The following is a 64,256-nucleotide window of genomic DNA, read 5'->3' as shown; positions in this document are numbered from 1 at the left end:
AGGATGCTTGTACCACTGCTGTAGGGGAGAGGGAGTTGGCAGTAACCAGGCAGGGCAGAAGGAATTGTGCAGGACAGGCTTGAAGTGGGCAGGTGAGTCTCCCTGGCTAGAATTCATACCCTCCTAGAAATCTCAGTCTGCCTCTGTCCCTATCACCCCATCCCTGGGAGTGGGGGCTGCACCAGGTCAACACACATCCTGTAGGCTGCTGGTCAGAGCTCCTTTGAAGATTTAAGTTACTTTAGAAATCTGACAATTTCCCCCTGGGGCTGACTGGGGAGGAGGCACAGACTGTGTGGCAGGGCTAGGACTAGGGTAAGGCACGTGAGGTGCCATATTTAAGGAAGGCATCTGCTCTCAGCGCTGTGTGCGATCCCTTAGGTTTTGTGCCTTGGGCATCTCACTCACCTCACCCTAGTCCCAGCTCTGCTGTGTGGTCTGGGAGTTAGAATCAAGTCCAGTGAATTGCTGAGAGGGGACAGGGAGGCTGATTTCAGCTTGTCCTTGAGAATGGCTTTCTGAAGGATCAAAGTAGAAACAATGGAATGAGCTTCCCCCAACACATGGAGTATGCAAGCAGGGCTTAGCGCCTGCTAAGAAAGAAAATAATCACTGTCTTACTGTCATCACCAACATTGTCATCATTTGACCATCACTTTGTGTCAAGTAAAAGCTTTCATCACATTGTTTCATTTAATGTATATAAACGTGTTTTAGCTGAAGATGGGATATCAGAGTCTCTGACTTTGGGGTCCTTTCCAGCTCCAAGAGTCCATTGTTGCATAAGACAAAGAGCACTTCTGTTGATTTTGGTTGGTTCAATGCATTGTCATTATTTGTGACTTATAGTCTTAAACTAATGGATAAGCTCTTTGAAGGCAGGGACTGTGTCTAATCACGGTTTTTTTTTTTTTGTTTGTTTGTTTTTTTTTTTTTTTTTTTTTTTTTTGAGACGGAGTCTTGCTCTGCCACCCAGGCTGGAGTGCAGTGGCCGGCTCTCAGCTCACTGCAAGCTCCGCCTCCCGGGTTCACACCATTCTCCTGTCTCAGCCTCCCGAGTAGCTGGGACTACAGGCGCCCGCCTCGTCGCCCGGCTAGTTTTTTGTATTTTTTAGTAGAGATGGGGTTTCACCGTATTAGCCAGGATGGTCTCGATCTCCTGACCTCGTGATCCGCCCGTCTCGGCCTCCCAAAGTGCTGGGATTACAGGCTTGAGCCACCGCGCCCGGCCTAATCACGGTTTTTTAAATGATTCTCTCTCTTGTTCCATGCTGACCACAGGCCTGGGGCACAGAGAAGGTATTCAATGAATGTGTATCAAACAAACACATGAGTAAACCAATGTCTAGAAGCTGTCTGCCTACCTGGCCATCTGCTTTCTGGGCTGTGACTGACAGAGCCACTAGGGTAGCCACTGAGAGAGCCAGAATCACCTCCGCAGTCATTATCCCCCTTATTCTACAGCTGGGCTGCATTCAAGTGGGCATGTCTAGAGCCTCCCCTGACATCACATGCCTAGCCCTTTGCTAGTTTGTGGATAAGGCAAGGGCCAGCCCAGATTCTGCCTGTGCAGAAGGATCTCAAGACTCATACTGGACAAATCTCTTAAGAAACCATTCAGATGGTGAGGGAAACCTCTGCAGATCAGAGCAGGGAAGGGCCTATAGCCAGAGAAGCCTGGCTGGCAAAACTAAGACTAGAGCTAGTCCTTGAAGCATGAGAAGAATTGAGTGGCTGGAGGGAAGAAATAGACCATTCTAGCTGGGTGCGGTGGCTCACACCTATAATCCCAGCACTTTGGGAGGCCAAGGTTTACTTAAGGCCAGGAGTTTGAGACCAGTCTGGCCAATATGGTGAAGCCCCGTCTCTACTAAAAATACAAAAATTAGCTGAGTGTGGTGGCACATGCCTGTAATCCCAGCTACTTGGGAAACTGAGGCAGGAGAATTGCTTGAACCAGGGAGGCAGAGGTTGCAGTGAGCCAAGATCACAGCACTGCACTCCAGCCTAGGCGACACAGTGAGACTCCATCTCAAAAAAAAAAAGAAGAGGAAGAGGAAGAGGAAGAGGAAGAAGAAGAAGAAGAAGAAGAGGAGGAGGAAGAAATAGACCATTCTAGGTTGGAGTGATGGGGAGCAAGAGCAAAGGGACAGAGGCAGGAATGGCCACAATCGTTCTGGGGAGCAGGCAGGCTAGCCTGACTAGAGTACCAGAAAAAGACAAGTGGGAAAAGACATTTGTGGAATGCCTTAAATCTCCAGACCCAGAGCCAGAGAACAGAAAATGGGGTTCAGAAATCAGAATCCACATCCTGGAGCCCAGAAACCAGAGCCTAGAACTCAGAAAGCAAGGGCAAAGTTTAGGACCCAGTCTTGTCTAGGGTGGCCCCACTAACTGCTGTAACAGGATGCCTTGGGCACTCCAAACTCAAGGGACATGATCTTACTGGGAAACAAAGTGGACTTTTCTAATTGGCTTAGTCCAGGAAACCAAAGGCCTGACCCAAGCACAGGAGCAACTTGGGTCCGCCTGAGACTTGACCCCTGAGACTGGCATGAGCAGCTTTCTTGGGTCCTCCCAAATCACAGCCTGAAGCCTGGCATTATCTGCAGCCCAGCAGGCACCCTGAGCTGGAGCAGGTGTTGCCCACCAATATACACCTTCACACCCCTCAATTCTCCCTTTTATTCTCTAATACAGGTGGGAACTGAGATTTTAGGCTAGACCCAGCTGGGGCAGGCCTCTGGAGGGTGGAGCCATGGTGCCTGCAGCAGTGCCAAATGAGCCAGCATGTAGGCGTTGCTGCGCCGGCCTGTCGCGGGGCGCAAGCCTGCCAAGGAGCCGGAGCGCTGTGCCGCGTGTAGGGTGTCAGGGGTGGTATTGTCGGCGCACAAATGTTCAACTTTATGTACTTTTAACTAGAGGTGTAACAGATGGCCCCGTTTCTGTCCAAGCCAGGGAGACTGGTGCCCATTCTGGCTGCAGCCAATCAATCCCGCCACTCTGGGGGGAGCTACAAGCTGGGCTGGGAGGCCTGGAGCCAGCAATTGCGCAAGGCTGTCTGCTCAGGCTGGCCCAGTGCAGCCTCCGCCAGCCGCTCAGCCATGGGCCTGGGGAGGCAGGAGGGCAGGCAAGTGGCAGCCATGCCTGGAGCCTGGTCAAAGGCCTGCCTGGGAGGGAGAGCCTGAAACCACTCATCAGACCCCACATGGCCAATGAGGACATCAGGGTGCCAACTCACTCCACTGTGTCCTCATTCTCCTGTGGTCCTTCCTCAGGACCTAACTCCCAGATCTCTAGCTTCAAGAAGCTTTGGGTCTGTAGCCCTGTAGTGTCCTGTGTTACGGACAGCAGACATTGCTCAGGACTGGGAATGGGTAGTAGTGCCATAGGGAAATAGTCACAGGACTGTGGAAGGCTTCAGTAAATGCCCAAGACAGCCAAAGAAGAAGAGAAAACAGCAGGAGCCAGGGATCCCAGAGCTGAGAGAAACTGTGAATTAATCTATTATTACATTCGTACAGTCAGTCAACAAACACTTAGTGAAAGCCTACTGTGAGTTAAGTCCTTTATTAAGCACTGAGGACACAATGATGAATAAGACACAATTCCTGTCCTTGAGACCTTTTTGGGGGAAGACAGACAAGTACACGGGTAATTGGAGCGATGAACTGAGGCTCATAAAATCTCCAAAAAGACTGTGGAAGCACAGAACAAGAACATTTAACTGCCTGAGAGATCCAAGAAAGATTCCAGTATGAGGCTAGTTCTGAACTGGGTTTTAAAAGACAGGTAGGAGTTTTCATGGGAGGTGAGAGCGAAGGGCATCGGAAGGGGAAACGATGGCATGAGCAAAGACGTGGTAAGAAAACATGGTGAAGGGAAGGGTCTGAAAAGATGTGAGTGGAACTGGAGTCTGGGATTTGGGAGAAGGAGTGGAGGGGAAGAGGGTGGGCAGGGAAGGGGGCAGGCCTAACCCTGTTTCAGCAGGCTGGCATCCTGACCCAGCAGGTGTCTTCCCCCAGTTGTCCCTTCTGTCACCTTCTGCCCCTTATCCTGGTGCCACAGGGAAGGCAAGGCCTAGCAGGGTGTAGGCAAGTGGTCCAGAGTGCTCCAGTCCTGGCTTGCCTTCTATCCTGCGTTGAAGGACAGTGCTGTGAATGAACTCTCCCCCAACAATATGGACTTCTGAGTCTCCTAAAAATAGCCTTTCCATAGGCTTCCCGCAAAGGCTTTGGAATCTTATTCATTCATTCATTCTTTTATTCACCAAGCATTGGGCATCAGCTGTGTTCAACGCCCAGGCAGGATACTGAAGTAGACAGACTATTGCGCTAGACTTTGAGGAGCTCAAGTCCAGACATGAAAGGAAGACAGGGGTCTGGGCAGGGGTCCTTCTGTTTGCAAGAAACAGAGGTTCACTTGAGTAATCACAAGAAAAAGGAAGACCTTTTGTATTGAAGCACACGGCTTGTCATTGGAACTGGGCCCAGAAAGCACGCAGGGACCAAAGAAGCTCTGGGGACCAACTTCTCTCTCCTGGTCAGGTGGATGGGAACTCCACAGAGTCTCTTTCTTCATTACCTCTTTCTTCATTATTATTAATGAAATTAATCATTGTTATTATAATAAGTGGAGGAAGAATAATTGTTAACAAATTCTGAGCCAGATCTATTGGTTTCCATGTTTATCTCCGTTAATCCTCTTTAGAACACTGTGCAGTTAGTTAATATCATTACCCCCATTTTACATATGAGAACACTGAGGCTCAAGGTTAGGTAAGCTGCTCCAGGTTCAAGACAGGAAGTGGCAGAGTAAGGATTCTCATTCAGGTCAGCCTCCCAAGCTCCAGCTCATAACTGCTTCTGACCCCTGTGCAGCACCGAGAGCTTCCTGGGTTTCCTCATAATTTCTCATAACCGTGACTTGCATTTGACCAGCCGGCCTCTCTGAGTCTCTCTCTACATCACCTCTGCTAACTGCTCTAGTCTCTCAGTATTTCATAGTTCAAATTCCCAGGAGAGGAAATCGGATTGGCCCAGCTCATCTTTTAACGCCAGGACACATTGTAAACAGCTGCCCAGCCAAAGAGCTGGCTGGGAGTGGAGCCGTGTGCAGTCACCAATCAACATCTTGAGAGGGCAAAGCACAGAAATAATATGATAAGGAGGAAATGCGAATGGTTACAAGAAGAAATGTGAGGTGCAAAAAGAGGATGAGGGGAGGCTTCGTGGAGGATAGTTTGTGGTTTGGGTCTTAAAATAAGAATAGGATCTGAGGGGCAGAGTTGGAGCCAAGGAGTTCCTGAAGGAGGAAACAGCATGAACGCAGGCACAGGAGTAGGATCGCATGAATCATGTTCAAGGGCCAATGAGTTTTGTATAAACTAGGAGACATAGCCGGGCGCGGTGGCTCAAGCCTGTAATCCCAGCACTTTGGGAGGCCGAGACGGGCGGATCACGAGGTCAGGAGATCGAGACCATCCTGGCTAACATGGTGAAACCCCGTCTCTACTAAAAAATACAAAAAACTAGCCGGGCGAGGTGGCAGGCGCCTGTAGTCCCAGCTACCTGGAAGGCTGAGGCAGGAGAATGGCGTAAACCCGGGAGGCGGAGCTTGCAGTGAGCTGAGATCCGGCCACTGCACTCCAGCCTGGGCGACAGAGCCAGACTCCGTCTCAAAAAAATAAATAAATAAATAAATAAGTAAATAAATAAATAAATAAATAAACTAGGAGACAGAGGTAGAACAGAGCTGGAAAGGTGGGACTGGAATGCCAGCACAAGGAGTCTGAACTGAATTCAGTAGAGGTCATGGGAGGTCTCTGAGCCGGAGAGGGACGTGATCAGGCATGCTTTAGTTTGGATAACCGTATGCCCAAGATAGTTCCAGTGTATGCCTGCTGTTCCTCTGACATTGTTTTTTTTTTTATTTTAAATTATTATTATTTTACAATTCCTCCTTTCACTCATAAAAGCCTCCTGGTTTGAATACTAAAGTATATGGTCACCCTAGCCTTAGGGGCTGTGGGCTGTTGCTATAGTAGGAATAGCGTGAGTGGGACAAGATGGGAGGCAGGAGGGTCATGGATGAGGATATTGCTATAGTTCAGGTAAGGAAGGGCAGAACCAGAGTGGGCAGAAAGGACAGAACACAAAGGGGTGTGAGCAAGAGCTGAGGCTAGTGGAGAGTTGGCCAGACCTGGTGGTGAATGGACTTGGGAAATAAGGAAGGAGAAGGGTGAAGTCCAATGACTCCTAGGTGTTAAACTTGATTGTTCTTTGTGTGTTTGTTTAAATAGAGACAGGGTCTCACTATGTTGCCCAGGCTGATCTCAAACTCCTGGGCTCAAGCAATCCTCCTCCTTCGGCCTCCCAAAGTGCTGGGATGACAGGCATAAGCCACCATGACTGGCCAGGCTTGATTGTTTGAAAGAAAGTGGAAGTCTGGAGGCAGGGCTTTTTGGGGATAGGGGACAGAGATTATGATTATGTTTATGATGAGTCTGAGGTGCTCCTGGGACGTTCACTCACACATGCCCAGCAGGAAGTTGGACATTCCAGACTGGAAGTCAGAAGCTGTCAGTTAGAGATTCTTCCAAGCAGATAGCTCGTTGAAACCAGGGAAGTGATGAGCTTGCTAGAGAGAGGGAATGGTAGTTCAAGACTGGAAACAGAATCCTGGGAGATCCCTATATTTAGGAAGTTGAAGGAAGAAAAGAAGTCAGAGGAGACTAAAAAGGAGTGGTTGGGAAGTTAGCAGGAAATCAAGGGGAGTGAGTGGCTTGGAGATCATGGAAGTTTGGTGTTTTCTGTGTTTTTCTTTTTGTTTTTGAGACGCAGTTTTGCTCTGTTGCCCAGGCTGGGGTACAGTGGTGCGATCTTGGCTCACTGCAACCTCTGCCTCCCAGGTTCAAGCAATTCTCCTGCCTCAGCCTCCGGAGTAGCTGGGATAACAGATGCACACCACCATACTTGGCTGATTTTTGTATTATTAGTAGAGACAGGATTTTACCATGTTGACCAGGCTGGTCTCAAATTCCTAACTTCAAGTGATCCGCCCACCTCAGCCTCCCAAATGTAAATTTTTAAAGAGGGAATTAGTATCAAATTGTGCAGATCAATCAGTGAGGAAGACAGAGTAAACGGCCAGTGGGCGGTTATTTGGAGGTCACAGATGACTGTAAGAGACTACAATGTGGTGGGAATATTGAATGAAGAGTTGAATGGCAAAGAACTAGAGATGATTACAGTGATTACTCATTAAAAAAGTCCAGGAGAGGCCAGGTGTGGTGGCTCATGCCTGTAGTCCCAGCACTTTGGGAGGCCAAGGCAGAAGGATCACTTGAGCTCAGGAGTTCGAGACCAGCCTGGGCAACATGGTGAAACCCTGTCTCTACCAAAAATACAAAAAATTAGCCAGGCATGGTGGCACGTGCCTGTAGTCCCAGCTACTTGGGAGGCTGAGGCACAAGAATTACTTGAGTCTGGGAGATGGAGGCTGCAGTAAGCCAAGATCGTGCCACTGCACTCCAGCCTGGCAGAGTGAAATCCTGTCCAAAAAAATTAAAATCGAAATTAAAAAATAAATAAATAAAAACAAAAAGTCCAGGAGAAAGGAGGGAGGGAGAACCAAGAGGGACAAGGTATAGGAGAAGATGCTTGATGGAGAAAGTTCTGGAAAGGCACCCAAGATGTTGAGTCTTTGGTAAGGAGAAGGAACTCTTCCTCCTTAGAGACAGGAGGGAAGAAAGGATAAGTGATGATCCAGGGATATTCTGAGGTGGACTGGCAGGTTTGGGGACAAGTAGAGTGGGGCACATTATTTGAGGAAAGGAGTCCATATTTTTGGTCAAGTTAGAGGGACAGTCCTCTAAGAGAGGAGAGCAGGGAGTTGAAAGCTTGCGGAGGAAGCCTGTAGTGGTTGTGGAATTGTAACAGGGAGTCACTTACAGATGCAGAGGAAGTGTTTTCCACATGGTGATAAGGACTTAGTTGAGGCAGCATGAATGAGCCAGGTTTTTCACCTGCTCTAGAGTGCCCAGGAATGGGAGCCAGAAAAGCAAACTGTGATGTTGCTTAGGGCTGGTGTGGGGTAGGCAGGATGGCAGCAGGCACACGGTTGAAGTGGCTGATACAGAACAAGGTAAAAAGGGAGAAAGTAAAGCCAGAATGGGGGTGAGGGAGTGGGAGAAAGCAGAGGGTTTCAGGGACTAGAGAGCAAGTCAACAGGAATGAATGCAGTGAGAAGATAGGGGATTGGGTTCAAAGAAGAGAAGTTCAGATCCTGAAATTCTGGAGTTTCCAAGGAGTGAAGGGAGTGAGGATCATGCCAATTAGTGGCTGGACAGGAAGTGAAAGACCCTGTTCAGAATGGCTCAAGACCTTCAGGTCTTCAGTAACCCCATGCTGGGGGACGAAGGAGGCTGGCTGGGGTGGCTGGGAATGAAGACACTCTCAGCATCCCCAGTGACATTCAGCTTTGTTTTCTTTTTTGTTCATGCAAGTGGTATATGTCCCTTTATTAAACACAAAGAGTATTCAAATAATGGCCCATAATCCCACTCCTCAGAAATTACCAATGGTAATATGTTGTTGAACACTTTTCCAGGTCTTGATATAGGTATTCTTTTTAATCAAGGCACTGGCAGATTTGGTGGTGTGTGCGGGCCATTTCTTTCTTTTCTTTCTTTCTTTCTTTCTTTCTTTCTTTCTTTCTTTCTTTCTTTTTCTTTCTTTTTCTTCCTTTTTTTTTTTTTTTTTTGAGACAGAGTCTCACTTTATTGCCCAGCCTGGAGTGCAGTGGCACAATCTCAGCTCATTGCAACCTCTGCCTCCTCGGTACAAGTGATTCTTGTGCCTAAGCCTCTCGAGTAGCTGGGATTACAGGTGCCCGCCACCATGCCCGGATAATTTTTGTATTTTTAGTAGAGACGGGGTTTCTCCATTTTGGCCAGGCTGGTCTCGAACTCCTGACCTCAAGTGATCTGACCACCTCGGCCTCCCAAAGTGCTGGGCTTACAGGTGTGAGCCACCGTGTCTGGGAGGGGCCTTTTTCTTGGAGATGGAGGTTTCTAGCTGTGGCTTCACATGGAGGAAGGGCTATACACGCTTTTTTTTTTTTTTTTTTTTTCCTGAGACAGAGTCTCGCTCTGTCGCCCAGGCTGGAGTACAGTGGCCGGATCTCAGCTCACTGCAAGCTCCGCCTCCCGTGTTTACGCCATTCTCCTGCCTCAGCCTCCCGAGTAGCTGGGACTACAGGCGCCCGCCACCTCGCCCGGCTAATTTTTTGTATTTTTAGTAGAGATGGGGTTTCACCGTGTCAGCCAGGATGGTCTCGATCTCCTGACCTTGTGATCCGCCCGTCTCGGCCTCCCAAAGTGCTGGGATTACAGGCTTGAGCCACCGCGCCCGGCCTATACACACTTTTTTAAAAACCAAAATGAGGATTACATTATATATGCATAATGGTTTTTAAAATAAACCATTTTGGAATTTTGGTAATTTTGGAATAATTTTAGATATACAGAAAACTTGCAAAGCTAGTACAGGTTTTCCATACACCCCTTATACACTTTCCCCTAATGTTAACATCTTACATTACTATAGTATATTTATCAGAGTTAAGAAATCAGCATTGGTATGTTATTATTGACTGAACTTCAGATTTTATTTGGCTTTCAGCAGTTTTCTCACTAATGTCCCTTTCTTATTCCAGGATCCAATCCAGACTACCACATTGCATTTAGTATACATACTGTTTTGCAACCTGCTTGTTTTACTCAATGTTACGTTGTGAATGTCTTTCATTGATGCTAAACATTCCTCCACACCATCATTTTAATGGCTACATGGTATTCTGTTGATGGTTGTACCATTGCCAATCCCTACTGTGGGATGTTAAGGCTGTTTCCAATTTTTCACTCTTATAAACAAGGCTGGAATGAGCCACTTGAAGTTAAATTGTCTGGACTGTTCCTGTTTATTTCCTTACAATACATTCCTAGACATTGCTGGGGCTAAGGGGTATACTTTGTGGAGGCTGGGGATACTTCTTACCCAACTTCCCTCCTGAAGGGTTGTATTAATTTACCCTCATATTGGCATCAATCATGCTTTTTTGTTTGTTTTGTTTATGACAATGAGGGATGTGGGTGCAGACCAATCCTTAAGAGTGGCTGTCTCTCAATGCCAGGCTTCTCAATACCACATCCTATCTCTCTATCCTCAACTCTTCTCTAGGCCATGGAGTCTGTGTTGGCCCGGACTGCAGTTAGCAGCTGGGGTAGGGGTTGGGTGTGGCCAGGCTACAGCCCCTGGGCTCTGGGGACACCTCCTGAACTGGAAGCCCGGGACGGGGAATGTGCGGCTGCCTGCGCTTTGGTCTTTTTCCTGGAGCTGAGCTGGCGGGAGGGAAGGGTTGGGTTGGGGAGAGGCTGTAAGGAGAGGGGGAGCCCTCCCCTCCCCCCATGAAAGCTGAGAGGCAGGAGGGCAGCTCCCTGAGCCAGCCAGGGGACAGCAGACGGATTGGGAGAAACGTAACCTCCCCGAGATGCATGCTCCAGTTCAAGCAGGAGGCATTAAGGATGAAATATCTCCCGAGCAACAATTCATCTCTAACTGGGAGGAGAGGGACTCGCTGACATTTAGCTGTGATCAGGGGCTGCACATGCCTGTCTCCAGAAGCCTAACAGGAGCGTGACCGTCTGCGTGTACGAGAGACTGTGTGTGCGTGTGGGGGTGTGTGTGTGTAACAGGGTGTGAGGAACTGTGTGTGGCTGTAATGAAGTAATGGGTATATGTGGTACGTAAGGAAACGCATGTGTGATGGGATATGAAGGCTTATGTGTGACTTTCCTGAGACTGTCATACATGTGACAGTACATGTGTGAGGATCTTTGTGTGATTGTGAGGTCCTCAAGTGTGTGTGAAAATCATGTCTGTAATAGGGTGTTGGAACCCGTGTGAGCTTGTGTGTGAGGTTGAGCAGTGTGGATGATTGTGCAAGTGTACCACAGGGTGTTCTGTAATACTCTGTATGAAAGCAAGATTGATCCTGAAATTGGGCTTGAGACCTTATGAGATTGGGCATGCAGGATAGTAGGTGTGAAACTGACCCCCAGACTGAGCTAGGCGCCTCAGGACACCACCAGCCAGGAGATGGCTTTGAGAGAGTTAAAAAAAAGGCACGCTTTCTGTCACAAAGACACAGCCACTGGTCGTGCTCTCCTGGAGCCCTCTCATGCGGTGCAGCCTGCGTAATTCTAAGTGAAGACCCTGTGTGGACCCCATGCTCTCTTTTCTTAGAGTCCAGTGGAATTTTCTCCACCATGGCCCTTATTGTGATTTGACTGTCTTTAACAATTTTGTGTAAATATTAGTTTAAGATATATATCTCTCTCCTGCTAGGCTGTAAGCTCCGTGGAGGCTGAGACCACTGGTCTAGGTCTGTCTCGTTCATTGTTGCCACACTGGCTCCTAGCCCAGTGTCTAGGGCAGAGTGGTTGCTCTATGAATATTTGTTGGATGACTGAATGGATAAGACAGGGCGCACATGTACAAGTGTGAGTGCACAGGCATATAGAAGTGTGGACCTGAGCCAGGGCATCCATGTGCATTCGCTGGATGTATGTGCCTGTGAGTGAGTGTCATTGTCATTCCCAGAAGACCTCCCTCGACTATTTCCCTTTAAAAAAAAATTTTTTTTGAGACAGAGTATCACTCTGTTGCCTAGACTGAGATGCAGTGGTGCAATCATGGCTTACTGACCCCTGGGTTCAAGTGATCCTCCCTCCTCCCACCTAAGCCTTGGAATAGCTGAGAATACAGGCGCATGCCACCATGCCAGGCTAGTTTTTTCTTTTTCTTTTTTTTTTTGGGGGGTGTCTTGCTCACTGCAACCTCTGCCACCTGGGTTCCACCAATTTTCTAACCTCAGCCTCCCGAGTAGCTGAGATTACAGGGGCATGCCACCATGCCTGGCTAATTTGTATATTTTAGTAGAGACAGGGTTTCGCCATGTTGGCCAGGCTGGTCTTGAACTCCTGACCTCAGCTGATCCTCCTGCCTCAGCCTCTCAAAGTGCTGGGATTACAGGTGTAAGCCACCATGCCTGGCCTTCTTTTTTCTTTTTTTTATAGAGACAGGGTCTCACTATGTTGCCCACACTGGTCTCTAACTCCTATTAGAGTTAACAAGTGATCCTCCCACCTTGGGCTCCCAAAGTGCTGGGATTACAGACATGAGTCACTGTGCCCAGCTCCTCTCCTATTTGCTAAGCCCCCAGCCCCAGATAGGCTACAGACAGACATGGCCTGTAGACAGGAGGACATTTGAGAAGGAGACCAGCTCCGCGCTTTGCACTGTGTCTGGGCAAGGGTAGCAGAAGTGGTAAGGTTGGGTTTACTGGCTGGAGAAACAGCAAGGGGTCAAATCCTTCCCCACTCCACCCTAGATGTTCTCCTGACTCATTGTCCAGGCCTGTTTGAGGTCCTGAGAAGAGTTCTGGAAATTGGGCCTGTCTTTATCTGCTCCTGCTGCTTTAACAAAATATCTTAAACTGGGTAATTTAGAAACAAGGGAATGTTTTTCTTTTTCTTTTTTTTTTTTTTTTTAGACACGGTCTTGCTCTGTCACCCAGGCTAGAGTGCAGTGGTGTAATCTCAGCTCACCTGCAACCTCTGCCTCCCAGGCTCAAGCCATCCTCGCACCTCAGCCTCCCAAGTAGCTGGGACTACAGGTGTATGCCAGCATGCCTGGTCATTTTTGTATTTTTTTTTTTTAAGAAATGGGGTTTCTCTGAGATACAGGCTCCCCAGGCTGTATCTCAAACTCCTGGGCTCAAGTGATCTGTACAAACTCTGACTCCTGGGCCGGGCGCAGTGGCTCAAGCCTGTAATCCCAGCACTTTGGGAGGCCGAGACGGGCAGATCACAAGGTCAGGAGATCGAGACCATCCTGGCTAACACGGTGAAACCCCGTCTCTACTAAAAAATACAAAAAAAGCTAGCTGGGCAAGGTGGCGGGCGCCTGTAGTCCCAGCTACTCGGGAGGCTGAGGCAGGAGAATGGCGTAAACCTGGGAGGCGGAGCTTGCAGTGAGCTGAGATCCGGCCACTGCACTCCAGCCCGGGCGACAGAGCGAGACTCCGTCTCAAAAAAAAAAAAAAAAAAAAAACTCTGACCCCTAAAGTGCTGGGACTATAGGCATAAGCCACCATGTCCAGCCTGGAAATTTATTTCTTACAGTTCTGGAGTCTGGCAAGTCTAAGATCAAGGCGCCAATGGATTCAGTGTCTGGTAAGGTCTTGCTTCAAAGATGACGTCTTCTTTTTTTGTTTTTGTTTTTGTTTTTGAGACGGAGCCTCACTCTGTAACCCAGGCTGGAGTGCAGTAGCAAGATCTCACCTCACTGCAACCTCCACCTCCTGGGTTCGAGCGATTCACGTGCCTCAGCCTCCCAAGCAGCCGAGACTACAGGCACGCACCACCACACCCGGCTGATTTTTGTGTTTTTAGTAGAGACAGGGTTTCACCATTTTGGCAAGGCTAATCTCAAACTCCTGACCTCCAGTGATCTGCCCAACTCTGTCTCCCAAAGTGCTGGGATTACAGGCATGAGCAACAGCACCCAGCCTGATGTCTTCTTGCTGCATCCTCACATGGGGGGAGGGGCTAGGGAGCTCCTTTCAGCCTCTTTTCTAAGGACAGTAATCCCACTCATGAAGGCAGAGCCCTCGAGTCTTAATCACCTCCCAAAGGCCACACCTCTTATTACCACCACAGTGGAGATTAAGGTTCCACATGAATTTCGGAGGGACACACTGGGATAGAAGCTGGGCCACAGGCACCTGCGATTAGACAGGCCTTCACAGCATTTCTCAGAAGAGACTCCTATCCATGTTCTTCAGGCCTCTGTCCCAGGGCCAGCCCTTACACAACTTGCTTCACACGGGTTCACACCACCAATCCGGCTTGTGTCTTTTTTTTTTTCTTTTTTTTGAGACAGAGTCCGACTCTGCTGCCAGGCTGGAGTGCAGTGGCACGATCTCAGCTCACTGCAGCCTCTGCCTCCTGGGTTCAAGCAATTATCCAGCCTCATCCTCCCAAGTAGCTGGCCTGCACCACCATGCCAGGCTAATGTTTTCTTTTTGTTTTTTTGAGACGGAGTCTCACTCTATTGCCCAGGCTGGGGTGCAATGGCAAGATCTCAGCTCACTGCAACCTCCACCTCCCAGGTTCAAGCAATTCTCCCGCCTCAGCCTCCTGAGTAGCTGGGATTACAGGCACGCACCACCATCCCCAGCTAGTTTTTGTATTTTTAGTAGAGACAGGGTTTCACTATGTTGGCCAAGCTGGTCTTGAACTTTTGGCCTGAAGTGATCCACCCACCTTGGCCTCCCAAAGTGTTGGAATTATAGGCATGAGCCACCATGCCTGGCCCCTGCTTGTATATTTATGTGACTTACTCGGGTAGACATAGGAGTTTTTTGTCACCAAAACCACATCAGTCCTACCCCTAGGCATGGCCTAGTCCCTAAGAAGGAGGGCCCAGAGAGGTGTACATGGGGGGACATAGAGAGGAAAAGGGTCGGTTTGGGGTGGGGGGACATTTGGCAGGGAGGTTTGCAGAAGCAGAGAGAAATGAGCTAAGAAGCATGAAGGGGACAGGAAAGTGAGAGTGTTGGGGGCTGAACGGGTTTGGGGCAGAGCAGGAGGCAAACGGCTCAGCACAGAGGCCTGACGATGTCCTCAGTGGGTGGATGGGAGGAGGCTGGAGTTCACCAGAGCCCAGATGGCCATCAGCACAGCTAGCCCCACTCCTAACTCCTAAAATCTGGGGTGGTTCCTGAGGCTCACTCATGCTGGTGCTTTAGGAACAGAGGTGGGAACCTGCGCAGCTGGGGAAATGAGCTCAGAGGGTTTCTTGGAGTGATGCTCTGTCGCAGCATGGCCAGAGAGACCATAGGGCAGTTGGCAGAAGAGACTCAAGATGGCGGTCATCCTTGTGTGAACTGTTTCCCCACTAAATGAGAGAGGAGGACAAAGTGCTCTGCCAGGCCCCCTCCTCAGACTATGCTAATGGGACTCTGGTTACTGGGGCAAAATCCGAGGGCTGCACTTGCCCAGCGGCTGCACTGACCCAGTGGCTGCACTCACCCGGTGGCTGCGCTGGCCTCTGCTTTCCCAGCAAAGGCTTGGGCAGACACAGTGTTCTGGGGGTGCCTGTCAGACCCTGGAGGCGCCTTCCCTACCCACAGGGGCTCTAAACTTTCACCCTCCCTTCCTGCCCCTACCCCCATCCTTTCAGAGTCTGAAAAGGCAGACAGCTTGCTGTTTGCTCTGGAATCTGACCTCCTGAGCAGGCAGTACCCTGCCTCTGGCCTCTGCCCTCTCTCCTAGGGCCCTCAGTGCTGCTTCCCTGGGGGTTCCCAGCCTGTGCAGAGACCGGCCCCTCCGAGGCAGAAGATATTTGCTCTGCTCCTACCTTTGGGAAACCACACGTTTCATCTCCCAGAAGGGGGATCAGGACAGGGCCCTAGGCTCCTAGGGGATGGGGGAAGGGGCAGGCCTGCTCTCTTCTGTCACCATCCCTCCCAATTTTCAAAGCAGTTTGGCTCCATATATGACTGGAACCAATTGCAGGCAATGTCCCTGTCAGGGCATAGCTGTGGTCATCCATTACCTGCTGGAATCTCGCCCACTGCCCTCTCAGGGGGACCCGCTCAGGAATTCAGTTGACCCTTGACAAGTTGGAAAGGCCAAGGGTATCTTTTGCTACCTCTCTTCTTAGTAACGACTTGATCAGACTGCAGACTCCTTAAGGATAAGAGTCGAGTCTTATTCATCTTTGGGTCACCAAGCTCGTGTGCTCAGCACATGGTAGTCACTAAATTAAAAATGGAACAAATGAATGAAAGGAAGAGGTGGAAAGGGAGGACTGTATCCCTTTTCTCTGGTGATGGAAGTAGGGAGAGGTTGTGCTTATTAACAGGTATGTCTATGACCATAATGTCTTCTGGTGGTGGCATGGGGAAGCTGCTAGTTTCCCTCCCACCTGGCCACCTCCCAGGATCACTCCATCATCTGTTCACCTCGCATTGGAGGTGAGGTAGGGGGTAACTACTGAGCATTGGGCTGTCCTCAAAGTGTAGGCAGCCTTGTCCAGGGAGCCTCCAACCCCATTTTTTCTGTAGATAGTCTCTGCCTTGGGCAGAGCCCTGTGCCAGGCATTGAGAAGGAATCTAGTCTCAAAACATTAAACGAGAATCCAGTTCCCTTCTTCCTACTTCACCCCTCCACCCCATAGCACTCTGGTAAAATTTACTCGGAACTGGGGATTGGAGAGCAATTTCTTTTGGATTACATGATCAGGCCAAGAGATGCGCTTTGGGGTCTGAACTCAATCCAGATGCATATACTGGGTCCTTTCTCTCCCCATGCAGGGACTCGAACCATATGTAACTGGAGGAGTTGACTGCTTGCAGAAAACATAGGTGCCTATGCATCCCTGAGAGGACAAGAGAGAGACTGGAGGGGCTTTGGCCAAAGTCCAGGGGTGGGAAGAGGTGACAGCTCCCGCTGCCTCTAACATGGTCACTACCATCAGTAACCGTGGAGGAGGTCCCTCTCCCCAAATGCTTCAGAGCCCAAGATCTCACTGTCCATGGAAGAGATGTGGGATATCCAGGTCTCTCTCTACAGCACACCTTCCACAAAAGAGCAATGTGTCTCCATTCTTTCTGGGGATAACCTTTCTGGGAAATGTATGAGCCAGAACAAGACCATTGTGATCTCCACTAGACAAGTCAGCAAGGGAACAGAGCTTATCTCCTGCCCCTAACCTCTTCTCCTTCCTGTGGCACTTTCCATGCATCAGGATTTTTTTTTTCCTTTTCTCTCTCTCTCTTTTTTTTTTTTTTTTTTGAGGTGGAGTCTCGTTCTGTCGCCCAGGCTGAAGCGCAATGGTGCGATCTTGGCTCACCACAACTTTTGCCTCTTGAGTTCAAGCAATTCTCCTGCCTCAGCCTCCCGAGTAGCTGGGACTACAGGCACATGCCACCATGCCTGGCTAATTTTTGTATTTTTTGTAGAGACAGGGTTTCACTATATTGGTCAGGCTGGTCTTGAACTCCCGACCAGGTGATCCGCCCACCTCGGCCTCCGAAAGTGCTGGGATTATAGGCATGAGCCACCGTGCCCAGCCTTCTTTCTTTCTTTTTTTAACTCACCACTATACTAACAAGGACAGGTTTTCTATATTGGTAAGTCCTGCCAGGAAATACCCTTTCCTTGCTTCCTTTGGGCTTCAGGGACCAACCTACCTTCCAGGATCAACTAGACAAACGCAGCCTGTTTGTGCTCAGCAAAAATCCAAGAAAAGATGTTGGCAGGATATTAGTCCCCCTGGGAGGGCAAGGCACTGCTGAATTCCCCGGGCCCAGCCAGGCAGGCATCTATAACTGATGGCAGAATGCCCACGGCTAAGTGGCCACAAGTTAGTTATCAGCTAAGGGCCCCAAAGCCAGAGCATCCAAGCAGGCAGAAAGACTGTGCAGATTTCAATGGACTGTGGTCAGGACAGCCAAGGAGTCCAGAATCTAAAAAGTCAAACACAGCAATGCAAACCTGAGCCTGAGGCAAGAATGACTGAGTGAGAGGGCTGCCAGGGGACAAGGGGTTCAAGAACTTATTTTGACCAGATGGAAATTATGGGTATACTCGGAGACTTCTAGACAGGAAAAGGGGACCTGGGGTTGTCCTTACAATACTGAGGTGGTGGAGAAGCTGCAGGGCCTAATTTCATTATTATGGTGATGGTGGAAGTTGTTGTAGTGAGATTGATAGTGATAGAGATTGTAGTAATTATGGTAATAGCAGGAATGAGGTGATGAGTGGTCATAGTGTTGCCATGGTTAATGGTTGTTGCCAAGGGGATAAGGGAGTAAGGATGATAACTATTGTCATCGGGAAGGACATGGTGATATTGAAGCTAGAGTAACAGAAACAATCATTTTAGGGGTGATGGCAGTATCAGTGAATGATGGTGACAATAATTATGGTCACAAGTGAAGAGGTGATTGTGATGGTGGTGGAGATGTTGACTTGTTATCCAGATGAGGGCGTCATAAGGTGATAAATATTACATTGGTAAATATGGACTTTTCATGTGGTACCATTGTTCTTTCTTTAATCCACATAATACATGAGATAAGCCTGATCCTTTAGAGGAGATCAGGAGGCATATGTCATAGCCCTGGGTCTCCCTGAACATAACACCTCTGTACTGTTTTTCCTGGTCCACTCCGTTCTGATTAAAGCCAAAGTGGAGATTGGAGGGTAACCCATACTCCAGCTTTTCCTTTTCTTTCTCCATCTTCCTAGGGGCCTACTTGCTTCCTAAGATAGTCCTTCTCCAGGGTCCAATATAGTAAACTAAGGCATAGTTGTTCCTCATGAGCTGAAGCCAGAGCACTCTGGGTATGCCAAGCATCTGGCTGGAAAAGGAATAATGCTGCCAAAAGGCCCTTGCAGCAGTAGGAACAGTGGTTACTGTAACTATTATTCTTAACTCACGGCTGGTCCTCAATCTCTAATTGGTTTCAACCTCTGGCAATTCCCTTAATCTGTGCTGGCTACTAGCCAAATGTGGCTATTGTGCATTTGAAATGCAGCTAGCCCAATTCAGATGTGAGTGTAAGATATACATTGGATTTTGAAGACTTAGCATGAAAAAAAGAATGTAAACCCTTTATCTCTCTCTCTTTTTCTTTCTTTCTGTGTTTTTGTTTGTTTGTTTGAGACAGGGTCTCCCTCTATCGCCCAGGCTGGGGCGCAGTGGTGCAATCATAACTCATTGCAGCCTCAAACTCCTGGGCTCAAGCGATCCTCCCATCACAGCCTCCTGAATAGCTGGGATTATAGGCACACACCACCACGCCCAGCTAATTTTTAAAATTTTTATAGAAACGGGGTCTTGCTACATTGCTCAGGCTGATTTCAGAATCCTGGGCTCAAGTGGTCCTCCCACCTTCACTTCCCAAAGTGCTGAGATTACAGGTGTGAGCCATTGAGTCTGGACCTCTTATCTCTTTAATATAAATTTTTATGTTGTTCACATGCTGAAGTAATATTTTGAAAATATGGAGTTAAATGTAATATAACTTAATTTCACCTGTTTATTTTATTTTTTTAATGTGTTTACTAGAAGATTTTTTTTTTTTTTTTGAGACAAGTTCTTGCTCTGTCACCCAGGCTGGAATGCAGTGGTGCTATCTACTAGATGACTTTAAATAACATATGTGGTTCACATTATATCGGATGGTGCTGCCTTAGCTCATTTGCTTTTCGTTTGCTCAGGGAAGCAAAAGGAAAGAAATAAAGCAAATTCCAAAATTATAGTAGGGTAAGCACTTAATAAGTTTGTTTCTCTTTACCATAAAATCAGAAGCACTGCAGGGCAGATGTGGCAGCTCCACTCCAATGTCAGGGCTCCAGGGTCTCTCTTTACTGTGCTTCCACCATTCTGAACACATGGCTTCCATCTTGAGGTCTAAGATGACTGCTCTAGTTTCTATATCCATTTACACTCAGTGAAAAAGGGAGAAGAGGGTGTCAACTCCTTCATAAGGGCAGCGTCCAGAAACACACATTACTTCTGCTTGCATCTCATTGGCCAGAATCTGGTTACCCAAACACACCTAGCTGCAAGGGAGTCTGGGAAATGTAGTCCTAAACCATGCTCCAGCTAACACTCAGGGATTTTATTATTAAAGGAAGAAAGGGAGAATGGCTACTAGGGGAAAGAAGGGCTATTACCCAAGGCTCATACCTACTACAGGTCTGAGGAGTGGTTGCCATCACTGGCAGCAGGAAGATGGAGCAGATAATCTCCAAGAAAAGCCTATTCCTTTTAAAGAGATATCTTTATTTATTTATTTATTTTCAAGACATAGTCTTGCTCTGCCGATTGGAGTGCAATGGTGCGAGCTCAGCTCACTGCAACCTCTGCCTCCTGGGTTCAAACGATTCTCCCTGCCTTAGCCTCCCGAGTAACTGGGATTACAGGCACCCACCTCTATGCCCAGCTAATTTTTGTATTTTTAATAGAGACGGCCTGGGCTGGCACCGTGGCTCATGCCTGTAACCCCAGCAATTTGGGAGGCCAAGGCGGCTGGATCACCTGAGGTCAGGGGTTGAAGACCAGCCTGGGCAACATGGAGGACCCCTATCTCTACTAAAAATACAAAAATTAGCCAGGTATGGTGGCGGCTTGAGCCTGTAGTCCCAGCTAGTGGGAAGCTAAAGCAGGAGAATCACTTGAATCTGGGAGGCAGATGTGTTAGTGAGCCGAAATCACACTGCTGCACTCTAGCCTGGGCAACAGAGCAAGACTCTCTCTCAATAAAAGTAAATAAATAGGCCAGGTGTGGTGGCTCACGCCTGTAATCTCAGCACTTTGGGAGGCCTAGGCAGGCAGATCACTTGAGGTCAGGAGTTGGAGACCAGCCTGGCCAACGTAGTGAAACTCCATCTCTACTAAAAATACAAACATTAGCTGGGTGTGGTGGTGCACATTTGTAATCCTAGCTACTCGGGAGGCTGAGGCAGGAGAATCACTTGAACTGGGGAGGCAGAGGTCGCAGTGAGCCAAGATTGTGCCACTGCACTCCAGCCTGGGCGACAGAGCCAGACTCCATCTCAAAATAAATAAATAAATAAATAGACTGGGCACAGTGGCTCACACCTGTAATCCAAGCACTTTGGGAGGCCAAGGAGGGCAGATCACCTGAGGTCAGGAGTTTGAGACCAGCCTGACCACAATGGTGAAATCCCATCTCTACTGAAAATACAAAAATTAGCCGAGCATGGAGGTATGCACCTGTAATCCCAGCTACTTGTGAGGCTGAGGCAGGACAATCACCTGTACTTGGGAGGCGGAGGTTGCAGTGACCCGAGATTGCACCACTGTACTCCAGCCTAGGCAACCGAGTGAAACTTCATCTCAAAAAAATAAGAATAAAGTAAAATAAAAATAAATGAATAAAGACAGCCCAAGTCCCAGCATATTTTCAGATGTTCCTCGATCAGCATGATTTTAAGAGAGGGAAGAAAGGGGACAGTTTGACAACAAAGAGAAAGAGGGAGAACGAGGATGGGTGCGTGGCTGGGGACTATTATTTGAGTCGTAAGCTTTCTTGCTGTACGACAAAGCCTGTGATTCCAATATTTTGGATATTTATACTCAAGGTCTTCATAGGTCATATGATATAGAAACAATGACTCCAATCATTTGTTAAGTAGGTTCTGTTTGTTAAACTCCTGTTGCCTACCTTCTTCCTTCCACTTTTGACCTTCCCCACCTCTCTATCAGGTGCCCAGGACAGGCACAGAAGTGAACCCAGGAGACTACAAGACCTGTACTTAAGGGAGTAGTGTGACTGCGGAGTCAGAAAACAGCCAAGGACAGTTATCCAGACAGCCACAGTGGGCAAAGGCTGGGACAGACACACTGGGCATAGCTCTGACTTTCTCTTTGACCCAGATCTTCTCAACAAAAAGATACTCAAGTAAAGTTCGTCTCCATGAAGACAGGACCTAGCTCTATCGTGTCCACCAATGTATTCCTGTTGCCTGGCACAGAGCAAGCGTTTGGTAAGAGTTTGCTGAACAGATGAATGAAGATCAGCCTTTCTCTGAAGTCAGGTTTGGGGTTGAGCTGTGAGGAGAGATTATGTGGGTTTTGAAGTTGGGGCTCCACCACGCCCTCCCACCTACCCCTCCTTTTCCATGGCCCGCATCTGGACCTGCAATCCCATCCTCCTAGGCTCTTTCTCTCCATGACCGCTGGTCTCTCAAGCTTGGGGTAGGCTGCTCTAGGGGAACTGGATGTAGTGGGCAGAAAGCGGGGGCACCTGTGGGCATTTCCTAGGAGGCCGGCCCTCTCTCAGAACCCACTGCCCTGGCAGACTCACCTTTGCTCTTGGACTGAGACAAGGCTTCCCTGACTGCCGCCTCCTCCATGCTGCTCCTTCTCTCTCAGCAAGGGTCAGATAAGGAGACCACTATCCACCCTAGGAGAAAGCCTGGCCGATAGAGGGGCCCAAACCCCGGACGTCCCCCCTCCTCCCATACATCTTGGTGTCAAACACATTTTATTTCCTCACGTCTGGGGACCCGGGAGCTTCCCCTCCAGGATTACTTCCTCCTCCGGTTTGTTTTCCAGCTGGAGATTCTAGGAGCCCCACGGCAGGGGGGCGGCTCCTCCGCTGTGGCCCACAGGCTTCAAAGGGCCCAGAGTGGAATACCGCGGCCAGAGACTGCTGGCCTGGGAGGAGGAGTGGAGGCATCGCAAGTCCAAGGTACTGGGGTTCTGGCTGGGTCCCCCACTCATTTTCAAGCTGCCCCCCATTGGCTGAAGGGCTGTATCTATGGGCAGAAGGTGACTTCAAAGGTCAGCAATGGGAGACTCCCTACCACCCCCTCCCCCGAGGCTCAGAGGGGGCCAGGAAGTGCCCCTCCATGATGGATTAGGTGCCTAAGAGCCATGGCGAGCTTATGGACGGGAGACCTTCTCTTTTTTCATGGGGCTCAGATTTCATGATTTTGGGGGGGTGAAATAATTAGTAATTTGTGATTAAGCCTTTTCATGGATATTTTGTTTCTTTGTTCTGTGATGTCGCCTGGAGCCATTTAAAAAATGACTTAATGACAAAGAAAAAATAATTGCTCTTTGTAACTAATGACTGTGTCAGAACTTGGAAATCACCAAAGCCTCAGAAAGTAGAAACCGAGTAGGGGGCGGGGGTTCCACTCTCCAAGGAATCAGATCAGCAGTGGTAAAGTGACCCGAGATCTGCTTGCACCTGGATGGCCCCCTTCCCTACCCTAGAGCCAGCAGCCAGCACCTGCAGGCTCAGCCTGGGCGCTTCGGGCCTAGGGTCCCTTAGGTACCTTTGCCCCTAAGCTGAGAGGAATGGGCAGAATGCCCAAGGCCAGCCTAGACTGCCCCAGCTCGGCCTCACCTTGGAGTTGCTCCTTCCTTCATAAAATCCCCCTGTAAGGAGACTTCTCCCCCTCTGGTGGAGGAGCAAGGGGTAGTTATGTCCTCACGTCTCTACTCCTGCAGCTTCCTATAGAGCTCCAGAGTTGCCCTGGGCTTCGGATTCTTCTGGGTCTTTACTTTTTTTTCTTTTTTTTTTTAGTATTTAATTGTCAAATAAAGATTGAGCATATTCATAAGGTACAACATGAGGATTTAATACACTCACCTGAATCTTTATGACTCTTGTGTCCCTACCTAGACTGAGCTCTCCCTGGGGGACAGAAAAAATGCCCTCTCCCTCCTGATGCTCTGGCCCCCCCTCCCCTCATGTATGCTAACCTACCTTGGGCTGGGACCCTGCAGAGCTCTGGGCCACCTGAGGCAGGGATCTGGCAAGGCCCAAGCCCCAAGGACTCAGGGCAGCCCACTGCCTCCTGCCACCCCTGGCCGTCTCCCGCAGCCTCTGGGGAATGGGCCGGGAGATGGGGAATTGCTCACACAGCAGATTCCACTCCTGTTCCTTTCCCGGGCCCTCGCTCCGATCTCTCCCAGGGGGAAATGCTGGGGGGAGAAAACCGTTAACTTGTGCCTTCTATTTGGTTTTCCTCTGGTTATTGTTTAAAATGCAGAGATTATGAGGTCAAACTCTCCCAGCCAATATTTTTCTAATGAAAAATGTAGTAAGGCACGACTGAGTAATCTAATCTATAAGTTAAGCGTTCTACACAGCAGCGATTTTCACCGACAGAACTTCAATAAATCTTGTTTTGAGAAAAATGATATGAGGCTGATGTTCTATTTTTGTCAATTTGAATGGACTCCCCTGCCTCCCCAGTCCCCAGAAACACTGCACTGCACCCAGCCAATCTCCTTCTTCCCTCCTCCAGAGCAGGCTGGATGAAAGTGGGGGACAAGAATGATAGGGTGGGAGGCCTGAGTTCTGACCCAGCTTGGCTCAGAGGGTCCGGGGCCAGAGGCCTCTGCTTCAGCCCACCTGGTATCTGGGGCTCTGCTCCTGGTGAGGGGCTTGGCAAAGGGGTCGGGGGTCTTGAAGGAAAAGACAGCCAGTGGTCTAGGAGAATGGTGTCGACTTTCCTAGCCATGAGGTCAGGATTGCCCACGAAAGCCTGTTTCCCCCAGCTGTCCCAATGCTGAGCAAAGAACAAACAGCAGGACTCGCACCTTCTCTTGACCCCCAACAAACCATTGATAGATTTGGCAAGAAAGGCCTCACCTCAGGAAGAACTGGTTAAATCCATCTTCAAAGCTGCTGTTCCCCTTCACCTGACTCAAATGTGGGAGACAGGCCAGAATGCAGTAGTAAACTCACTCCTAACAAAGGGTGTGTGTGTGCATGTGTGTGTGTGTGCGCGCGCATGTGTGTACGTGTGTGCATGTGTGTGTGCATGTATGTGTACCCATGTGCACCCATGTGCAGGGTTCTGGGAAGGAAGTAAGGCTCTCTCGATGGACGTGCAGACCTAAGGCTGTCATGGAGGGTGGCTGCCAAGACTAATATCAAGAAAGAGATTTCTAGCCCAGGGAATATGTGGGAGGCCAGGAGAAAGAATATGGAGAAGCTGTTTCAAGAAACTGGAGAAGCTGTAAGGGCAGCTAGAAAGGATTATGGCACCTCATCAGAGAGAAATCAATTAGGAGAGGCTTCACAACGAGAGCTCCTCCTCCCTCCTCCCAGCCGCGATCCACCAAGGGGAACGGATTAAGACAAACAGAGATGTCTGGAGACAGAAAGCTTTTTCTGGGTGGAGATTTCAGCAGCATTTAGATTTGGAAGAGCCAGAGGCTGCCTCACTCTGAAATCTGCAGGTATGGAAACCACAGACAGAGGGAACTTGACCTCTCAGTGTCCAGGAGTGCTGAGTATAGAAGCAGGAGGGCTAGGGTTGGGGGTCTGAGGATCAGGGGATCCACGTTTTGACATTACCAACAGTCTGACTTCAGACCTCAGTTTCTCATCTGTAAAATAAGGAAAATAAGACCAGTCCTACTTACTGAGAGCAAGGTTAGCAGATCAAGTAAGAAGATACATATGAACACGTGGTTTAAAATACTGCACAAGGCTGGGCACAGTGGCTCACGCCTGTAATTCCAGCACTTTGGGAGGCTGAGGCAGGCAGATCACCTGGGGTCAGGAGTTCAAGATCAGCCTTGCCAACGTGGAAAAACCCCTTCTCTACTGAAAATACAAAAATTAGCTGGGCATGGTGGCGGGCACCTATAATCCCAGCTACTTGGGAGGCTGAGGCAGGAGAATCACTTGAACCTGGGAGGCGGAGGTTGCAATGAGCTGAGATCATGCCACTGCACACCAGCCTCGGCGACAGAGCAATACCCTGTCTCAAAAAATAATAATAATAAAATAAAGTACTGCACAAGATGAGCTATGGATAAAATTATTACTGAATTTGGCGAAGGAAGGAGTCTGGGAACAACTCTCAAAGTCCCATTATTTATCTGGGTCAGGTTAAACTGGAGAAAAAGGATGGGCCACTGTCACTGGCCTGCCTCTGGAGTCTGAACTTAGAGATTCCTCATGGAATAAGAAAGGAATTTGCATGTTTCTCTCAGCTGCAAGGTGTGCGAAGGATCCACAATGTGGAGAAGACTCCAGGAAAGGCTTTGGGCTGGTGGAGATGCATAGTAAGGAAAGGGGCTTGGGGGCTGGGAAGGGAGCTTGGGAGGGGAAGAGCTTTTGAGGGGGAAGGGAAGGGCCCCTTGTCTCTGCTTAACCAAGTCAAAGCACCAAAGCTGTGCCCCTTTCTTTCCAGGTCTTACCAATTCTCCCTCCCGATCCCACCCTGTGTCATTGCAGGGGCCATTCTAAGGCTCTCAGCAGCTCCCTAGAAGGGGAGGGGTGAGAGTTTTTCCTTAGCCTCAAACATCAAACATTAGCCCTAAGTCCCCTTTTGTCTTCTGCCGCCTACCCACCACTTCCTTCCATTCCCACCAATGGTTCCCAGGAAAGTCAGCTCAAGCTCAGGGTTGCCAGAGCCAAGGGGAAGTGGGGAGGTAGTGGGGAATGGTTGAGGCTGCTCAAAGTGGTCTGGAGCTGTTGGGCAACCTCAGAAACCCTGGAGACCCAATTCCCAAGGAAAATGGGAAGTGAAAGGAGACAGGGTAACATTTCTTGCACGACTAGGGTGGGAGGATGAACCCAAAGCAAAGACTCCAATTTCTCTGTGCCTGGGTATGGGGAGTGGGTGCAGCAGGCTCCAGTCAGAGCTAAAAGGTCTGCCCCCACCATGAGTTTGAGAGTCTCTGTGGCCTAGCTCTGGTCCTCCTCTTGCCCCCAGAGAGGTCCCAAGCCCCTGGCACAGTATGCAGTTATAGCTCCATAGATCAGGTACTAGGAGCCCTTGAAAGCTGGGGGATTGTCGGGGGAGAGGGAATTGCAGTTGGAAGAGAGGGGAGCTTGTGCACCTTAATGCCCACTAAAAATTCAAACTTTTAATCACACAGGAACATTTTTAGAGAAAATTAAAAACATGGTACAAAGCACTGGGTATAGAATGATCCCATTTATGGAGCAAAAATAATTCTATAGTTTTTTTTTTTTTTTTTGAGATAGAGTTTCACTCTTGTTGCCCAGGCTGGAGTCCGATGGTGTGATCTCGGCTCACCACAACCTCTGCCTCCCCAGTTCAAGTGACTCTCCCTCCTTAGCCTCCCGAGTAGCTGGAATCACAGGCATGTGCCACCACACCCCGCTAATTTTATATATATATATGTGTGTGTGTGTGTGTGTGTGTATATATATATGTGTATGTGTGTGTGTGTGTATATATGTGTGTGTGTGTGTGTGTGTATATGTGTGTGTGTATATATATGTGTGGTGTGTGTGTGTGTGTATATATATATGTGTATGTGTGTGTGTGTGTATATATATGTGTGTGTGTGTGTGTGTATATGTGTGTGTGTATATATATGTGTGTGTGTGTGTGTATAATTTTTAGTAGAGCCAGGTTTCTCCATGTTGATCAGGCTGGTCTCGAACTCTCGACCTCAGGTGATTTGCTCACCTTGGCCTCCCAACCAAATTGCTGGGATTACAGGCATGAGCCACTGCACCCGATCTTTTTTTTTCTTTTTCTTTTTTTTTTTTTTGAGACGGAGTCTTCACTCTGTCGCCCAGACTGGAGTGCAGTGGAACGATCTCGGCTCACTGCAAGCTCCGCCTCCTGGGTTCACACCATTCTCCTGCCTCAGCCTCCTGAGTAGCTGGGACTACAGGCGCCCGCTACCACACCCAGCTAAGTTTTTGTATTTTTAGTAGAGACGGGGTTTCACAGTGTTAGCCAGGATGGTCTCCATCTCCTGACCTCGTGATCCGCCCACCTCAGCCTCTCAAAGTGCTGGGATTACAGGCGTGAGCCACCACGCCCGGCTTTTTTGTTTTTTGTTTTTTGTTTTTTTAACTACTGGAATAAAACCAGCAAGATATAGGCAGTGATTATTTCTGGGTGGTAAGACTTCATATGATATTATTTTCTGTATACTTCTCTATAGCTTCCAAATTTTCTACCATCAACATTTACATTTATAAATAAGAAAGTATTTAAAAGGTTAAGAAGATAATTCTGGGGTTAAGCTGACACCCTAAAAGTAGACCCAGAATTTTGGCAGGCCCCAGGCCCTCTGCCTAGTCCTAGGTCTGCTTCGGTAATCCCTGGCTGGCCCCTTCTATGGCAGCTCGTGAGGCCAAGGCCCGGCAGCTGGGAGTCAGCTGTGCCTGGAGACAATCCGTGTCCAATGGGAGGTGGGGGCTCATTTCCGAGCTGGATGGGGTCCAGGTCTAGGGCCAAGCAGCAACCTGGGGCACCGGTATTCACAACTCCTCCCCAACCTCTGCGCCTAAAAAGAGGACAGAGGCCTCAGAGTCAGCTTTTGCCCAGAGGATCCCCAGCCTCTACCAGTCACTACCCTGGTGACTGGTTCTGGCCCACAGATACACGAAAGGGGGTGAAGATGGCCTCATCCCCAATTCTGAGGCTCAGTGAAGATTTATGGAGCTGTGTTTAGGCCTAGATTTGCCCCATTCCCTCTCCCATCCCATGCCTCCTAAGACCATGGACTCAGGGAAAGAATGGCTAATCAGAGCTGGGAGGGGGTCCTGCAGGGTTGGGCCAAGGGTTTTGGACCAGGGAGTCTCAGTTAATCCCAGCTGGGGTTTAGTAAAAATATGGCTAAGAAATTCTAGCCCACCTTCAAGTATTCAGCTGTGTTGAAGGAAAAAAAAAACACATAAAAAAGGCTTTTTAGACTATTTATTTATGAGCATGTGTCAAAGTTTTATTTCAATCTTGCTACAAATGAAGAGACCTATAAAAGGCCAGCCACTTCAAGATGACTTCTTGATAGACACATTTAGAGGTAAGAAGAGTGGTTAGCAGCATTGCTAAAATGGACATTCAAAAATAATGTCTGAATAAAATATATAAAACTTTTCCAATCGGCACGGTGGATAGGAAACTGGTTCCTGAGAAGAAATCTAAATCCTGTTAAAAGTTTATCAGAAAATTGCTTAAGCATTTTAACAAAAAGGCTGATTTCCTCCCAGAAGGAAATAATGAATTACACTCAGCAAAAAGGCTGTGTCCCAGACAAGCTTGGGGGCCTTTCGTCTTCAGTTGGAAATTCCGGCTTGGCTGCTGCTCCAGGGCTGCAGGGTCAAGCATGAAGCAATCGACATGTAAATTCCAGGTTCCTGTGTGCCCAACCTCGTGCTGGGCACCCAGATGAGAATAAGACAGCAGGGCAGAAGTTGTGGAGAAGCTGAATTGTCTCTCTGCAAGGAAAAATTTCCTGACACAAGTGTCTGTCCAGGCAAGTGCCCCAGAAGTTCTGAGTTCCCTCATTTTGGAGGTAAGCAAGGCCGCAGAGGAAGCAGGAGGCCTCATGGTACAGATATTTTAGAACTACTTACCCACGTGGGGAACCTGGACCTCTGGCAGAATGCCAGATGATTTTCAATGGTGCATTGACAAGACGTTAAATCACTGTGAATTTCATAGTGAGAAAGCTATTTCCTTGTCAATTCTCTTTCTTTATTTCCCTTTTTTTTCCACTGGAACTTGGGTTCACAGAACTGGATTAATCACATTCCTTGGTTCATGATACACTCTCACCATTGGTCGTTGCATGGTTTTCTTTTCTTTTTCTTTTATTTTATTATTGTTATTTTTTGAGACAGAGTCTCACTCTGTCACCCAGGCTGGGGTGCAGTGGCACAATCTGGACTCACTGAAATCTCTACTTCCTGGGTTCAAGCGATTCTTGTGCCTCAGCCTCCCAAGTAGCTGAGATTACAGACATGCACTACCTTGCCCAACTAATTTTGTATTTTTAGTAGAAATGAGATTTCACCTGTTGGCCACGCTGGTCTCAAACTCCTGGCCTCAAGCAATTCACCTGCCTTGGCCTCCCAGAATGCTGGGATTACAGGTGTGAGCCATAGCACCCAGCCTAGGTTTTCTTTTAATTAGTTGTTTTAAAATACTATCATAAGCATCCATGACTTTATCACCCAAAACAAAATCTCAGACCTTGACAATAACTGAAAACCAACCAAATGGTACCACATCCCATTCTCTGCCTCCGACCTCAGCCAACTGACAACCCCGAATCCCATAGTCATCATTCCCTTGCTTTCCTTTTAATAGTTTTATAGCACTTTTATTTATTCCTTAAAAGTTTATTTTAAATTTTAACTGTTCTTAACTTTATTAAAAAATAGTATCAGGCTATATATAACTTTTTTTGACTTGCTGTTTCACATAATATTATATTGCTAAGAGTCATCCATATTGTTGCGTGTCACTTAAGTTCCTTTGTTTTGACTACAGTATAATATTCCATTGTGTGAGATTAGCTCAGGCTATTATAAAGATATCACTTTCCTTATACTCAAGAGCATAGCAGCATTATTCACACTAACCAAAAGCTGGAAGCAATCCAAGTGCCCAGCAAGAGATGAACAAACAAAATAGCCAGGTGAGGTGGCTCACGCCTGTAATCCCAACACTTTGGGAGGCCAAGGCAGGAGGATCCCTCAAGCCCAGGAGTTCAAGACCAGCCTGAGCAATATAGTGAAACCTCATCTGTACAAAAAATAAAAAATTAGCCAGGCAAGGTGATGTGCTCCTGTAGTGCCAGCTACTCAGGGGGCTGAAGTAAGAGGATTGCTTGAGCATTGGAGATCAAGGCTGCAGTGAGCAGTGATCGTGCCACTGCATTCCAGCCCGTGCAACAGAGTGAGACCCTGTCTTGAAAAAAACTTTTTAAAAAATGTAGCATATACACGTACAATGGAATACTATTCAGCCTTAAACTCTGACACATGCTACAACATGGATGAACCTTGAGGACATTATGCTAAGTGAAATAAGCTGGTCACAAAAAGATAAATACTACATGGTTCCACTTACATCAGGTGCCTAGAATAGTTAAATGCACAGGGATGAGAGTAGGATGGTGGTTGCTAGAAGCTGGGGTGGGGAGAGGAATGGGGATTATCATTTGATGGGTACAGAGTTTCAGTTTGGGAAGAGTTCTGGAGTTGGATGATAGTGATGGCTGCATAACAATGTGAATGTAATTAATGCCACTGAACTTAAAAGTGGCTAAAAATGGGCCGGGCGCAGTGGCTCACGTCTGTAATCCCAACACTTTGGGAGGCTAAGGCAGGTGGATTGCCTGAGCTCAGGTGTTTGCGACCAGCCTGGGCAACACTGTGAAACTCTGTCTCTACTAAAATACAGAAAGTGAGCCGGGCATGGCAGCGTTTGCCTGTAATACCAGCTACTCGGGAGGCTGAGGCAGGAGAATCACTTGAACCCAGCAGGCAGAGGTTGCAGTGAGCCAAGATCACGCCACTGCACTCCAGCTTGGATGACAGAGCAAGACTCCGTATCAAAAAAAACAAAAAAGTAGTTAAAAATGGTAAAATCTTATGTTATATACATTTTATAATAATAATAACATATATTTCCCATCAATGGGCATTTGGGTTGTTTGATTCTTCCAGTTTCCTCGAAGGGAATGTCTCAGTTTGGTGCTAGTGTGTCTTTAACACCTTTCTAATGTGTGTTTCTCTTCTTTCCTTTTTTTTTTTTCTGAGACAGAGTCTTGCTCTGTCACCCAGGCTGGAGTGCAGTGGCACCATCTCGGCTCACGGCAAGCTCCACCTCCCAGGTTCACGCCATTCTCCTGCCTCAGCCTCCTGAGTAGCTGGGACTACAGGCACCCACCACTACACCCGGTTCATTTTAAAAGTATTTTTAGTAGAGAGGGGGTTTCACTGTGTTAACCGGGACGATCTGGATCTCCTGACCTCGTGATCCACCCGCCTCGGCCTCAAAGTGCTGGGATGACAGGCGTGAGCCACTGCACTCGGCCTGTTCTTTCCCTTTTTAACAGAGAGGAAGATTCAACTGCAAGAGCTTTCAGCAGGCAATGGTGTCCCACTAGAATCGAAACATATTGTTATTATTTTACTTATTTTTATAATTACTTATGATTTTGGCAAGTAATGGGTGGTTTTGCAGTTACTGTAGTGCTAGAAGCCTTTTTTGAAAAAACAATAAACATACTTGAGCAAGAAATAGTAAGTTGATTTAAAGGAAAATATCAAGTAAATAACATTTTAGGTAGAGTATGGATTTGGCATGAATTGTGACACTGGTACTTGAATCTGGAAAGTTTGGGAAACATGAATTTAGAGGTTGTTCAGACTCTTCTTGAACCAGTGATCTCTGAGGCCCTTCCAAGGTTAACAATCTCTGATATTCTGGATGTATAGACAGTATAGGTCATAGGAACAAGTGCTAGAATGGACAGGGAAGACTTTGTGGGACCTGATCTTGGTCTTAAAGAATGAGTAGGATTTAAGTGAAGATAAAGAGGAAATCAGAGTTCTTCCAGGCAAAGAAAATGTCATGAAGGTCAAACTAACCAAGGTGTGTTTAAGGGCTAATGAGTTTGCTTGGTGGAAGCAAAGGATAGTGATAGAAAATAAAGGAAATCACCGGGCACGTTGCCTAACACCTGTAATCCCAAACTTTTGGGAGGCCAAGACAGGAGGATCACTTGAGCCTAGGAGTTTGACACAGGCCTGACTAACATAGTGAGACCCCATTTCTAAAAAATAAAATAAAATAAAGAAAATAGGCCGGGCGCGGTGCCTCAAGCCTGTAATCCCAGCACTTTGGGAGGCCGAGACGGGTGGATCACGAGGTCAGGAGATCGAGACCATCCTGGCTAACACGGTGAAACCCCGTCTCTACTAAAAAATACAAACAATTAGCCGGGCGAGATGGTGGGCGCCTGTAGTCCCAGCTACTCGGGAGGCTGAGGCAGGAGAATGGCGTGAACCCGGGAGGCGGAGCTTGCAGTGAGCCGAGATCTCGCCACTGCACTCCAGCCTGGGTGACAGAGCGAGACTCCGTCTCAAAAAAAAGAAAAGAAAAGAAATTTGGAAAATCTAAAATCTAGACTTAGTTGTGAGGGTATAGGGAGTCACGGAAAGTTCTTGAGCAGGTAAGTTACATGATGAAAGGACTCAGATCTTGAGCAGGTACCACTTGGCTTTTGTTGAAAATTTCCTCCTTGTCCAGCCTGAGACTGCTGACTAGTTCATCTCTCAAATATTTATCAAAAGCCTCCCATGTACCAGGCACTGCCCTGTGAATTCAGTGATGCACAAAAACATACTCCTCATCCTACAATCCTCTAGTGTGTGAGCCAGGCATTAAATGAAGTAACCACATAAACATAAAATTCCAAGTGTCAAAAAGTCCAACTAAAGAGGTGCTCCTGATGCCAGGAGTGCATATAGCAGTGGGGAGGCTTACCTGCTTTAGGAGTCATGGCAAGGCTGTTCTGAGGAAGCCACAGCAGAGCTGATATTGAAAGGGTAAGAGGCATTACATGGGTGAAGAGAAGAGGGAAAAGCATTTCAGACAGGGCAAGCAGCATGCCCCAAAGCCCTGTGGCATGCAGAGGAAGCCTGGGGGGATCAGGAACCCCAGGAGGGCAGGAGGGGATCAGGGGAAAGGTCATTGTGACTGGGTATGAGGGAACACGGTGTGAAAAGAGGCTGGAGCCCCGCGGGCTCTAGGAAGGTTTGGGAGTTTATCCCAGAAGAGAGGGGTGCCATTGACAGGGCTGTGACATGGTCAGATCAGTTTATTTCCATTTCGAGACAGGATCTTGCTCTGTTGCCCAGGCTGGAGTGCAGCGACCAGATCACAACTTACTCTAACCTCAACTCCTGGGCTCGAGTGATCCTCCTATCTCACCCTCCTGAGTAGCCGGGACTATAGGCATGTGCCACCATGCCTGGCTGATTTTTTACTTTTTGTAGAGACAGGGTCTCACTATGTTGCTCAGGCTAGTCTCAAACTCCTGGGCTCAATAATTCTCCTGCCTCAGCCTCCCAAAAAGTGTTGGGATTACAGGTGTTAGCCACTGTGCCTGGCCCAGATTATTGTTTAAAAATAATAATAATAACCAGGGTTGGGTGCGGTGGCTCACGCCTGTAATCCCAGCACTTTGGGAGGCCAAGGCGGGCGGATCACGAGGTCAAGAGATCAAGACCACCCTGGCCAACATGGTGAAACCCTGTCTCTACTAAAAATACAAAAATTAGCTGGGCATGGTGGTGCATGCCTGTAATCCCAGCTACTCTGGAGGTTGAGGCAGGAAAATCACTGGAACCTGGGAGGCGGAGATTTCAGTGAGCTGAGATGGTGCCCCTGCACTCCATCTTGGTGACAGAGCAAGACTCCATCAATAAATAAATAAATAAATAAAGACCTTCTGGTACGTGGGAGGAAGGCAGCGTGACATGAATAGCTCTCTCTCAGGCAGCCTCAGAACCCTCCAGACGCTGGAGATTGGGAGGCTGATCTGAAGAGAGTGTGCAGGAGGCTGAGGTGGGCCTGGGGTGGCAGCAAAGAAAAGCAAAGGGGACAGGGTGTCTGTGAGGATCGGACAGAGTATAAGCTGGGCAGGGGCCAGAAGGGATCTGTATAACCAGGGGAGGGGCACATGAAGAGGACCCTTGAGCAGGGCACTGCAGGCAGCGCAGGGAGAGGCTGGAGCCTGTAAGAGAAGGCAGGGCTGGCGTCACTCCGAGGCACAAAGCTGCAGCAGTAACTAAGTTTGCCCAGGAGAGGGCTCCACCTTGGAAAAATGGCTAAGTCTCAATGACTCAAATGATCTCTGAGGTCCCCTGGAGAAAAGATGTTCAAGGACCAGGCCTTGGGGAACTCCTGGCATGCTTGGAGGAAAAGGAGCCAGGGACAGTGGTTGAGGGCAGGCTGGAAGGGGATGGACCGAGCAAAGACCAGGTTAGGAGCAGGAAGGGGACCAGGAAGAGCACAGAGCTGCAGTGGCAGGGTTTGTGAGTGGGGACAGAGAAGGGACAGCCACCTGGGTGATTGGCAAGCCTGGAGGCTCCGCAGGTCCAACCCCCCAGTCTGCAGGGGGCAGACACCATGCTTTGTTTTCACCTTCTCCTGGGTATGACAGGCGAGGCAGTGGTAGTAGAGGTTGCAGAGGCCGATAGGAGAACAACTGACCAGGATGGCAGAACGGAGCTGACCTGGAAGTGAGGACCCCTCACTTGGCCCCCACATCATCCCCTTTTTCTTTCTAAGCATCCCTGGGCTTTAGAAAAATAGGGAGATTGAAAAGAAAACTTCTCTCTAGAAGGAGCCAGACTTTAGGGGAGGGAGGGAGAAGAGAACAGGAAACCTGAACGGGAACCTCATTGTGCTTTTCAACATTTGCAAGCGGGTGGAGAATAAGGTAAGCTTGGGGACTCTGAGGCTTGTGTGCACAGGTGCACATGCATGCAGGTACTCACATAGACCTATGCTGACGTGAACACCCGCACTCACTGACTCACACGTGCATCCTCTTGAACACACGCTCACACAGCACTCATTCACATGCATCCTCCCTTGCCATGCACACACACTCATACTAGCATCCCTCCTAAACACGTTCCCTCCTACCCTGCCGCTCCCCAACCACACACACACCCAGGAGAATCCTAGGAAGCTGTTCACAATAGTCCTGGATCTCCAGGAATGTGTGTGAGTACCCACAATGTGTGCGTATCTACGTAAGATGCAATTCAGAGGGGTGATGTGGGGGTGGGTGGGGATGGGGGATACCCTAAGATGCAATGTGTCTGTGAGGGGATGAATGTAGTAAAGTGTGCATTCAATCATTCCATCATTCACTCAACCAGGTTATGGAGGCGCCACCATGTCCCAAGCACTGCACTTAGTTAAACAGTGAACTACACAGACACTATCACTGCTCACAATCTAATGGGCTCCAGAGAAGACAGGCCCTCAGGACCTAACTGGGAAATGCCGTGAAGGGGGAATGCCATGTACTATGGGAGCGGGGAACAGGCAAAGTGACCCAGAGAATTTCCCAAGAACAGGGTGTGTACCTTAGTGCAGTGAGTATAGACACTGGTCAGTGGGGCGCAGCTGGGAAGTGAGCTGCATGTCAGCAGGTTGGAAGGTATTTTGGTGGACATGAGGATTGGGAGGTATGGGGTGTGACATGTGCGTGTGTGTACAGCCATGTGTGTGCATGGGAAGCAGTGAGGTGTGTATCATTATCAGAATTATTGAAGCAAACGGGCTCTTTATTATGTGTATAATTTCCCTGCGTCCCATTGGGTCCCTCTGTGCAGGGGGAGCTGGAGTGGAACTAAACCAAATAGGGGATTTAGCAACTTCGAGGGGCTGTGGCAGAGCTTAAAGTGCTGCTGATTGATGGTGGTGGCAGGCAAGGGAGAGAAGTGGTGTCACCAGCAGTGGAGAGGGAACAGAGGAGGGAATTTTGATTGGGCTGGGGGCAGAGACCAGTGCCTGGTGCCCACTTTCAGAAAGGAGGTCTGGGGATAAGTGCAGGAACTGGCTGTTCTCTGTAACAACCTGAGAGAAGACAAGGCATCGGGAGAGAGAATGCCCAAAATAGCTCAGTTCTGCCTGGGGCAGGCTGCACAGCCTCTCTTCTTTTAGGGGTCTCATATATGGACCCTTATATATGAGGTCCATATATTTCATGCATCTCATGGAAAATGGCCCTGAAGTTTAGTGGAAATAAGTCATCTCAATGTTGAGTTCAAATCTCGGCTCTGCAGTAGGACCTTGGGCAAGTTACTTCTCAGAGTAGTGCAATAATTGGAGTAATAATATTTACTTTGCAGGGTTGTGGTGATCAGTAGTAACACATAAAAACTTTGGCACCTTGGAAGCACTGAGTGAATGATGATGTTTTATTAAAGATGTTGGATCTACTTCCGGAGGCTGAGAAAGGCGGATTGCCAGAGTCCAGGAGTTCAAGACCAGCCTGGGCAACACGGTAAAACCGTGTCTCTACAAAAATAATAGTAATAATAATAATAGGCTGGGCACGGTGGCTCACGCCTGTAATCCTAACACTTTGGGAGGCTGAGGCAGGTAGATCATTTGAGGTCAGGAGTTCAAGACCAGCCTGACCAACATGGTGAAACCCCGACTCTACTAAAAATTTAAAAATTAGCTGGGCATGGTGGTGGGTGCCTGTAATCCCAGCTACTTGGGAGGCTGAGGCAGGAGAATCACTTGAATCCCGGAGGCGGAGGTTACAGTGAACCAAGATTGCACCATTGCACTCCTGCCTGAGCAACAAGAGTGAAACTCCATCTCAATAACAATAATAATAATAATACATAAATCAGCCGGGCATGGTGGTGTTCGCCTGTAGTCTGAGTTACTCAGGAGGCTGAGGTGGGAGGGTCGCTTGAGCCCTGGAGGTCAAGGCTGCAGTGAGCTGAGATTGCACCACTGCACTCCAGCCTGGGAGACAGAGACCCTGTCTCAAAAAAAGAAAAAAAAAAAGGCTGGGTGTAGTGACTCACGCTTATAGTCCCAGCACTTTGGGAGGCCAAGGCGGTCGGATCACCTGACGTCAAGAGTTTGAGACCAGCCCGGCCAACGTGGTGAAACCCTGTCTCTACTAAAAATACAAAAGTAGCTGGGTGTGGTGACATATGCCTGTAATCCCAGCTACTCGGGAGGCTGAGGCAGGAGAATCTCTTGAATCCAGGAAGCAGAGGTTGCAGTGAGCCAAGGCCACGCCATTGCACTCCAGCCCAGATGACAAGAATGAAACTCTGTCTCAAAAAAAAAAAAGACATTGGATCTGTTTGTAGATCTACATAATCTACCTGCCAATCAATCTACACCTCTCCCACCCTGTAAGATTAAAACCCAGCCTATTCCTACCCAGGCTTGTGGGGACAGCTCCTTCTCCCTGCTCTGGGGCTGGAGAAATGTTTCTGAATAACAGTGTCTGTTTCTCTGGTTGCCCCTCCAAGCATGTTTCTGTCACCAGTTTCTTTTTTCTCCTCTCTTTTACTTTATTTTTTCCTGCTTAGCCAAGTAGAAAATAAGTGTAAAGAAGCAGGAGAAAGAAAACCTTTAATCCCACCACTCAGAGGCAATTATAAAAATTGCTAACATTTCTTGAGTGCCACTTTGTATCAGGCATTATTCCAAATGCTTGGATGCTTTATTTCATTTCATCCTCACAATAACCCAGGGAAACTGGTACCATGATTGCCTCCACTTAATAGAAGCTGAAGCATGGAAGGTACCTTGCCCAAGATCATACAGCTAGTAAGTGATATAAGAAGGATGTGACTTGGGCAAACTCCACTTTCCTTCCAGTCTTTTAGCTATTCTGTTTTCTGAGGACTTTCCTGCTGGCTTCCTATAGCCTCTTGCTGTCTTAGTTGAGCCAGATCGCTAGCCTTCACTTTACAAATATTTATTGCTCACCTCCTCTGTCTTTGGGCATCATGCTGAGCCCTGCTGGGAGGCAGGAGGCAGCTACAGAGAAGCTTTCCAGGGCCCAGCTGCCAGCAGTCCTTTAGAGCAAGGACCAGAGAACAAAATTCTTGCCCAGGGATAAAGCAATGCAGAAGCAGCAGCAAGAGATGCTGCCAGCAGGGGCTTGGGAAGGAGCTTCCCTGAGGATCCTACTCTCAGCTGAGCCCTCATCTAATGCCCACTTCTCCCACCAACTCCCATCACTGCATTCTATCTCTTCCTGGGGCATGGTCCTGCCACCCAAAGGACCTGAGACCCTGGATCCCACAGCCCTGGAGCTGCAGCAGACCCGCAGGCTCATTCACAGGATCATTGCAGCAACCAAAATGCCTTTCTGCCTGCCATCCAGCTAATCCACCAGTGACCACATGAATCACCTAAAGCTGACTCCATTTTGTCCCTGTTCTGCTCAAAAGCCATGGCACTCAGTTAAGTACGAACTTCTCAGCTGGCTGGCATTCAGAGAGGATCTCGCTGATCTAAACTCAAACTGCCTTTGCAGCCTTCTTTCTGCTGCCCACCCTGCTCACAATTACACCCCAACTGGAAAACTCCTTCTCAACAGCTCTTCCTTATTAACCACCCCACCTTTCCTTCACGTCCTATAGGAAATGGCTCTTCCTACAAACCCTCTCCTGATCATCCTCCCCAAGCACAATGACCACCAGGCATACCTCTCCCTTTGAGGTCCGTAGTCCTTCACACTCCTTCCCGGGCACTGATCTTAGGCTGCCTGATAGCTTAATGTTTTTTATCTGTCAGGTTGCAGCATAATTATTTTTTAATTGAGGTATAACTTATATACAGTAAAGTACAATAATCTTAAGTGAATTTTTTTTTTTTTTTTTTTAATATGGAGTCCTGCTCTGTGGCCCAGGCTAGAGTTCAATGGCGTGATCTCGGCTCACTGCAACCTCCGCCTTCTGAGTTCAAGCAATTCTCCGGCCTCAGCCTCCCGAGTAACTGGGATTACAGGCGCCTACCACCATGCCCGGCTAATTTTTGTATTGTTGGTAGAGATGGGGTTTCACCATGTTGCCTAAGCTAGTCTTAAACTCCTGACCTCTGGTGATCCGCCTGTCTCGGCCTCCCAAAGTGCTGGGATTACAGGCGTGAGCCACCGTGCTCAGCCCTTAAGTGAATTTTAAATGAATTTTTACACACACATACTATAACCTCTAACCAAATGAAGATACAGCACATTTCTAGTGTCCCAGAAGGATCCTTTTGCGTCTTTCCCCAGGATCTCCTATTCTTTTTTTGAAATAACTTTTATTTTTAAATATTTATTTCTTTATTTACTTGAGACACCATTTCATTCTGTCACTCAGGCTGGAGTGCAGTGGTACAATCACAGCTCACCACAGCCTCAACCTCCCTGGTCAGCTCATCCTCCCACCTCAACCTCCCCAGTAGTTAGGACTACAGGCACATGCCACATGTAGTCACAGTGTTCCACCATGTTGCCCAGGCTGGTCTTGAACTCCTAGGCTCAAGCAACTCACTTACCTTGGTCTCCCGAAGTGCTGGGATTACAGGCGTGAGCAATGGCTAAAACAAGTTTTTATGCCTTAAGAAATCCTTCATTGGAAAATCCAGTACCTCCTATTCTTTTTTTTTTTTTTGAGGCAGAGTCTCACTCTATCGCCCAGGCTGGAGTGCAGTGGTGTGATCTCGGCTCACTGCAAGCTCTGCCTCCCGGGTTGACCCCAGTCTCCTGCCTCAGCCTCCCGAGTAGCTGGGACTACAGGCACCTGCCACCGCCATGCCCGGCTAATTTTTTTTTTTTTTTTTTTTTTTTTTGCGTTTTTAGTGGAGACGGGTTTCACTGTGTTAGCCCGGATGGTCTTGATCTCCTGACCTTGTGATCAGCCCGCCTCGTCCTCCCAAAGTGCTAGGATTACAGGCGTGAGCCACCACTCCCGGCCTCCAGTACCTCCTATTCTAATTTATATCATCGTAGATTAATTTTGCTTGTTATTGGGCCAGGCGCAGTGGCTCACACTTGTAATTCCAGCACTTTGGGTTGCTGAGGCAGGCGAATCACTTGAGCTCAGAAGTTGGAGACCAGCCTGGATAACATGGCGAAGTATACAAAAATTAGCCATCTCTACAAATTATACAAAAATAAGCCAGGTGTGGTGGTGCAGGTCTGCAGTCCCAACTACTTGGGAGGCTGGGGCATGAGAACCACTTGAACCCTGGAGGCAGAGGTTGCAGTGAACCAAGATCACACCATTGCACTCCAGTCTGAGCAACAGAGTGAGATTCTGTCTCGAAAAATATATATATATTTTTTGCTTGTTATTGAAGCTTTTTTTTTTTTTTTTTTTTTGAGACAGGGTCTCATTCTGTTGCCCTGGCTGGAGTGCAGTGGTACAATCGCAACTCATTGCAGCCTTGACCTCCTGGGTTCAAGTGATCCTCCCACCTGTGCCTCCCCGAGTAGCTGGGACTACAGGTGTATGCCACCATGCCCAGCTAATTTTTCTGTGTCCTACTTTTTTTTTGTAGAGATGAGGTTTCACCATGTTGTCCAGGCTGTTCTCAAACTCCAGGGCTCAAGCAATCTGCCTGCCTCATCCTCCCAAAGTGCTGGGATTACAAGTTTGAGCTACCATACAGAGCCTTGTTATTGAAACTTATATAAATGAAGCATAGAATATACACCTTTTGTGTCCACCTTATTTCATGTAACACTGTATCTCTGAGATTTACCTACATTATTGCATTTTCCACTAGTCCATTGTCTTTCCTTGTTTTGTAGAATTCCACTATGGAAATATACCAAAATGTACTTATCCATTCTATTGTTGATAGACATTTGGGTTGTCCCAATTTGGGATTAGTACAAAATCAGCTGCTGTGACCATCCTTGTACTTGACTTTTGCTGAATATAAGTATTCATTCTCATGAGCACATGTATGCAGGAGTAGATTTGCTGAGTTGTAGAATACACATACGTTAGCTTTAGTGGTTACTTCCGAAGAGTTGTCCAGAGATGCTACCAACTTACACTTCCAGCAATGTGGGTGAGTTCTAGTTGCTCCAATATTGTCTTTTTATTATTTATTTATTTTTTGAGATAGAATCTCACTGTGCCACCCAGGCTGGAGTACAGTGGCACAATCTTGACTTACTGCAACCTCCGCTTCCCTGGTTCAAGTGATTCTCGTGCCTCAACCTCCCGAATAGCTGGGATCACAGGCATATGCCACCACACCTAGCTAACTTTGTATTTTTAGTAGAGACGGGGTTTTGCCATGTCTGCCAGGCTGGTCTTGAACTCCTGACCTCAGGTGATCCCACTTTGGCCTACCAAAGTGCTGGGATTACAGGTGTGAGCCACAGTGTCCAGCCAGTCTTTTTATTATTTCATTTTATTTATTTATTTATTTATTTATTCTGAGACAGAGTCTTGCTCTGTCGCCCAGGTTGCTGGAGTGCAGTGGCACAATCTTGGCTCACTACAACCTCCGCCTTCTGAGTTCAAGCAATTCTCCTGCCTCAGCCTCCCAAGTAACTGGGATTTCAGACATGTGCCACCACACCCAGTTAATTTTTGTATTTTTTAGTAGAGATGGGGTTTGGCCATGTTGGCCAGGCTGGTCTTGAATGCTTGGCCTCAAGTGATCCACCCTCCTTGACCTCCCAAAATGCTGGGATTATAGGCATGAGCTACCATGCCCTACCTAGCTCTTTTTTTTTTTTTGAAATGGAGTTTCACCCTTGTTGCCCAGGCTGGAGTGCAATGGCGTGATCTCGGCTCACCACAACCTCCACCTCCCGGGTTCAAGCGATTCTCCTGCCTCAGCCTCCCGAGTAGCTGCGATTACAGGCATGCACCACCACGCCCGGCTAATTTTGTATTTTTAGTAGAGATGGAGTTTCTCCATGTTGGTCAGGCTGGTCTCAAACTCCCGACCTCAGGTGATCTGCCTAACTCGGCCTCACAAAGTGCTAGGATTACAGGTGTGAGCCACTGCGCCCGGCCCCCACCTAGCCTTTTTAATTTTAACCATTTCAGCAGATGTGATCATGATTTATTTATATTTTTTGCAGAATCCTCTGACAACAAAAGCCCGTTTGCCCCTCATCTGCCACACAGTAGGGAGCAAGAGCCTTGTCTTTCTCCTCTGAGATGCTCCGTAGTGCTTAAATAAGAGCTTAAGAAGGCTTATTAAATTAAATGAATTGGTGTCCATGAAGAAGCTGTGCTTGGGAGCAGACAACACAAAGGAGGGAGCTCTTACATCAGGGCAGGCCCATTCAGGTGTTCTAAATTCCAGCAAATAAGACTGTACTTTTAGGGATCATTTCTTTAGTTCATAACTAGATAAGTTTCTCTGAATATGTAGAGCACTGAATTATAATAGATTTTAAAATAAATGAGTAAATAAATTCCAGTGACTAACTAGATTTAGTTGCAATCAGGAGATCTTGTTTTTGGAAAGAAGGAGGGAAGAGAGGGAAGAAGGAAAGAAAGGAGAAAAGGAAGAAAAGAAGGGAGGAAGTAAAGCAAGGAAGGAAAGAAGGAAGGAAGGGAGGGAGGGAGAAAAGGAAGGAAGGAAGGAAGGAAGGAAACACCACTGTTTGTTTGTTTTGTTTGTTTGTTTGTTTTGAGATGGAATCTTGCTCTGTTGCCCAGGTTGGAGTGCAGTGGCGCGATCTCAGCTCACTGCAACCTCTGCCTCCCAGGTTCAAGCCATTCTCTTGCCTCAGCCTCCTAAGTAGATGGGATTACAGCCACCCGCCACCATGCCTGGCTCATTTTTGTATTTTTAGTAGAGTTGGGGTTTCACCATGTTAGCCAGGCTGGCCTTGAACTCTTGAGCTCAGGTGATCTGCCCACGTCGGCCTCCCAAAGTGCTGGGATTACAGGCATGAGCCACCACACCCAGCCAAAACACCACTATTAATCAATTGGGCCTCAGTTTCCTCATGTGTAAAATGGAGATAATAATACTGCCCTGGCTAATGAGAGAATGAGAGGCTGTGCCTTACCATTTGTAAATTTTAATTTGTAAATTGATAGAATTATTTAACCATAACCACCATCTGTGGAACTTTCTAAAATATATGGATTCCGGGGACCCAGCCCCAAAGATCCAGATTGGCATGATCTAGGGTGGGGCCTGGGTATGTACATTTTTAAAAAGCTTCTCTGGGTGATTTCAATGCTCAGCTAAGGGTGAGAACAGCTGGGGTAAAAATATGTATGATCATCATTATTGTTACAGTATGATCATCACTGTAGTTACCTTTTGGAGGATGAAAGTGGGAAACACCCTTCAGGTAGTCTATAAAGTACCTAGATCCATTGTAAGTCCTTAAATAAGGACCACTGCCACTGTCTTCATTCCCTGGTCTTCTCTGGCCTGGAGTTTCAGAGGCAGGTTCATAAGTGTGTTTGTATGTGTTTTCATGAATATGTGCTTGGAAAAGGCAATGAGAAGAAAGCAAATGATGAGGGGTTTCTGTCTTGAGAGGAAGCTACTAGAACCAGGAAGAGCAAGCAGTCTGATTCCTAAGGGCTCAGGCCTATGCACTTAACTGTAAGAAACAAGCAAAAGTGGTCCCGCTGAGCTCCACGAGGAGCATGGCTAATCCTGTCACTCTGATTTGCATGTAGGGATGGTCTGCTTGTGGGGATGGTCAGTTCCTGCAGAACCGTAACTGCTGAGCTCATGAAGATCCCCCTGGGATGTGGTCTGAGAATCCAGCAGCCGACTCTCTCCCTCCTGTTAGTACTTTCCCCCATCGCTGGTATCCCAGGGTACTGTCCATCTCTGAGAGGTCAGAGCAGGGCAAAGACCAACCCACCAATTCCCCTCTGCCCAGGGACCTCAGTTCCTGGGCCACTCCCTATCCAAGGCCACAAGGCCAAGTTCTAGGTCTCTTCCACTCTTTATATTCAGTAGTAGGGACCCTATGGGACTAAGCTAGGGTCCTTGCATGTCCTGGTATGGAGGTGGGGGTGAGTAGAGGGCTAGGGCTCAGAAAAGGATGTGGGAAGAGAAAAAGGGAAATAAAATAGAGGGCAGGATTAATGAATTGGCTTCAAAAGCTAATAGTGCATTTCCCAACATCTCCTCCTCTCCCATCCCAAGGGAACCTGCCCACAGCCCGAAAGCAGTCTGCCCACCTCAGTCCACCTGCTAGAGATCCCAGTGCTGGAAAGAGGCAGTAAGTCTCTCAAGGTGAGGGACAGAACTCCCCTTCCTTTATACTCCAATCTCTGGAGATGAAACCCTAGGTCTCAGCCCCTCCTGTGAAGCACAGGCCCACCCCCACCCCTACCCAGCTTCAAAATAGGCAGTGGGAGGTGCATTATCTGGCAATGCTTTGGGGACAGCTCCCGCCATCTGCAGCCATGGCCGTCTTAGTTTCTTTCAGCTCATCCCATCAAATGTCCTCCTTTCTCCCAGGCCTCCTCCCTAGAAGCTGACTTGGAGCTGGATTCCCAAATAAACAGTAACTAATTGGATTAGGAGCCGATAATACTGTTGACCTTTCTTAATGTCTGCTGGCTGTCTTTCCACCACACTGAGGCTTAATTGTATGGTGTGGGGAGGAGGGTGGGGGACTTCCAGGAGTGAAATGTGACCCCTGTTAACCTCAGATAAAATGGGCTCAGCGTCTTCCCAACTGCCTGTCATCCCCCATGGAGCAGGAACACACACATGCTCCCTCTCTCATCAAATAATTACACAGATGATACACACATGCATAGGCATGCATACAGAGATGCAAACAAACCCAGAGGCACATATGCATTCACACGTGGTGCACACATAACTTTGAACCTGGGTCATACAGGTACACAAGTCACACTTGAATGATACACATACAAAATTACATATATGAAAGACAAGTATATGCATATACACAGATACACATTTGCAAAATGCAAACACACGGATACATATCGACAAGAATACATTATTGCACACATGATGCAAATGCATAATAGATGTACGCACATACATACACAAGATACATATGCAATAAAGATACACTGACATGCACACATATGCGTGATGCTTAAGTAAATGAGCATGCAAAGTCCATGATACATGTGCACACACACATATGCATGCTATGCATACCTTTGCACACCAATAGAGGTCAGAACCCACCCCCCCCACCACACACACACACACACACACAAACACACACGCAGGCAGTTTGCCCATTCCACAGCCCATCTCTTTCCCAGTCTCTGCTGCTACCACTTTCTATTTGTTCCTGGGTTGTCTGGCTGTGTTTCTGGGATCCTGAGTTTATGGGTCTCTTGGAGTTCTGGCCCAGCCCCTCTGAGTGTCTCCTCCTTTCAGTATCTCTGGGGCCCTGTCCCCGTGTGGATCTCTCTCATCCTGGGATGCTGAAGTGGAAAAGGACCTGGCTGCCACGGTGGTAGGGAAGGCATGAAAAGGGAAGACATTAGAAGGGGAGGAGGGTGGGAGACAAGGGCCAGAGAGGGTGGAAAGGCGGGTCGGGGTAGAGGACCGGGAAAGAGGGGCGCAGGGAGCGAGGGGCGGGGGAGGGACGCCTGCCTGCGCACAGCAGATGTTGCCGCTCCTCGGATGGAGCTGTTAATGTAAGTGGAGTTTCTGCAATGGTAATTAGGAGGGCCCTCATTACCCTGGCGGAGCCGGCTGAGAGCCGATAAAGCCGAGGGGGAGAGGGGCCGACATCAGGGTAATGGGGGAGCAGGGCCATTGAAGTGTTGGAGCCGAGCCGGGGACCGCTCCGCGCGCAGCTGGAGCCCGGCAAGAGGGCCGCGGGAGGGGGGTGTGGACCGGGCCCGGAGCCCGGGGAGGAGCCGGGAGGCGAGCGGCGAGGGGCGCGGCGCGGCCGGGTCTGCCCCGGGGCTTCGCACCGCGAGTTGGCCCTGACTGTCTGCAGGATGAGGGTGTTGAGGAGGGTTCCAGGCCGGCTTGCCTGCCTCGCCTCCAGCTCTGGGTAAGGAGATCCACCGGGGCCTTTGCGCCTATACTCAAGTGGCCAGAGATGGGGCGGGAGGTGGGTATACGGAAAGGACACCCTTCCCCTCTATGGGCCCCGCCCGCTGTGCAAGGGTGGGGAACTAGCACCCTCGTCCAGCGTCTAGCGTGACCAAGATATGGACTCTAGAACGAGAGTTGAAGGCTCCAGAATGTCAGATCACACACTGGAAAAGACCAACCTTCAGGGTTGGATGTGGAAGCCTCTTGACTCTTTGGATTGAAAAGATCAATCCCCTGTCCTGGGAGGACTCTCCTCCCATCCTCCCCTACATAGTAACCTCCCAGCCCTACAGGAGCTGCAAGCAAAGAGAATAGGAGAAGCTCTTCCAAGCAGTCCTAAGTACCTTGCTTCTATGCAAGGCTTTGCAGGAAGAGGAAGGGAGGCAGGGAAGAGTACGGTGACAGCTGTAGACATCACCTGCAGCTCTGCTCCCCAGCCAGGAACCCAGGAGGCCCTCCCGGAACCCCAGAATGGGGTTCCAGGGTGGGCAACTCATTTGCCATCTATCTTCCTCACACCTCAGTATTCTAGGATGGGCCTCCAGCGCTTTCCAGGCTAACTCAATGAGCCCAGTCTTCTTAGTCAACTGAGAGCCATGTCTACAGAACAGACTGTGTGGCCATCTCTTCCTCCTCCCACTGTCTCAGGCAAAAGGACTCTGGGAACAGGCAAGAGGACTCTAGGGAGACATCCAGGAGGCAAGGAGTCGGTAGCCAGTGCAGAGAGAGAGAAACTGTGGGGGTCTGTACAGGCTACGTCCAGCAGAGGACCCCTACTCCCTTTTCATCCCTTCTTCACATCCCTCCACCCACAGCTGCCTTCAGAAGCCCAAGGTCATTGGCCCTGCCACTCTGGTTTGCCAACTCCTAAGGACCACATAAGCCCAACTGTTATGGAAAGGGTGGAACAGAGAGAGAGGGGCTTCTTTTCCTTCAGGCTTTGGGGAAGGCAAAGGCAAGTCCTGCCACTGCCCACTCCAGAGACAGCCGCATCTTCCAGGTGACTAAAGGCATGTAATGGTTCTGAGGAGACCAGGACTGTGGGGAGCTCCTGGGCTGGGTGGGGGGAGCTCCTGGGGTTGGGGAGAGCCCCAGATGCCGCTCCCCTCTTCAGCTGCATGGCAGAGCAGGGGTTAACGGGGAGAGGCTGCAAGGCTGGAGCTGCGAGCGAGGCTGGAGCAGGCGGTGGCTCCCGCCTCCTCACCACCCCCCGTCAAGAGTTGCTGACTCTTCCTTTTTGTTCGGGCTGACAGCGAGCACCTGGTGTGCTCCTGCAACAATATTGTTCCTGCCTCCCTCCCCCCAGGCCCCAGGCTCCCTTCCCTCTCCCCCTCCCCACCCGCCGGCAACCTTCCCCTCTGCCTCCCCTTTCCCTTGCCCCCTCCTGCCTGTGGCCTCCTAGGCACCCCTCTACCACAACCACCACAAGCACCGACCCTGCAGTGTCAATAAACACAACATATGCTGCCATTAATGTGAAAATCGTGCCCTCTACCCCATTCATCTCCTCAGCCTGCCCGCCCGCTGGGGGTGGGGGTGGGGGTTGGGAGAAAGAGAGGTCAAGTGGGAAGCATTAACTACCCTCTTTTTCCGATCTGCTCAGTCCCCACCCCCACCCCCAGACTGGAGAGAGGAAGAGGAATTGGAGGAGAAGGGATGGGATAAGGGTGGGGGTTTTCTGAGATCCACATTCTCTCCGACATGCCCACTGAGCCTCCCCTCGGGAAAACAGGTGAGCGCCCTCATCCAGCCCACAGTCTTCAACTTTGGGGTGGGGGTCAGAGTGAGGTTCTTGGCCCACCCATGGACAGCCACGCTGCTGGCACACTTCTCCTGGGGCCAAATGTGGTTGCGCAAGTGGGTCATATTCTCTCGCACATCCAGCAGTCATCTCAGCTCCTGGGGACTTTCTATCTGTCCACAGGATTGTGAGAGAAATACCAGAACTATTCTCCAAGTTGGGTTGGGCTTCAGAAAGCCCTTTTGATAGGAGCCAAATACCTCAGATGGCCAAGGTAGTGGTCTGGCCTCAGTCTCCTCAACTAAATCACCAGTTCCAAGACAGCAGGGAATAATAAAGATAAAAATAATATAATAACAACAGCTAACATGTATTGAGGGCTTATTTATGTACTAGGAATTGTGCTAAGCACTTTACAGGCTTTATCTAATTTGCTCCCCATAAGACCCCTATGGGGAAGTTACAATGGATATCCCCATTTTACAGCTGAGGAAACAGGTTTCACAGGGCAGCTAGCATGTATTGAGTGCTCACTGCATGCCAGACACTGTGCTGAATTCACTTAGTACAATGTTAATGACCCTGCAAAGCTGGCATCCCTATTAGTGTCATCTTACAGAACAGCAATCTGAGGCCCAGAAAGGTTCAGTAACTTGCCCAATGTCACACAGTCAATAAGCAGAACTTGGCCAGGAACCCAAGTCTGTCTGACAGCAAAGCTTGTCATCTCAACCCCTTTACTTTCCTGCTTCTCTTTTCTATCTATCACCATCTCCAGTAACCCCACGGCATGGCCCCCTCAAGTCCACCCTATGTGGGGTTGAACAGACACAGGGCAATGCAGAAGGAAAAGCTGGCGAGCAGCCTGAGCATGAGACAGAGTGCAGACTCATTCTCTGCTCAGGTCCTCCCTCATTTCACTGTCACTCCTCTGCCACTGAGCTGTGCCCACCCAGCCTGTGTGCTCACTGGACTGCCTGCCCCCTGCCCAGCCCCATTTTAAGAATTCATCGTGGACAGGCAAAGTGCCCCTTCAGGCTCCCTTAGCACAAAGACATTGTGCTTGGCTCTGCAGCTCCTCACTTCTGAGACTCCAGTTGCTTTATTGATATTAACTTAACACTCCCCCCGCCACTTCCCCACCCGCCCTGGCCCAGGCTGACGGGCAGAAATCTGCTGCCTGGGCACCACCCTGACCTCTCTTTTCCTCTTTCATTATCCACTCCAGGCACCAGGGAGCCAGCACCAAAATTAAAACAATAACTAAGCCCGAAGTGGACCCAGCAGCCCCCACTCCCACACCAAGGGAGGGGAAAAAAGCCACAAAAACACCTGGAGAGGAGAATAATCACTGGAGGGGGAGGGGGTGACCCACTCCCATGCCAGCACCCTTCACCTGCCTTAACCCTTTGTTCCCTGGACAGTAACCAAGGTTTCCCCGTTTCATCCTTCCCACCTAGTCCCATAAAGAAACAGCAGCTCTGGCAGCTGCTCAGCCATTTGGTGCAATGGGATTTGAATAAACAAACCAGGGACAGTGAGGTCTCCAGAAGTCCATAGTCAAGGGCTAAGACCCCTAGAGGCTCCCAGTCCTGCCACAGCATGAAGTTCTTACTTTGGCAAATTGTGGGAGCATTGGTTGATCATTTACTTGGTGATCTGTGCTAAACACTTTATAAAGGACACCACCTTATCTGATCCTCACAACAACCCCACAAGGTAGGTATTATTGTTGTTCCCAATTTTCGGATGAGGAAACGGGCCACACAAGTTACACGACATGCCCAAGTTCATACTAGCTAAGAAGTGACAGAATCAGGCTAGGCACAGTGGCTCACGCCTGTAATCCCAGCACTTTGGGAGGCCGAGGCAGGCGGATCACCTGAGGTCAGGAGTTCGAGACCAGCCTGGCCAATATGGTGAAACCTCTGTCTCTACTAAAAATACAAAAAAATTAGCCAGGCATGGTGGCGTATGCCTATAGGCCCAGCTACTTGGGAAGCTGAGGCAGGAGAATCACTTGAACCTGGGAAGCAGAGGTTGCAGTAAGCAACCATTGCACTCCAGCCTGGGCAACAGAGCAAGACTCCGTCTCAAAAAAAAAGAAAAAAGAAGTGACAGAATCAGGCTTCAAACTCAGGACTCTGTTTGCAGAACCTACAACTTAACCATTTTGCTAAGCCATCTGTGTGGATCTCTCTCGGTTGTTACTGGAGTCTAGTTAAACATGTAGGCTTAGTTCTGGGATCCTTTGGCCCTCAATCTCCCAGGTTACAGAATGGGCCTGCCGTGGCCTCTCATCTCATATCAGAGCCGGCTGGAAAGAAAGGACACGGGTGAAGGCAAGCCCAGTCTAGCTCTGCGGAGGCCAGCAGAGGGGGCTACTGTCCTGAGGTCAAGTGGCAGGAGAGGGAAGCTTGGAGAGGCCCATCTCAGGATAGTGGAGGTGCTGATTATCCTTTAGTGGTGGGCACCTACCCATGCAGCCCCCCTGGACATCTATGGGCTAGCACCTCCAGCAGGGGGTGTCCCTCCAGGGAGATTATCCTGTATTGGTGGGCACCTCCCTGTGCAGCCCCACTGGACATCTATAGGCTAGCAGCTCTAGCAGGGGCTGTCCCTCCAGGGAGACGGGGCAAAGCTAGCAGCACTGAACTGTCCTAAGTGTGCTGGGCTCTGCAGAGGGCCTTCCTGTCCTACGCCCCCTCAGCCCTACCTAGAAAGAACCTATCTCACTGCTCCATCAGTCCCACACCAGGATTCCCAAACCCCCAAGCTGGCCCCTTCCCTGCCTCTACTCCATACCACACTCCAACCTCTCAGTGTCTTCTAACCACCCCCTTATCTTGTCTAAGGTGTGACTAAGTCTTTATTTACCTTAATTCTGCTAACACCAAGAGGGAGACTTTTCCAAAGGCTCTGTACTACAAAACTGAAGGAAAGACTAGGAGAGCTAACACTTACATTACCATGGCCAGGCCCTGTTCTAAGGACTTTTCCAAAGATTTGCACAACAATCCTAAGAGGTGGGTACCCCTATCTTACAGATGGAGGAAAGGAGGGCCTGAGAATTCATAAACTTTAGCTGGCGAATGGTACAGCTGGGATTTTGATCTAGGCAGTATATGCTTATGCAACACTACTTTCGGCAAAGCAAAAAAAAAAAAAAAGTTTAAAGTCTTTATTTAAGTTCTTTGTTCCACATTAGACTGTAGGCTCTCCAAGGGCTTTCTTGCCCATTATGGCATTCCCGCAGGGTGAGGCAAAGTGGGACAACCATAAATGTGCACCAAAGGGATTCCAAGACAACTAAAGGCCTCCAAGGACTGCCTGACACACCCCAGTGGGCACAGAGGACATAATCCTTCCCCTTGCCTCAGCCATGGCTAGCATGGGTGCTAGACTCAGCCACACTGACTGCTGGCCACAAGCAGGCTCAGCTGAATCCAGAGCCAGGTCCAATGAGATCCTCCAGCCCTTCCAGAACTCTTGCATCTTCTCATTGGTCTCCCTTGACCCTATAGGTTCTGACCCAGTCATGGCCCCCTCAGCTCATCCTTATAGCCCCTCAAGTGACTGCACCACCTGTCTCCAAAGACTAGCCACACTTCATGAGGGCCCTCATGGTCATGCCCTTCAGAGGCCGCTACTCCTCAAGCCCAGTGCTCTCCTGCTATCATGAAGCATATTTGTGGTTAGGGCTGGCCCTGCCTTTCAGAAGTTCAGCCCCCTCGCCCAGCAACCTGGTTTCAAGTTGTCCTAAGGACAAGTGCCCTGGCCCCAGGAGCCACTCTGCTTCACACCTGCCCCCTGCCCACAGCTGACCAAAGACTTTCCTTTGCCACTCTCTCAATACAAGCCCTCTATTGCTCCCATTCCTGACATGAGTTTCCTCCAAATCCCCACACTGCCTCCTGTGACCCACTTAAGAGTCCTAACTCTCTGGACTTAAAATAGAAAACACTAAACACAAGCTTTTATACTTCCCGCTACCAGTGGAATAAAGGTTGCATCTTTAGCGAAAACAACATAACCACCTACTAATAATAACAGTTGCCCACCACTTCAAAATGGGTGGCCATTGATTTGGGTTGAGCTCTCCCCAACCCACTTCCTACCTGTCCCCAGGCTGTGGGTCTCTCGGGATGTGTGACGTGTATGGCTGTGTGCTGTGTGTTTTTGCCTTCTTGGGAAAAACTCCAAAGTGACTGCTTGCCCTGGGCTCTTCTATAATCTGGGGCATTGATCAGGGCCCACTGATAGCTGATTGTTTTCACACGTGACTCGGTCACATTCCTCTAATCTCCATCCTTCTGCTCGGTTTGCATGACAAGAAGTGGCCTTAGTGGAGAGAGGTCGCTCACCTCTGACCAGGATATAATTGGAAAAAGAAGGTCATTGCCGCCTTCGCTTCTAGGGCAGATCAGCTTCGTTCCATTTGTGTCACGAGCTCTTGCCAGCACACACTCTCAATGACATGGAGACAATAGCTGTTCCCCACAATGGAGCCCACAGAGATGTGCTCAATACAACACAAACACACTCCAGGATCCGCACTCACTCTCATCAGGACAGGCATGTACGATGACACACACACAATAGGTGCTCTCAGTAAACGCTGATGATAACATCAATGATACACCGGATGATGCGTACCCAGTGACATCCGCACACACAAAAAAATGCACAAAGCAATGCTTACCCAGTGGCGCAGGTACCCAGCAACATATACACGCAGCGACACACAGACACATTCATGAGGGTAAATAGCCCAGGCTGAGCTACCACGTCCAACATGAAAAAATATGTGACATTTTTCAGTGTGCCTGCTTGGCAGATAGCCCATTAGATCTTGTACTATTATTGATCCACTCGGAGCCAAAGCTGACAGTGCCCCACTCCTGGTCTCCCCATGTTCCCATTCCTAGTGCCCCCCCCTCCAGGCAGTTTCTTCAGGTAATGTTCATGTGGGACTCTGTATCAGCGTTATCTGGGGAGCTCTGACACCGGGCATGCTTCCAGAAAGCACTACCTGTACATACAAGCTCCTTACAATGCACGCGTGCGGGTAAACACGCTTATGTTAAAAATCTCCCTCAAGTAATTCTGCTATCCTCCCAGGTCGAGAACACTGAGCTGTCATCACCAGGCTCCCCTCTCCAGGGTGGCAGAACTTGCCCGTTGAGGGTGTTGGGCTGTATTTTATTTTCTAACTTAGTCTGGGAAGGGATGAGGCCCCAGAGCTGAGAAAAGGACAGTCAATGGCCAGGAACCGAATGAGTTAAAACCGGGCCCTATAGCCTTGATCCCTGGCGACCCTGGCTGGCCTCCTTAGCGCCCGCGCAGCCAGCACAGAAGGACGCTTCGCGCAGGACGTCCCGGAGACTTGCCCACGCTCCCCAGCCGGGCAGCGAAAGCCCAGATCTCCCAGCGCCTCCACGCCGCGTCGGCCGCGGCCTTGGGGGTCTTCCGGGGACAGTGGTCAGCCCTGGGCCTGGTAATCCAGCCTTTGGACGCTTCCCCGGGGCTCTAGGATCCCAGGGCGCCAGGACCAACACCAGGAAAGCCAGAAGATTCCTTCCTTTGGGGCAGGAGCTGGGGCAGTCGCCCTACGCCCACCCTGCCACGCGGAAGACCTCCAGGAGAGGGCAGAGGGCGCCGGGCAGGGACCAATCTTCGGCGGCGACCGGTCACTCGCGCCCGAGCGAGGAGACCCTGAGATCCGCGGGGAGAGCACAGGGTCGCGCCGCCCTCTGGCGGCTCAATGACAGAGTTGAGGCCCGGGCGGCTGGCGGCTGCGGGGTCTGGCAGCTCCAGGAAAGGCTCCCCCTTGTGAACAGACTCCCCTACGAGGACTGTACTGTCCTGTTTCTGCCCTCCCGCTCCCGCTCTCCTTCTCTCCCCTTCTTTATTTTCTCTCGTCCTCCTCCCCCTACTTCTTCCACTCTTCCTGCCCTTCCCCCCTCCCCGTCCTCACTCCCTTTCCCACCCCCGTTCCTTTCTCTCGTCCTTCGCCCACCCCCTCCCGCCCCCGCGGGGCAGCGCCTCGGTGCGCCCGCTTGGCAGTTAGCCCATTAGATCTCTTACTATTGATCCGCTTCTGAGCAAAAGCTGACAGCACCCCCCCTTCCGGGCTCCCCACGTTCCCATTCCTCGCGCCCCCCTCCAGGCAGTCCTGGCCTGCGCCTCCTCCCACCCCCCACGCGGGCCGCACCGAAGTCTCGCCCTCACGAAGGACAAGAACAAATGTAATTAAAGCAACTGGCAAGGGGGGTGCGTCCCCACCAACGCGGGCACGAGCTAGGGTCCCAGCGGCCGGTCGCGGGCCTGCCACCTCCCTCCCCCGTCCCCGCCCCCTGGAGCAGGAGCATTTGGGTTGAGCTGCGCCTGTCCTATAAATCCACATGTAATTCTCGCCTTTCCTGTTCAGCTAAGGAAAATAAACGTGTAAGGCTGTTTCTGGGAACCCAGCTCGGGGACCGCTCTAAATTCTCCTCTTATTGAGTCGGGGCTGGAAATCATTCAGCTCGGCGGCGCGCCCCAGAACCACCCCCAACCCCCTCTCCGGCTCGCGCCCGCGCCCGCCGCGCACACGCATGCGCGCACACGGAAGGCAGGCTCAGGGTATATAAATATCTCCAGCTCTCCCCATAGCTGGGCAGATTTATTCCGCTGCCAAGCCTGCAGAAAATTGACTTGTTCATGGAGGCGGCTATTGACACATCACCGGGGGGAGGGTTAGGGGAGAAAGCAGTGGAGCCGGCGCCCCTCCATTATACGTTAATGTAATCAGCAGTGTGCGAAATGACTGCGCGGAAAATAGCATCACTGACATTTATATTAGAGGATATTGATGGCAGGAGCTGTGACCGCATCACTCTGCCTCCCGTTTCCACGGATTGACACAGGAGCCTCTTGTTGGCTCCATCCACGCTCGCCTCCCCTCCCCCTCCCCCTCCCCCTCCCGCCCTCTCTCTGTCTCCACCCACTCTGTGTCTCTCCAGCTCTCCCCCTCTCCTCGCCTTACCCCCACCCTCCCTGTTCACTCTTTGATCACTCATTTTCCAAATAATTCTTGAGCACCTACTGGGTGCCAGGCGCAAGGGTCTCTCCCTGTGCCTCCTCTCCCTAGGTTTCTCCCTCCCCCTCTCCCCCACCATGCCCTTGCCCTCTTTCTCCCTCCTCCCCAGCTCTACCTCTCCCCTCCCCCTGCCTTGGCTCGATGGCTGGACCGCTGCTGTCACAGCAGATAGATAATTGAAAAATGGGCCTCACCTTTGCAGCCAGCAGGAGTGGTTCAGGCAGTTACCGCCGGGGTTACCTACTCCATCTCAGGCCCAGGCTCCAAAAGAGATTCTGAGGAAATTGGATTTTACATGGATGTTTTATTCGAGCAGAGGCTTTAGTGTATATAAATACAGGCGAGGAGGCCTTGGCGGCAAGGATGAGTGAGGACAGACAATCCCGCCTGGGGCCTCCAGGCTCAGCGGAGGCAGGCGGGCCATGTGCTCAGCTCCGGGTCCCAGACCTGGACATTAGCGCATTCCCCCTTATCATCTGGGACTGAAAGAGGTTAATGCTTCTGAACAGCTCCTCAAAAGCTGTCTTGGGAATAAAAAAGTGTGTGGTTGCTGAGAACTCAGGACAGTATACTGAGAAAAGAAGGAAATACACTGGAGAAGTCTGAGGACTGATTTTTTTTTTTTTTTTTTTTTTTTTTTTTGAGACAGAGTTTCACTCTTGTTGCTCAGGCTGGAGTGCAATGGCATGGTCTCTGCTCACTGCAACCTCCGCCTCCCGGGTTCAAGAGATTCTCCTGCCTCAGCCTCCCGAGTAACTGGGATTACAGGCACGTGCCACCACACTCGGCTAATTTTGTATTTTTAGTAGAGACGGGGTTTCTTTTTTTTTCTTTTCTTTTTTTTTTTTTGAGACGGAGGCTCGCTCTGTCGCCCAGGCTGGAGTGCAGTGGCGCGATCTCAGCTCACTGCAAGCTCCGCCTCCCGGGTTCACGCCATTCTCCTGCCTCAGCCTCCTGAGTAGCTGGGACTACAGGTGCCCACCACCACTCCCGGCTAATTTTTTGTATTTTTAGTAGAGACGGGGTTTCACCGTGGTCTCGATCTCCTGACCTTGTGATCCGCCCGCCTCGGCCTCCCAAAGTGCTGGGATTACAGGCGTGAGCCACTGCGCCCGGCCCAAGACGGGGTTTCTCCATGTTGGTCAGCCTGGTCCCGAACTCCTGACCTCAGGTGATCCACCTGCCTCAGCCTCCCAAAGTGCTGTGATTGCAGGTGTGAGCCACAGTGCCCGGCTGAGGACTGATTCTTTCAATAAATATTTATTGAACCTTTAACTTTTGAAGTGTTGAGTTTGAGGCACAGGAGTGAGTAAGTTATGGCTGCTGCCTTCAAGAACAGTCTAATAGTTTGGAGAATGACACTGTGGATTTCCTTTTTTTTTTTTTTTTTTTTTTCCAGAGATGAGGGTCTCCCTATGTTGCCCAGGCTGGACTCGAACTCCTGGTCCAAAGCAATTTTCTTGTCTCAGCCTCCCATCTAGGGTTTCTGGTTATGGATAAGGAATGGGAGAGTGAGAAAGCAGATGCTGAGATTGCTTTTCTAGGGCGTGACCAGCTGGGGAGCTTGAATGAAGAGGCAGAAGGGAAAGTGGTCGGACTGGGGAGATAAAGGACCTAACTCTCCAGTCCGCTCTCTGAGCCTGGTTAGCAAAGCATCTAGAGAACTTGGACAATGGTGGACAATGAATCTATAGGCAGGATCACATCCTGGTGAGATTCTCTGGAGGGCCAGGATGAAGGATCATTGAAGACCAAGGTGAGGCCCTCCAGAGAGAACAGGTAGCAGGTGGGAAGAGGGCCTTTGTGGGAGGCCTAAATTGAAGGCACTTGGGCAAATGAGGGGCATCAGAAGACCAGGGAGATGGGATGTGGCTGTGGAGTGTGAGGAGGCAATGCCTGGGGACCTAGGATAAAGATTCTTTTGGCTGGGCATAGTGGCTCACGCCTATAATCCCAGCACTTTGGGAGGCCAAGGAGAGTGGATCACCTGATGTCATGAGTTCGAGACCAGCCTGGCTTACATGGTGAATCCCGTTTCTACTAAAAATACAAAAATTAGCCGGGCATGGTGGCACACACCTGTAATCCCAGCTACTCAGGAGGTCGAGGCAGGAGAATCGCTTGAACCTGGGAGGCGGAGGTTGCAGTGAGCTGAGATCCTACCACTGCAGTCCAGCTGGGCAACAAGAGCAAAACTCCGTCTAAAAAAAAAAAAAAAAAAAAGATTCTTCCAGGGCCTGAATGTCCCCTACCCCACAGGAAGGTCTACATTTCATTCCTGGGCAGGGTCTTTTCTGTGCCCTGTTTGATCTCTGATTAGAGTCTATGTGGCTGACAGGTGCAGTGCAAATCATTTCTGTTCCTTGGAAGGAGAGTCATGAGCCATCCCATGATTACAGGACTGCAATGAAGGTGAGTGGACCCAGGCTCAGACTGCTCACTGAAGGGGTAGGGGCTTCTTCTGAGCTCAGAGAAGAGACAACAGCTGCCTTATCCCAGCCACATCACTGAAAGCTGGACTGTTCCTCCCGCAGAGCAACATTACAAAAACCCCCTTGTCCTCTGCCACATTGTTATACTGTTACATCATCAGCCTTTGGGGGCAGGACAGGTGCTGGATAGATGATGGCCATCCCTCCAGCTGCCCCACACACATCCCAGGCACTCCCAGATGGCACACTGGGAACTCCAGTCCAGCTGTAGGATGGGAGTATTCTGGGGTAACTGGACTCCCTCTCGGAACTCTCCCTGTCTGACTGCCATCAGCATCTTCCCTCTCACCTACAGATTTCATTCATCCTAACAGCTCAGTGGAAAGGGAGTCCCTTTCCAGCCATCAGGGAGCCAGAACACTCCGACTTACCTTAGTTACCTGTGCCACCTCCTTCCCTTTGCCCTCAGTGAACCACAGGAACTCATGTCCTCACTATCTGTCTCCCAAATCAATTCCTGTATTTGTCTTCCTTTCCTCGCGACTCATTTGAAACATGGACCCAGAGATTCTGGTCTTGCTCCTAGCTTAGGACCCTGCTGTGGTGTTTGTTTCCCTCCAAAGTTCATATTGAAACTGAATCCCCAAAGCAATAGTATTAAGAGGTGGGGCCTTTAGGAGGTGCTTCGGTCATGCCCTCACAAATAATATTAGTGCCCTCATAAAAGGGCTTGAGGGAGTTGTTTGCCACTTTTCCCTCTTCTGTCGTGTGAGAATGCAGCAAGAGGTGCCAACTACGAAGCAGAGAGATATCCTTTACCAGACACCAAATCTCCTGGCCCCTTGACCTTGGACTTTCCACCTCCAGAACTGTGAAAAACAAATTCCTATTATTATTATATTATTATTATTATTATTACAGAATCTCACTCTGTAACCCAGGCTGGAGTGCAGCGGCGTAGTCTCAGCTCACTGCAACCTCCACCTCCTGGCCTCAAGCAAAACTTCCACCTCAACCTCCCGAGTAGCTGGGACTACAGGCACCTGCTACCACAGCTGGCTAATTTTTTTGTACTTTTTGTAGAGATGGGCTTCACCATGTTGCTCAGGCTGGCCTCAAATTCCTGGGCTCAAGCAATCCTCCCACCTTGGCCTCCCAAAGTACTTGGATTACAAGCATGCGTCACCACGCCTGGCCTGAATTTCTATTATTTATAAATTATTCAGTGTCAGGTATTTTGTTATGGCTGCAGAAATGGATTAAGACAGACCCCTTGAACAGGCTGGTGGTGAGAATATGAGTGCATGCACATGTGCTCCCTTGAGCATTGCATACGCAGGGAATAAGGGACACCATTCAAAGAACCGCACTTGTCTCACCTTGCCAATCAATTTAGGAAATTGACATTCATTAGAAAAATAAAGGAGCAGCCAGGGAAGTGGCTTCCCACAGCGGGAAGGACGCCTCTCAAGGCTTTATGAAGGTGGGCTTCTGGGGAGTCATTCCTCCAGGATCATCTGCCCGATAAGCCATCAGAGACTCAGAGAAATGGGGGGTTGAAGGTACTGGAAAACGGAGCCACATGTAATTCAACCATTTCTTGAGATTCGGAGTCTGTCCTTTCCCTCTCCCTATGTAGAGGCCAGGTAGAGGTAGGGCGCAAAGGAGAATGAACCTTTGAAAGGTAGCTGCTCTGCTTCTGGGGGGCAAAGGAAGCCAGCAGGAGTTGGGAAGTTAAGGTCTAGGTTGAGAAGCCAAACTTGGCAGAGGAGTGTTTCCAACATTAGCAACAAAGCCAATCTTAGCTGTCTGACTGAGGTGAAAGTCACTTCACCACTCTGGGCTTCAGGTTCCTCAATTGTAAAATGAGAAAAAAATAGTTTTATTTCCATTCTAGTTTCTGTGATTCTAAATGATGGGTGAGTATGATTGGAGAGCCCAGGTTTAGGATGAAAGAAGGAATTTCAGGGCTGAAGATCCAGATTCTTCCAAGAGGGATGAAGAGAGGTAATTGCAGGGCCAGTGGGGCCTGACATTCCTCAGAAGACTGTTGGTGGCTGGGAACCTGCCAGGGCCAGGACAAAATCAGCCTGGCCCTGGGGCAGAGAGAAGGCAGGGGTGAATCTAGAAAGCATGCTACCTAAATTGTCTCAAACTCAGACTCTTTGCTCAGAATGTAGCTCACACAGCCCAGAGATCATGGGTAGAAACTCCAAGTGGCCAGGTGTCCATCAACCCAAGCAACAGAAAATCTGTGCACTCTCACATTCTGTGCTTTAGAAGGGAATGAGTGCTTTAGAAGGAATGAGAAGGTGAGGGTCTTTGCTTTGTTTCCCCAGAGTTTCCTAATACCGTTTCCTGCTTGAGAAATGTTAGCATCACCTTGGCTGTTAGGATGGAGAAGGGATCAAGGCGCCCCTAGTGGTGGAGACTGGTGGTTGGCAGAGGCGGCACCCCCTCAAGACTTACTAGAGGAGCACGGAATAAAATGTGAAGCAGTTGGAGGGAAGCCGAGGGGCACAGAGCCTAATGGAGGCAATCCCTCTGCCCTGTCTTGACTCAGGGCAAGATGAAACGGCAGGTGGCCAGGGAGAGTTAGAGCAGAAAGCTGACTTGGAGGATAAATCCCTGGAGGGAAAAGACTAGAAGCCCAGAGCACAGGCAGCCAGCAGGCAGCAGGCAGGAGAGGAGAGGTGACAAGGGAGGGAAGATATCCCTTTCCACGGATGTGCCTTGGCCCCTGCCCAGGCAAAGAGGGGCAGATTTTCCGTCTTGTCCCAAGCCCCTGCATCTGCCACCTTGTTTACCTCCTGCCTATTTATAGTTGCAAATTCCAAGCCTGGCATGGGACTCTGCGATTTATATGACTATAAACCTTCAAAGGGCACTGAGGGCTGGCAGGGAATGGATAAAGACAGGGGCAGTCCTCCCAAGGTCAAAATACTCAATCTCCCACCCCCACTAACCTGATATCTTACCTACTGACAACAGGTTGTAAGGCAAGGCTCAGGTAAATAAGAAAATGGGTAGGAAGCCACAGTTGCTGCTGACTCTTCCTACCCTAAGCTTGTCCAGTTTAGGATTTAGAGCAAGGCAGAGCGTGTCCTGGGTCCTGGAACATGGTGGTGGAAAACAAGAAAGAAAAAAAAATAGAGCAAGACAGAGAGAACCTGTTTTAGTCTCCCTGGCCCCTTTTGGGAGGGGGTAGGGAAGCTCAGTGTGGGAGAGTGGATCTCATCAAGGACAATTGAATTTGGAGAGAGTGGGTGAGTCCAGGCTTTCGAGGGAGAGGAGAAATGGGGATCAGCAGCCCAACTCCCACCTACCCTGTCCACTTAACAGGAGAGGGGAAGAAGAATGAGACCTGGAGCACTCCTGGCCTCTGGCTTCCTTCTGGGGGTGTTTTTGGAGGCCTGAGTGGCTCACCTCTTATTCAGAACAGGGTACACTGGTTTACCCAATGCCTGGGTGCCCAGTCACCATAGAATTCTGCTAGCACAGCTCATAGGCCAGATCCTTGCCTTTAGAGGCACCCCCTCCTCGGCCTCTGGATGGCCCTCTGCTTCAATTCATCTCCCTCTCTATTTTCTCTTGACCTCCAGCCCCCCATGTGTAGTCACCTTACTGCTCCCCACAAAGTGCCCCTTGCTTTGCCCCTGCGCCCTCAGCTGACTATTACAACCTCCTACTCTGCTCTTCCCCACAAGCCCACCACACTGGTCCCCACTCCATGATTTGTCATATGTAGCTCAGCTCTGTGTGTGTGTGTGTGCGTGCTCACGCGCGTACACATGCATGCATGTGTAAGAATGTGCCAAACAGTTATGAACATGAAGGAGGGGGGAACCCAGAATGGCTTTCTCCTTGACTTTTTTGTTATTTTCCCATCAACCTCCAGTCTGCTAGACTAAGTCTAAGGACTTAGGGATGGGAAATGTCTCTCTTAGAGTCCATGTGACCCACTGGCCATTTCTGACCCTCTTTTACAGCCCCCCCCCCCATCTGGGGTCTCAAGCCCCTCACCACTAGACTAAGCCTGGTGAGAGGCAGACAGAGCTGAGGGTCAGGGATTGCTCAGTTGGGATCAGTCCTCTGGCAGGGGAGGGCACTCAGTCAACAGAGACTCCCACCTGGCTTTGGGCTTGGTCCTGGCCCTAGGTAAAGTCATATAGGGAAAGGAGGAGGCCACAGGGCATGAGCCAATTCTTGGTCTTCTCCTCTCTCCTACCTTCCCAGCCAAGCCTATCCTTGGGGGCAGGGATGCAAATGAGTAAGCCAAGTCAAAGTCCCTTCCTTCTCTAAGAAGACAGACAGAGAATAGAGAAGATGTCAGAGAGCCCCTTTTGCTCACCAACTAGTCTTTTTTTTTTTTTTTAAGAGATAGGTTCTCGCTCTGTCCCCCAGGCTAGAGTGCAGCAGCATGATCATAGCTCACTGCAGCCTCTGCCTCCTGCGCTCAAGCAATCCTTCTGCCTGAGCCTCTTGACTAGCTAGAACTACAGGTATGCACCGCCACATCTGGCTAATTTTTTCTTTTCTTCTTCTTCTTTTTTTTTGTAGAAACAGGATCTCACTATGTTGATCTGGCTGGTCTTGAACTTGTGGCCTCAAGCAATCTGCACACCTCAGCCTTCCAAAGTACTGGGCTTACAGGCATAAGCCACTACACCAGACTCATAGTGTATTTTTTATCTAGTGCTTTCTCTGTGGTGGAAGAGGGGGTATCAGGAGGCATTGTCAGTTGTAAAGATGGTGTCTGGGATACTTTTATTATTATTTTTATTATTATTTGTTTTGAGACAGAGTCTTGCTCTGTCACTCAGGCTGGAGTGCAGTGGCACAATCTCAGCTCACTGCAACCTCTGCCTCCTGGGTTCAAGCAATTCTCCTGCCTCAGCCTCCTGAATAGCTGGGATTACAGGCATGTGCCACCACACCCAGCTACTTTTTGTATTTTTAGTAGAGATAGGATTTCACCATGTTGGCCAGGCTGGTCTCAAACTCCTGATGTCAGGTGATCCACCCACCTCGGCCTCCCAAAGTGCTGGGATTATAGGTATGAGCCACCTCACCCAGCTTGGAATACTTAACTTTATATGCCAACTTGACTGGGCTAAGGGATGCCCAGATAGCTGGGAAAACATTATTTCTGGATGTATCTGTGGAGGGAGTTTCTGGAATCAGTAGGTTGGTAAGGAAGACTCACACTTACCACTGTGGGTGGGCATCATTCAATCTGTTGATGGCCTGAATAGAAGAAAAAGGGGGGGTGAATTTGCTCTCTGCTTGATCTAGGCCATCCATTTCCTCTTGTCTTATGATTTGACATTGTTGGTTTTGGGGGCTTGGGACTTGGACCAAAACTTATACATCAGCACCGCTCCTCCCAACAGTTCTCAGAGCTTTGGGCTTGGACTGGAACTATACCACTTGCTTTCCTGGGCCTCTAGCTTGCAGTCAGCACATCATGGGATTTTTAGCCTCCATAATTGTGTGAATCAATCATTCATAATAAATCCCTTTATCTACCTTCTTCCTTCCTTCCTTCTCTTTCTTTCCATCTTTTTTTTTTCTCTTTCTCTTTCTTTCTATGTGTTTTTCTCTCTTTCTTTCTTTCTCTACCTCTTTCTCTCCTTCTCTCCTTGTCTCCTTCTCTCTTTCTTTTCTTTTCTCTCTTTCTTTCTCTTTCTCCTCTTTCTTTATCTCTTTCTTTCTATCTCTCTCTCTCTCCTCTCCTTTCTTTCTCTTTCTTTTCTTTTCTTTCTCTCTCTCTCTCTCTCTCTCTCTCTCTCCTTTCTTTTCCTTTCTCTCTTTCTCCTATCGGTCTGTTTCTCTGGAAAACCCTGACTCATACAGTGTATGAGGACCTGGGGAGAAATCAAGGACCTAGATGGAGGTGAGGTGCAGGAAGAGAAGCCAGGAGGACTTGCAGAGGGGCTGGCAGCAGGGCAGAGCTCACCTTCATGCCCTCTCCAGAGGGAGGCAGCAGAGGACCATGGGAATTGCCCCATCCAGCATTAGCAGTTCAGTTCCTTTTGTGTCACTGTCTACCATGGAGCCCATATCTAGGGACTCACCTTGTTTGAATGTTTCTACACTTTTAGCCCCTGCCCCAAAGAGAGATGCCTTGAGAAAGTCAGCCTTGATTTAGTCCCTCCCAAGCCCCTCTCTTCATTCCTATGTAGGGGCTTCTCTCCTTTGTGTCTAGAGCTTAGAAAACATACTTTTGTCCACTCCCCACCTCCTTACATTCGTCAACCTCCCCAACTCCCTACCTCTTACATGCCCTTGGAGTCCATGATCCAGCCCAGATTCACCACCCTGGAGAGGCGCGGTCTCTCTGCCCTGTGGCCATGCTGAGCCATGACCGTGACAACTAGACATTGTTAGCATCTGACCCCCATCATCCAATGGGGGATTTTCCAATAAGGGGCCATAATCCTAATGTCTTCTTTTCCCTACCCCCATTTAGGCACTCACCAGGCCTACTTCCTGGATATGAGGACCAGGTCTGGCCCTGGAGATGCACGAGAAGATGGTCCTGTGCTGGGGACCAGGCTAGCAGTGGGGCAGCAGCTAGGTGGAGGAGATTTGAGGTGTGGCCTTGAGTGCGATGAAAAACCAATGCCTCATAACCTAGTAACTTACCCCTCCCTGCCGACATGGCACATCTGTGGTCCCTCAGCCTGGTTGGAAGTGGGGTGGTGAGGAGTTGGGGGGCACAGGTAGATGGAAGGTGGGGAATGGGGTGGGAGGGCACAGGTCAAGGGAACAAATATATTGTTTGTTCAAAGCTCAAAATTAGGAAACTGGAAGCAACCTAGAGGCTTCAAAGTTAAATCCTGGAGCAGAGAGAACATCTCCTGTGCATCGGGTGGAGGGAGCTAGGGACAGAATGGCCTTGGTTTGAGGACGATCTTATCAAAAACGAAGCTAAGAGTGACCAGCTTTTAGAGACCAAAGAGGGCCAATGGGTTCCTTCTGAACTCTTATTGGGATGGGAGTGGCTGAGAGAGCTGTAGACCTGAA

General features: G+C 49.3%; 1 long non-coding RNA gene and 1 pseudogene across 1 annotated transcript; one reads left to right on the top strand and one right to left on the bottom strand.

Annotated features, from left to right (window-relative positions):
• Positions 1 to 14,158: 14,158 nt before the first annotated feature.
• On the bottom strand, positions 14,159 to 24,637 carry LOC117064517. Its single transcript, XR_004429512.1, has 3 exons — positions 24,277 to 24,637; positions 21,973 to 22,071; positions 14,159 to 15,887 (listed from the first exon to the last, which is right to left on the bottom strand). It is a non-coding gene; the product is annotated as an uncharacterized LOC117064517 (long non-coding RNA).
• Positions 24,638 to 42,258: 17,621 nt separating this feature from the next.
• Positions 42,259 to 42,338, top strand: LOC117069861 (annotated as a pseudogene).
• Positions 42,339 to 64,256: the final 21,918 nt, after the last annotated feature.

This window comes from Trachypithecus francoisi, unplaced genomic scaffold, assembly GCF_009764315.1.
Source record: "Trachypithecus francoisi isolate TF-2019V2 unplaced genomic scaffold, Tfra_2.0 Contig01579, whole genome shotgun sequence".
In the NCBI taxonomy this organism is placed as follows: Eukaryota; Metazoa; Chordata; class Mammalia; order Primates; family Cercopithecidae; genus Trachypithecus; species Trachypithecus francoisi.
This window is presented reverse-complemented; position numbering and strand designations above follow the sequence as displayed.